This window comes from Quercus lobata, chromosome 4 (assembly GCF_001633185.2).
Source record: "Quercus lobata isolate SW786 chromosome 4, ValleyOak3.0 Primary Assembly, whole genome shotgun sequence".
NCBI lineage: Eukaryota > Viridiplantae > Streptophyta > Magnoliopsida > Fagales > Fagaceae > Quercus > Quercus lobata.
The window spans coordinates 27271812-27334650 of NC_044907.1; the positions used below are offsets into that span (position 1 = coordinate 27271812).

At 35.7% G+C, this 62839-nt stretch overlaps 4 protein-coding genes across 4 annotated transcripts; 3 read left to right on the forward strand and 1 right to left on the reverse strand.

Annotated features, from left to right (window-relative positions):
* Positions 1–1431: 1431 nt before the first annotated feature.
* LOC115984938 (TMV resistance protein N-like) lies at positions 1432–7132 on the forward strand. Its single transcript, XM_031107920.1, has 5 exons — positions 1432–1939; positions 2022–2097; positions 4596–5667; positions 5774–6049; positions 6149–7132. Exons 1-5 carry the CDS (start codon positions 1432–1434, stop codon positions 7130–7132), a joined length of 2916 nt encoding a protein of 971 aa, XP_030963780.1.
* Positions 7133–12970: 5838 nt separating this feature from the next.
* Positions 12971–14217, forward strand: LOC115984939. The gene is made up of 3 exons (XM_031107921.1): positions 12971–13572; positions 13671–13762; positions 14162–14217. The coding sequence occupies exons 1-3, from the start codon at positions 13082–13084 to the stop codon at positions 14215–14217; spliced, it is 639 nt and encodes a 212-aa protein (XP_030963781.1). The 5' UTR covers positions 12971–13081.
* A 4193-nt stretch (positions 14218–18410) lies between these two features.
* On the forward strand, positions 18411–19235 carry LOC115984941. Its single transcript, XM_031107922.1, has one exon. The coding sequence runs from the start codon at positions 18411–18413 to the stop codon at positions 19233–19235; it is 825 nt and encodes a 274-aa protein (XP_030963782.1).
* Positions 19236–48033: 28798 nt separating this feature from the next.
* Positions 48034–52932, reverse strand: LOC115984174 (cytochrome c oxidase-assembly factor COX23, mitochondrial-like). The gene is made up of 3 exons (XM_031107103.1): positions 52783–52932; positions 48717–48793; positions 48034–48461 (listed from the first exon to the last, which is right to left on the reverse strand). The coding sequence occupies exons 1-3, from the start codon at positions 52871–52873 to the stop codon at positions 48414–48416; spliced, it is 216 nt and encodes a 71-aa protein (XP_030962963.1). The 5' UTR covers positions 52874–52932; the 3' UTR covers positions 48034–48413.
* Between the last annotated feature and the right edge of the window lie 9907 nt (positions 52933–62839).

Genomic DNA, 62839 nt, shown 5'->3' on the forward strand with positions numbered 1-62839 from the left:
AATGTTGATGATGATGATGATGTAAAAAATGTCAATGAAGAAATAATCTCACAAGATGAACATGATAAAATTGATTTGGTTTGAGTTTATTAGGTGATATGATGAATATAAGTAAAAAATTATTATTTTAGGTCATATATCATGTATTATCACTTTTAATTTCAATAAATTTGAATATATATGCCAAGCTAAGCTCAAACTTTTAGACTTTTTGACAAGCTCGAGCTCGAACATCATTTATAGCCTTGGTTCTAGCTTGAGCCAAGTTTGTACATTTTAAATTTTACATTCATTGTTGAGCCAAATTAGAACACTCATTACTTGACAAATTTTACATTCGTTGTCGAGTCAAATTAGGACATTCATTACTTAACAAAACTTGACTAGTTTACATCTCTATTCTTAAGGGTTCGAAAAGCAAAAAAAGAATTTGCTAAATGAATGCTATAATATAGTCCTCCTACAAAGTTTGTTTTATTTTAAGAATAGTGTTATACATATAAACTATTTTATATAATTTTGCATAGTTGAAAAAACAAATAAAATCGTGATTTCAATCATATTGTGATTGGAAGTCTACGATTTTAGTTTTATTTTTAATTTTTAATTTTTATTTTTTGTGTGTGTAAAATTGTATAAAATAATTTGTATAATAATTAATAATTAAGCAATACTACAAACACTTTTACAACATTTTTACATATAGTTAATATTACAAATTTTCACTTAACATTGCCTTTTGGGTCCGTTTGGATTGAACTTCTTGTTGCTGAAACTGAAAACTGAAAAAATTATAGCAAAATAATTTTTAAATGTGTGAATAGTACCGTGAGACTCATTTTTAATATTTTTTAATGCATGAATAGTGTTACTACAGTGATGAACAGTGTGTGAACAGTGATTTTTGTTCCCTGCACAGTTAACCTATGTGATGTTACTATTCACGTGAAGGGAAAAAAAATAAAAAAATCCAAAAACGCGAACTGGAAAAACTAGACGCCCACTCCAAACGCTCACTTTATATCACAAATACCCATACACCACAACAAAATTGGTTGGTGTGGGGCGGCATAGGCTGAAGCTAAAGACCTGAAACAAAGTTGGGCGCGCTTCCTGAGGTCTACCGCTTTACAGGTTACAGCACGCGTGTGTATCGGTTTTTTCTTGTCCTTGCCTTTATGTTTTTTAATAAAAAGTTTCCTTTCTTTCCACTAATTACGGAGGGCCTGATTTTTTGTCTTCATAGAATCTTATGTATAGGAAGTTTGGCTAGTGGTGGGTGTCCAATGCCTTCTACTAGCATCCCATAGTGTCTCCGATTTCTGTCGTTGATATAGTTTGCTCGCTTCTTGCCAACTACTCCGTTTGAATACATGATATTGTCTGCCTTAAAATCTCAACTCTAACTTGCTTAGTAATAAGTGTGTACCAATGGCTTCTACCAGAACTCAAGTTGTCCCACCGTCTTTTTGCTCTCCTTGTTCTAAACCCCAACCAAAAAACGACATTTTCCTCAATTTTAGAGGCGAAGACACCCGTGATAATTTTATAGACCATCTATATTATGCTTTGAAAGAGAAAGGGTTTATCATCTTTAAGGATGATAAAGAACTTGTGCCTGGAAATCCCATTTCAACGAAACTCTTGGATGCGATCGAGAAATCAAGAATGGCAGTCATCATTTTGTCTAAAAATTATGCGTATTCAACATGGTGCCTAGAAGAACTAGTAAAGATTGTTGAAGGCATTAAGGGAGGGTTAAAAGTGTTGCCCATTTTCTACCATGTAGATCCTTGTCATGTGCGGCATCAAAAGGAGACTTTTGCTATGGCCTTTGATGAACACGAAAAACGTCTCCACGAAAACCCAGAGAAGGTGCAGATGTGGAGAACTGCTTTAAGAGAAGTGGCCAATCTCTCCGGGAAGACATTAATGAAAGGTTAACACTTGTTGATGTTCTTCTATTGCGTATTTTTTCTAATTGTTCTAATTGCAATATTACTTAATTACTTTAAATGTAGAAGTTGAAATGTTGATGTCACACCCCAAACCCAAAAGGGTTCAAAGCATGCGAAACCAAACCTTCAAGAGAAACTGGTGGGGATTTTTTTTTTTTTTTTTTTTTTAATTCTATTCCATATGATAAAATAAATAAACATATTAGAGTGTGTTTGGATAGAACTTATTTTGCTGAAACTGAAAACTGAAAACTGAAAATACTGTAGCAAAATAATTTTTAAATGTATAAATAGTACCGTGGGACCCATTTTTAATGAAAAAGTTGATAAAAAGTGTAATTTGTGGGTCCGTGAACAGTGCATATGTGCACTGTTCACTGCAGAAAGTCAATATTTGCGATTACTGTTCAATGAACAATAACCGCATTACTCCAAAACAAAACGCGTGAAAAAAAAAAAAAAAAAAAAAAAACGCAGCTACAGCAAACACAACGCCGGAACCAAACACACACTTAATCTCTCTACAATATAAGTTAGAACTCTATAACACATATACAAACAATACAAACTATAAATCATGTGCCTCCAAAATTTACATAAATATTCCAAACACCAAACGATTTAACATAAAACACCAATGTTCTCAAAAATATACAACCCCAACAAAATTCTTGGGCCAACAAACCTCAAGAGAGCCCAACCACTGATAGAATTAACTACTACTTCCTTCAAAACAACTAGATCAACACACCAACCAATAATAATGTTAGTCTTCCAATTCAGCATAAAACTCCAATCACCACCAATAAGACAAGCTCCATTCTCGAGGTGTAGCTAATTTATCTATAAAATGAGAAAAATTAAGGGTTTTCCTAGGAAAAACGGTTTTGGGTGGTACATTGAAGAATTGTTATCTCCCCGCAAAAAATTGTATCCAGAGTAACTCCTTATCTCAGGTGAGTAAACTTAGAATGATTTTTAACTTGTTTTAAAGGAGTGAATTTATTTGGAGTTGCATTCCTGTTTTTTCCCATCAAAGAGAAGAGAATTTTAGGTAAATATTTGTGTTATTGTGTATGATAGATCTATTTTCTTATTTTGACTTGGTAATATTGGTTGCAATATCTTTTTGGCCAGGAAATGTTGGCTATAAATATTTCTACACGTTAAATGCTCCGTAAGTTACTAATGTAAAGTCAAGAATCAAGATCCTAGAGAGATTTGTAACATTAGTAGCAAAATCTAGTTCTAACGTACCCAGGGCCTACAAACCCAAATAGCCCAACCCCATAAAGTAACTATGTCCCGAGTTAAGTTAATGACTACGGTTCAAAAATAAAATCATAAATCTTTTATAGGGTGAGTCTCAAGAGAGTCAATTTCACAAGAGATTAAATTCTATAAGGATGGGGTGTAAAACTCATGTTTTACACCATCCAATAAGTGATTGCTACATCAGCATTTTACTTAAAATTCAATACATTCTACCACATCTAATAATATCTCAATAAATTTCCAATTTGGTTGGATTTATATATGGGTATTAGAATTGATTAAATGTGATTGTATTTATTCTTAAATATGTGATAAGATGATATGTCATGTTAGGATTGGAGAGGTAAAACATAAATTTTACACCACGTCCTTATAGAATTTAATCTCTTTGACGAATACAGTAAAATATTGTTAAAAAATGTTAAAAAATTTTGTAATAATTATAAAACATGTTCTTCAGTTTCTCCAAAAAAAAAAAAAAAAAAAATGTTCTTCAAGGTAATATATTAGGTTAATGTACTTAGACTACTTGGGCTTATAAAATATATGGATTATTATAAATTATTTGTTTATAAATATATAAAATAAATACAAGCATATATATATATATATATATATATATATATCGCGATAACCTCAAAAACATTACTCTATTATTAACTGAAATATTTCATACCCATAGCCAAATAGAAACGACCTCTATTGTGAAATGAGATTAAATTCTATAAGGACGTGGTGTAAAACTTATGTTTTACCCTTCCAATCCTAACATGTCATATCATCTTATCACATATTTAAGAATAAATACAATCACATTTAATCAATTCTAATACCCATATATAAATCCAACCAAATTGGGAATTTATTGAGATATTATTAGGTGTGGTAGAATGTATTGAATTTTAAGTAAAATGCTGATGTGGCAATCACTTATTGCATGGTGTAAAACATGAGTTTTACACCCCATCCTTATAGAATTTAATCTCATTGGAAAAAACATTAATACTAGCCTAAACAACTAAAAAAATCATTGTTACAAACAGATACCTCATCTTCAAAAAGCCAAATCAGATTTCAATTAATTTAAGTAGTTTTCTAAAATATAATAAATGGAAATCCATATCCAGTAGTTAGTATAATCCCTGCCGCTTCAGGTTTACATCAAAAGCCATTTTTTCATTTTTTGAAACTAATAATTCACTTTTACATGCCCAAGGGTTTTTCCCAGCAAATCAAGCTCGAGTACTATCTAGTTTAGTTCAATTTTAGAGCTCTTTTTCTGAGATGAACAAGCAGAAAATCAACGCTTACATCCCCAATTGGTTTGTATTGACACAGTTTTTTGTTATGTCTTTATAATAGGCCTGAGGCAGAGTTTATCCGAACAATTGTTGACTGGATATTTAGTGAACTGAAAGATAAACGTTCAATTGTTTATGAAGACAGTTTTGTTAGAATAGCCTCTCGTGTTGAGGAAATGAATTCATGTCTAGACATGAATTTGAATGAAGTCCGCTTTATTGGGATATGTGGGAAGAGTGGAATGGGCAAGACAACTCTTGCACGTGTAGTTTTTGACATGATTTATAATCAATTTGAAGCTTGCAGCTTTCTTGAAAATGTCAAAGAGGTTTCTGAAGCACATGGCTTAGAGACTTTACAAGAGCAACTCCTTTGTGATATAAGTAAAGGAGCATTAAGGGTAAGGGATGTGACCAGGGGAATCCAAGTGATCAGGAATATACTACGTGATAAAAAGGTGCTTATTGTTGCTGATGATGTGAGTGAAAAAAGACATTTAGAAGCATTAGTAGGGAAGAGTTGGTTTGGTCCAAGAAGTAGAATCATAGTAACTACTGAAGACGAACGTTTGTTGAAAAGCTATGAAATTCAGACTGTATGTAAGGTTGACGGACTAAATAATGATGAAGCTCAACGACTTTTTAGTCACAAAGCTCATTGTGAAAATGATTTTGTGGATTTGGGCAACAATTTTGTCACTTATGCTCAGGGCAATCCTTTGCTTCTTAAAGTTTTGGGTTCCTATTTGTGTAAAAGAACAAAAGAGGAATGGGAAAGTGCTTGGAATCAAATAAAAGCAATTCCCAAAGAAAATATTCTAGAGAAACTTCAAATAGCATATAATGGATTGGAGGACTTGGAGAAAAAATTATTTTTGGATATTGCGTGTTTCTTCAAGGGGGAGGACCAAAATCGAGTAGCTGATATACTAGAATCAGTTTGCTACTCAGACAATAATAAAAGAAAGCTCATTGACAAATCTCTAATTACTATTGTAGAGGGGAAATTCTGCATGCATCATTTAATACAACAAATGGGTTGGAAAATTGTTTATGGGGAATCAATGGATCTTGGAAGATGCAGTAGGTTGTGGCATTATACTGATGTCCTTGATGTATTAAAGAACAATATTGTAAGTGCATTATTATATAGACATAAATTCAGAGAAGTTTATAATTCTACCATTCATGCAAGTTTTTGCTGTATCTAAACTAATTTTTATTGTTCTTGGTTACTAGGGAACAGAACGAATTGAAGGCATGATGCTCAATATGACTCCAAATGAAGAACATGAAGAATTGAATGTTGAACCATTCTCTAAGATGAATAAACTAAGATTGCTCAAAATTTGTAATCTACACCTTCCTCGTCTCATTAATCTTTCAAATGAGCTACGTTTGTTGGAATGGCATGAATATCCTTTGAAATCATTGCCAAATTGTTTCCAGCTGCCTGAACTTGTTGAGCTCATTATGCATCGCAGCTGTATTAAAGAACTTCCAAGGGAATTTAGTGTATGATTTTCACTTTTACAGTTTTATTATTATTACTATTTATTATTATTATGTACTGATTGCTTAATTTTCTATGTTTACATAATTGTTTTATCTCAGCACTTATACAAGCTAAAGCTCATCGACGTTAGTGACTCTCAAAACTTATGTGGGACTCCTAACTTCAGTGGAATGCCAAATATTGAAAGGTTGATTTTTCAAGGTTGTACAGGATTGCATGCGTTGCACCCATCTGTTGGAGGTCTAAAACGGCTTATTCTATTAAATCTAAAAGACTGTAAGTGTCTTGAGAACCTTCCACACGAGATCAACTTGAAATCTCTAAAAGTTTTAATTCTATCTGGCTGTTCAAAACTCAAGAAGTTTCCAAAGATTGGGAGAAACATGAAAAGCATGTTGGAGCTTTATTTGGACAGGACTGCTGTAGAAGAACTACCATCATCAATCAAGCATCTAACTGGCTTGACTTTATTGAATCTTCAAGACTGCAAAAACCTTTCAAGTTTCCCAAGTGTTATTTGTAGTTTGATATCTCTTGAAATTCTCATTCTATCAGGATGTAAGGGTCAACCACCAAAAGCAAGGTATTTGCTTGGTCCCATTTCGACTTTATCCTCAATCTGTGCCACCCTCACTCTTCCCTACACCTGTCTCATTGATCGACAACCTGAACCAGAGCCCATCAGCCTGTTGTTGCCTGAGTCATTCTCAGGATTAAGCTCTTTAGTATCTCTAGATCTAAGTGGCTGTAATCTGTTGGATGGAGCTCTCCCTGATGATCTTAGCTACTTATTCTCACTAACATCTCTGAACTTGAGGAACAATAATTTTACATGCTTACCTTATAGCATTTCTCAGCTTTTAAATCTTAAACTTCTTTTCTTGGATCATTGTAGCAAGCTTCAATCATTGCCATATCTTCTATTAAGTACACAATTTGTTTCGGCACAAGGATGTACTTCACTTGAAAATTATTCAAATCAAGTTGTCGTATGGACTTCGGATGCAGCAGATTCACTTTTATTAATTGCCATGGCTTGGCTGATGATGATGAAGGAAAAATTGCTGATGTTCCTTTGCTAAATACACACTTCCAATCATTGTGGCATAGATACATGGAGGTTTCTCTCTCTCTCATGTGTGTGCACGCATTGAACATCTTTTACTTGTCTTTCAATATTTTACAGGACCAAATTCATCAAGTTAAAGGCTTTTGCCTGGTAGTACCTCAAACTGAAATGTCAGAGTGGTTCAAGAATAAGGAGTGCGGGCCATCTGTGCGAATCCCATTACCTCCTAATCTGTTCAATAATAGAAGTTGGAAAGGGATCGCTCTTTGTGTCATTTTTGTAGTCCCTCCAAATTCAAAAAATGTTTCTCCTCGTCAGGATTCAAATTACTTTCATGAATTTATTTGTCAATTAGACATGGATGGAAGTTTTTTAAATTGTCCCCTAGTCCTTAAGGTTCCTAAGGAAACATTTGTTGGTTCATTTGGACTTTGGCTATATATATCACGTGCAAGGTTTACAGAACATTTTAATGAAGGGAGTTGCATTAGCTCTTTGATTAGACCCAAAATGCTGGATATTCAGGTTAAAATGTGTGGTGCACGTGTTCTATATGAGCAAGATATGGTAGAATTTGTACAAAACTCAAGGCAAGAAAATTTCAGGAGCTGTAATGATCTCAGTCGAGGTCATGAAAAATTGATAGAAGATCATATGAGCAATTCACAAGGCCCTGATCCCAGGCTAAAACGAAATCTCAAGTCATTGCTTTCACAATTGTATCAGGTCTCTTCTTATATCTCAAGAAACTCCATTTTAGCTAAAAAGTTATGTTATATTAATTCCTCAATTTGTCTCCTCTTTCGCCATGTGAGACTTTCATTCACACGTGTTTATCCAACAGCATGTCAACTCAGTGGTTGTAAAAAAAGATGTTAAAATTTGTCTCTAAACTTATTATTTTTGTATATGTTTTTCTCTCAAACCATTCTATTGAACATTTGATCTGTTAAGATTTAATGTTTTATTTTATAATATTTAATTGGAAGTATCTTTGGATATTTGGTAGTTTGACCGAGTCATTAGGATATTTGGTTATTTGATCACAGCCAGATTTCATGGCTGGGAAGTGTCTCACGTTGCTATCCTAGTTTGTAGGAGTTGTGGATAGTGCTTTCCTATTTTATAGTAGTTGTGGTTAATGCTAGATAAAGTGTTGTGATGTTAAGCCTATTTATAGGCTCTTTTGTTTATCAATAATATATTCAGCTTTTATCATTCAACAAGTCCCTTTTTGCCTTTTGTTTTTTCTTTGTAACAGAGTCCTGTGTTGGCACGTCCCTTTTGCTTTCTATTTTTCTTAACTCTGTATCAGTGGTATCAGAGCCAGTGAGAAAAGCACGAGAGAAAGAGTCCTCAAATAGTATTAATGGCTTCAGATTCAAACTTTGCGCAGGTGGCAATCCCACGTTTTGATGGTCACTATGACCATTGGAGTATGCTAATGGAGAATTTTCTTCGGTCCAAAGAGTATTGGCCAATTGTTGAATCTGGTATTCAAGCACCAGCACCAAATACAACCTTGTCAGATGCTCAGAAAACAGAGTTGGAAGGGAGAAAGCTCAAAGATTTAAAGGCAAAAAATTACCTTTTCCAGGCAATTGATCGTCCCATCTTGGAAACAATTCTTAGCAAAGAAACTTCCAAAGATATTTGGGATTCCATGAAGAAAAAATATGAAGGCTCTGCTAGAGTGAAGCGTGCACAGCTTCAAGCCTTGAGAAGAGATTTTGAGACTCTACAAATGAAGGATGGAGAATCTGTCACCAGCTACTGTGCCAGGACTATGGAGATTAGCAACAAAATGCGTTTTCATGGTGAGAAGATGGAAGATGTCACCATTGTTGAAAAGATATTGCGTTCTCTGACACCAAAGTTTGATTATGTCGTGTGTTCCATTGAAGAATCGAAAGACATAGATGCATTTTCCCTTGATGAACTACAGAGCTCCTTGCTGGTCCATGAACAGAAGATGAACCGAAGTTCAACTTCAGAGGAGCAAGCTTTAAAGGCTTCTATCTCTACTCATTTCTCAAACTCTAGAGGAAGGGGTAGAGGTAGAGGAAGGGGAGAACGAGGCAATAGAGATGGCAGCAGGCATTTCAAAGCCGATGATGGACAATTTCAGAGCAAAGGCAGAGGACGAGATCAACATTTTGACAAATCTAAGGTAGAGTGCTTTAGATGTCATAAATTTGGTCATTATCGTTCTGAATGTTATACTAGGCTGCCTAAAGACAAAGAAAAGGAACCGCAATCGAATTTTGCTGAAAAGAAGGAAGTGGAAACTTTGTTAATGGCTGTTCAAGCTAATCAAGAACCTGAATCTGATGTTTGGTATGTGGATACGGGCTGCAGTAACCACATGTGTGGAAGTAAGTCTTCTTTTTCTTACTTAAATGAATGCTTTCTTTCTTCAGTACGTTTTGGTGATTGTTCCACTGTGAAGGTGATGGGAAAGGGTGATATAGAGATAAGAACCAAGAATGGTTTTGTAGAAACAATTTCTAATGTCTTTTATGTTCCTGACTTGAAAAGCAATTTGTTAAGTGCTGGTCAATTGCAAGAAAAGGGTTATATAATCACTATTCAAAAGGGTGTTTGTGAGATTTATGATCCTACTAGAGGAGCCATTGCTGTTGTGCAAATGAGTTCAAACAGGTTGTTTCCATTGAAGATTACAAGTGTGTAATCTTGTTTGGTAGCTGAAGTAAAAGATTCTTCTTGGTTGTGGCATTTTCGTTATGGCCACTTGAGTTTTGGTGGATTGAAGACCCTCCAACAGAAAAATATGGTGGCAGGTCTTCCTCAGATTAGTATTCCTTCTCAAGTTTGTGAGGAATGTGTTGTTGGCAAACAACATCGTTCTCAATTCTCCCAAGGGAAGTCATGGCGAGCAAAAGTAGCTTTAGAGCTAATTCATTCTGATATATGTGGCCCGATTACACCATGTTCTAATGGAGGTAAAAGATACTTAATTACCTTCATTGATGATTATATTCGAAAAACTTGGGTTTATTTTTTACAGGCAAAATCAGAAGCTTTTTGTGCATTTAAAAGCTTCAAGGCTTGTGTGGAAAATGAAACAGGAAACACCATTAAGACCCTCCGAACAGATCGTGGCGGAGAATATTGCTCAACCGAATTTGAAGTTTTTTGTGATGATCATGGCATTCGAAGAGAGCTGACAGCTGCTTATACACCTCAACAAAATGGTGTATCAGAGAGGAAAAATAGAACCATCCTCAATATGGTGAGAAGCTTGTTGACAAAAGGGAGAATTCCAAAATCTTTTTGGCCTGAAGCAGTAAATTGGAGTATTCACATCTTGAACAGAAGTCCTACATTTGCTGTTCAAAATATGACACCAGAGGAAGCATGGAGCGGAAGGAAACCTGCTGTAGATCATTTCCGGATTTTTGGGTGTATTGCTTATGCCCATATTCCAGATGAGAAGAGGAAAAAGCTAGATAACAAGGGAGAAAAATGCATTTTTCTTGGTGTTAGTGATAAGTCAAAAGCTTATAAACTATACAATCCTAGCACCATGAAAATTGTCATCAGCCGTGATGTGGTGTTTGATGAAGAAAGCACCTGGTCATGGAATCAAAATGGTGTTAAAGAAAGTATTGTAGCAGATTTTGATGATGAAGAGAAAGGGCAGCAGCCTATGGAGAATGAGCAAGAAGAGGAAGTCACTCAAAATGTTCCAATGGCTGATCAAAGCCCACTTGCAGCTGAATCACAAAGGCCTCAACGTGTTCGAAAAAGACCAGCATGGATGCATGATTATAATGTAGCTGGAATTGATCAATCTGAAGACCCACTCACTCACTTTGCTCTATTTTCAGATTGTGATCCTACCAATTTTGAAGTGGCTGTCACAGAACCAAAATGGAGAAAGGCTATGGATGCTGAAATTACAGCCATTGAAAGAAATGATACTTGGGAGCTGACTGATCTTCCAAAAGGGCAGAAAACAATTGGTGTAAAGTGGGTTTACAAGACAAAGCTGAAGGAGAATGGTGAGGTTGACAAGCACAAGGCACGCTTGGTTGCTAAGGGCTACAAGCAAGAGTTTGGTGTTGATTATAAAGAAGTTTTTGCTCCGGTTGCAAGGCATGATACAATCAGATTGGTGATTGCTATCGCATCTCAAAACTCATGGCCTATCTTCCAAATGGACGTGAAATCAGCATTCCTCCAAGGAGATTTGAAAGAAGAGGTATTTATCGATCAACCTCCTGGTTATATAAAACTTGGCAATGAGCATAAAGTGTATAAGTTAAAGAAAGCTCTATATGGATTAAAACAAGCTCCACGGGCTTGGTATAATCGTATAGAAACTTATTTTTTGAAAGAAGGATTTCAAAAATGTCCTTATGAACATACACTTTTCATAAAAGTTGAGGATGGAGGAAAGATGCTCATTGTTTGCTTATATGTAGATGATCTAATCTATACTGGAAATAATACAGCCATGTTTGAAAGCTTTAAGAAATCTATGATGGTTGAATTTGAAATGTCTGATCTTGGTATGTTGCATTACTTCCTTGGCATAGAAGTAGTGCAATCAGCTAATGGGATCTTTATTTCTCAAAAGAAGTATGTGCAAGATGTTTTGGATAGGTTTCAGATGAAGGATTGCAATCCTGTAAGCACTCCAACTGAGTTTGGCTTGAAGCTAAACAAAGATCATGAAGGGAAGAAGGTGGACAGTACACTTTACAAGCAAATTGTTGGCAGTTTGATGTATTTAACTGCAACAAGGCCAGACATAATGTATTCTGTGAGTTTAATAAGTAGATATATGGAGAATCCAACAGAAATACACTTGTTAGCTGCCAAGAGAATCCTTCGTTACTTGCAAGGAACTAGAGATTTTGGGCTGTTCTACAAGAAGGGTGAAAAGTCAGACTTGTTTGGGTTTACTGACAGTGATTATGCAGGAGATCAAGATGATAGAAGGAGCACTTCGGGCTATGTTTTCATGTTAGGAACAGGAGCTGTTTCATGGTCATCAAAGAAGCAGCCAATTGTCACATTGTCAACCACTGAAGCTGAATTTGTTGCAGCAACAGCTTGTGCTTGTCAAGCTATTTGGCTGAAGAAGATACTTGAAGAATTGCAGTTCAAAGAAGATGGACCTACTCTTATTTACTGTGACAACAGCTCAGCAATAAAGCTCTCAAAGAATCCTGTTCTACATGGTCGAAGCAAGCATATAGATGTGAAGTATCATTTCTTGAGGGATCTCACGAATGATGGAGTTATTAATCTGGTTTACTGCAGAAGTGAAGACCAGGTTGCAGATATTCAAACCAAGCCTCTCAAGTTGGCTACATTTGTGAAGCTACGTGCATGGTCTACTTGGAGTGTGTTCACATGCTGCCACAAAGGAAGACTTTGTAGAGGGTTGATTTTTTCCTTTTAAACTGATTTCTGCAGATTTCAGTTTAAGGGAGGGTGTTAAGATTTAATGTTTTATTTTATAATATTTAATTGGAAGTATCTTTGGATATTTGGTAGTTTGACCGAGTCATTAGGATATTTGGTTATTTGATCACAGCCAGATTTCATGGCTGGGAAGTGTCTCACGTTGCTATCCTAGTTTGTAGGAGTTGTGGATAGTGCTTTCCTATTTTATAGTAGTTGTGGTTAATGCTAGATAAAGTGTTGTGATGTTAAGCCTATTTATAGGCTCTTTTGTTTATCAATAATATATTCAACTTTTATCATTCAACAAGTCCCTTTTTGCCTTTTGTTTTTTCTTTGTAACAGAGTCCTGTGTTGGCACGTCCCTTTTGCTTTCTATTTTTCTTAACTCTGTATCATGATCGCCATACATTTATGTATTTTACAGGTAGATTGGGCACAAAACCATTTGTATGATTATATCTTTCATCAGATTGCTCGTCCACAACACTGGTTCACTTGTCAAAAACATGGGCCCTACATAGAAATGCAGTTGCCTCCAGATGTGCACTATAATTCAACATGGTTGGGGTTCACTGTCTATGCTTTGTATGGTATTCAGATGCAACAAGCTGGTTTCAGTTACAAGCTGGATTCAACAATTTTGCTTCACTATTCTGGTCTTTCAGTTTCGTTTGCACCATACCCAGCCTTTCCCCTCTCTGGAGACATTTTTGATGAGTCATCACAACGACTAGTTGTATTTTACATACCACGCCGTGTTTATCAGTTGAATCGGTGTAATCACATTGGGGCTTTATTTAAAAGCGGTGACCCAGGTGTGCAAGTTGAAATGTGTGGAATCCGTCTTGTATATGAGCAACATGTTGAAGAGTTTGTGCAAACACTTGTGGAGTACATGTTAGCGAGACCGGATACCAATCATCAATCTTTTTACGAACGTCTTTCACATCAACGTAGAATATTGCAAGGCTGCAATCATGAAAAACATTATCTTTGTCCTTTCTTACCAGAAAGGTTAAAATTTACTGGACAAGTATTTTGTTACCGCGCTTCAATGCAATAGATATAAAATTTGTTTGTCAAACTAAAGATATGGTTTTTGATACCTGCAGGAGGCCTAACCCCATGCCAATGTTTCTACCAAATAATGAAACTATACAAGAGGAGTGTACTTCACGGTATCAAGTTTGTCAAGATCAGAAAGGTAAGAAATAAGGAAAGAGAGCTCAATGACAAGATGCAAGCTAAACGACAGAAAGCTTAATTCGCTAGCTGAACTGCAAGTAGTTTAGGAAATTAATTATCTCAGCTTGTAATCACACGGGCTATAACTACCTGTTACACGTGCCATTACTAATTCTGTATAAGTTGGTAAGTTAGTTTTGCTCTGTTTTTTTATAAAGCCTTAATAGTGTATAGATTCATTGAATCATTCAATCAATAGAGAAATTCTTCAATTCTTTTCTCTCTAGCACTCAATCACTCTCTGTGTGAACTCTCTGTTCTTCTTCTCTCTTGGTCAGTGCTTTCTTACATGGTATCAGAGCTCGAACCTTTATCAATGGCGTTGAATACTGAGATTAATTCATCTTCTTCCTTTCAGCGAGAACTTTCTCCAATGAAAGATCCACGAAGTCCATTTTTCTTGCACCATGGTGAAACTCCTAGCGCGATTTTGGCTTCTCAGCCTCTAACTGAGGATAATTACCCTGCTTGGGCTAGAGCTATGAGGATGGCTTTTGGATGCTAAAAGTAAGCTTGGATTTGTTGATGGTTCTATCAATGCTTTAATGGCAGCTTGGATTTGTTGATGGTTCTATCAATGCTTTAATGGCAGTCACACCACTCGAGAAATAAGTTTGGTCCAAATGCAATTCAATGATCTCTTCTTGGATCTTGAATTCAATTTCACCTCACATCACTACTAGCATCATTTATAGAGATACAACTTTTGAGGTGTAGAATGCACTCAAAAATCGTTTTTCTCAAGCCAATGGACCAAGAATTTCTCAACTTCAAAAGCAAATCTCAACTATGATGCAAGGAGATTCAACAGTGACAAGCTTCTTCATTGGTCTTCAAGCTTTTTGGGATTAGTTGTTGAATTTTAGGCCTTTACCATGTTGTTCATGTGGTAAATGTACTTGTGGTGTGAATGATAAGATCATAAATCTTCAGCATCAAGATTCACTCATGCAATTTCTTAATGGATTAAATGATTCTTATTCACAAGTCAAAACTCAGATCCTCATGATGGAGCCTGAAAGTTCACTTGATGTATAAAAAACTAGTGAATGTTTAGACCCCCAATTAAAAAAAAAAAAAACAAACACAAGCTTATACTTAAACAATAGATATGTGGAAAGATAAGTACAAGCAATACCCAAATAAACAAACTACTCTAAACCATAATTAATCACAACACAGCAGTAATTAAAAAGTAAGAGTAAGGGTTAGAGAGATGCAAACACAAACATAACACCGGCATGTGTTATCAAAGAGGAAATCGAAGAACTCGATAAAAAACCTCTTCGCCGCCCCCCAAGTGGCAAAATGATCCACTAAAAAATAAAGTTGAAATACAAATTACAGTAGACCCTCCAAACCTAATCTACACAATACACCTAAGCCCTCCAAGCTTCTTGCTCCAATAAGGTTAAACCTAACCGTGTCTTCTTTAGCTTTCCGGATCCTGCAGTAAGTCCATTGCATCAACCAAATGAGTTGGTCCTCTCTGAATTGCTTCCCAAGCACCAAAAACCTCCTCACTAATGTGGATATGGTGAGATAAGGATTTGGTTAATGAACCTCTCAAGGGTATGTCAATGGAGATGGTGAGAGTAGAGGAATTTTAGTATCAAAGGTATAAGTTTGTGGGTGAATAAATCTTGTTGTTCTCTAGGGTTTCTCTCTTAAAATTCTCTCTAGAAGCTCTCTACATTTCGTGGGTATAAGCGTATTTATAGTAGGATAGGTGAGGAATGTGAAAAGTCATTTTTCTACAAAACAGGGTGTTCTAGCGACTAACTTGCGACTGAGATGAGTTGCAAGTTTAAGTCACGAAATAACTAACTAGCCAAATTGTCCTATTTTTTCCTGTAGTGCTCCAACTGTCGTGACCCTTCAGCTTCCTGCATGCTTCACATGTATGGCATTTAGGTGAGTTATCAGTCATGAGCCACTCGCGAGAATGGTCTTGAATGCACACATACTTGAATTCTTCACACTTTCTTACACACAATCCTTACATGATTCCTACCTAAATACTAGGTATCTAATTACTGAAATACAAGCAAATTTGGCACAAAATTAACCCAACAAATGATTGAATAAATTCAACCTTACAGAGCCTATCCCTTCAATTGATAAGGCTTTTTCCTTGGTGATTCAAGAGGAAAGGCAAAGGTTTTTGGGATTCAATGTTACTCCTTCAGTTGAGTCCACTGCACTTGTTGTCAAGAATCAAGGATTCAACCAAAGCTCCTCACTTTCAAGCAACATTGGCAAGAATTTCAAAGGGAATACTGGAAAGGGAAGACCTATGTGCAATCATTGTGGAAAGATTGGTCACATCATGGAAAAATGCTACAAACTTGTTGGTTATCCACTAGGCTATAAGTAGAAAGGAGGAGTAGTTATGGCCAATCAAGTCATTGTTGAAGATGATCAAGGTCTGCACATCAGATCAATTCATTCCCTTTCACTTCAGAGCAGTGTTAACAACTGCTTTGTATGCTGAGCTCTCATGCTTCCACATCTGGTGGTTCTAATGATGTTATGCACTCAGCCAATTCTGCTTTTTTAGGTAATTCTTGTGATTTTTTGCAAGATTCTATGTGCTTAAGTATGCAACATTCAGTCTTTGCTGTCAATCTTGCCAAGAAGATGTTACCCTAAATCTATTGCTACTGCCAATAGTAACTTACTAACACGACCACGTGCAAGTTCCGAATCCACGGACTCTTCTCTCTTGGATTTGCACCACACAAGCTCCCATGCTTATGACTATGAGATCCCATTCATAGGTTTTGATCAGCAGTTGTTGATCTTGTTGTAGCAACTAGATTCCACCAGCACTTGATTGTAGATCTCATTCTGGTAGACACTTGTGGAGTTGGAAGGCTACAGAACCTCTCAAATCTCATAGGAATAACTCATGAGTCTTCCAAGAGTCTTGAAAACGTAGTTAGGGTTTTCCTTTTATACTTAGGAGTGTTGGACTGGATACTAACACAACAATGTAGATCTATAAATAATTACATACTAACACAACAATGTATCAACCCTAAGTAGAGCTATAAAAAATACAAATTTATCAATCTATGTAGAGTTGCAAAAAGAATAAAAGGTCGAAAAAAATGGAGAATAATCACCTTTTTGAGAGAGAGAATATCAAATTTATAGAAAATAAAATTGGGAGAATAAGAGTCAAAATAAAAAGAAAATGAAGGAATGGAGAAAGAATAACAATTATGTAGAGAATAATGAGGAGAAAAAGAGGTAAAAGGGGAGGGTAAAGGGAAAAAAAATGTTATGTGTAGTAGTAATGTGATAAATTAATAAGGAAATAAGTGTAGTAGTAATGTGATAAATTAATAAGGAAATAAAGCGTCAAAAAGTAGGAAAAAAAATGTTGAAAATAAGTGGATGATGATGTGGCACAATGAAATAAAAGCAAAATAAACTAGTTCATGTGGGTTATGCGTTCTTTATGCATACACCAAGATGTCATATGTTTAATTGGTGAAGTATAAAGGGAAATACTAAAAGTGGGATAGAAAATCATATGAATGAATGAAATCTTACCAACGCGCCAATTTTGTACCAAGAAATTTCAGTGGTTGCCCTCCCCGTAGAATGTCGCTTCTCATAGACTTTCTCATAGCTGTAACTCCCGCTTAATTTATCAGAAGAAAATGGCAATCTTACAAAGACTACCTCCTTCTTACAAGAGATACGGATGGCATATAAATAATCAAGATACGAGGTTAAGCACTGTACCATTGCACATGTAAACTGTTGCAAATTATGCTGGTATAAAAGATTTACTCCGTAATCCTGTGGTGACACATCCGGACTATCGCTAACAAAGAAGAATTCAACCGAAGTGCATCGACTCCATTGAGGTGAAAGGATCCCACGTGGCATGAATGATACCCAAATGAATGCACGTCGGCACAACGAAATTAACACATCTTCTTCTCTGATGAGATAGTGAAGTGGTGGAGTCATAGGACCCAAGTTGGTCTTCAACTGACAATAGATGAGATGATGAAATGATCCCTTATCCAAATTATCCCGAACAGCAGTCGGATGCTTTCACAAAAACAGCACAAAATGCAAATCCCATCCAATCAGGATTGTCATAAAAATCTGGAGGTAGCAAGATTCTCATTGAGAATCCATCATCGGATGGCCGAACCACTCTGGTATTTCTCTGAGGAAAACAGTGATTGTAAGCACTACGTTGCTTGTAGCGGTTCTGTATGCAAAAATATTTAGACATTTTAATCAGACTAAGATTTAAATCTTAAATGTCTCTTTTAGAAAAACCAAAAAACCAACTAGTTATAATAAATCTCCAATTGTTTTTTTTTTTCCCCTCTTTTGTAAGAGGGGTTTCACAAAAATACTAAATATGCTCTAAAATCAAAGTTAAAAGTTTCTCTTACTCTAAGAAAGCTTAGTCTTCTCTTAGGCAGTAGAATTGGAGTCCCTTTTTAACAAAGGTGTTTTTTGTCTTCCTTGAAATAACAAGGTTATTTCCAGGATTGTGGGGTCTTTTTCATGGGTTACCAGGAAACAGAAGTGTATCACTCTACTCTCTTTTCATTATCATCTCTCACTCTACCATGGAAGATCTTACAACAAGTTGGAATCACCTTTCTTTGTCTGAGAAAGAGGGTCCAGGATGTTGCCTAACAAGTGAACTCAAGTGTCAAGAATACATCATCGCAGCGAAGTTTCTCACAAAACGAACGATGAACATGGATGCCATTGCACAAACTTTCAACCCACTATGGCGAACAAGGAATGACTTTAAAATACAAAACCAAGGCGACCACATGGTTCTTTTCATCTTTGAAGATAAGGCAGACATGGAACGGGTCCTCATGAGCGAACCTTGGAGTTTCGACAAACACTTGATTATTATGCAACGGTATGTGAAGGATACTCCACTTACGGTTTCAAGTTTTAACAAAATTGCCTTTTGGGTCCAGGTGCATAACATCCCCATACGATACATGAACATGGCAGCAGCAGAAAAAATTTGTGAAGTCCTTGGCGAGGTGGTACGAGGTCTAGAAAGTTCCGTCAATGAGAGAGGAAATTTTATTCGAGTTAGGGTCATGATGGACGTATCAGTGCCTATCTCTCGTGGTCGTGTTGTTACACTTGAAAAAGGAGAGCAAGTTTGGGTGAATTTCAAATACGAAAGACTACCTAACATTTGCTATTGGTGTGGAAGCTTTGAGCATGACGACAAAGACTATGAAATCTGGATTGACAGTGATGGCTCCCTCCTGCCAGGGCAAAAACAATTCGGTCCACACCTAAGGGCTGCAGCCTTTGGGACAGCAAGGAAGAACGTGGTGTATGTCCCAGGCTTTTACAAATCAAAAAAGAAACAATGCAGAAATCCACAGTTTTCGATGAGTAGTAGCACTCAACGGTGACTCCAATGGAGCATGAGCTGACTCCTCAACCACCGGTGACAGTTACAAAGGAACAGTCGTTACAAGATTCAATGCAGCCAAGCAAGGGAGTTAATGCTCTGGAATTTAATTTGGCAGAATGTGGAGATAGAGAAAGCATTAAAGTTAGGGAAACGGATACAGGTATCTCACCTCTTAATGAGGGCAAGGCACACGCTATTAATTCAGAGACAAAACCGGTGGAGTCTAATAAGGAACTAAATTCCCTTAATGATCTGTGTCCCCCTCAATCTTTGACCCAATCATTAACGGCTCAGATTAAATTCCCCAAGTCAGATGTTACGGAAATTAATGTGGGTCTCAATGAAGAGGTGGCGGCTAGGGTTTCATCACATGCAACCCAAATGCGTGTCCTTCCTAAGTGGACCCGTTTGATCAGAACTACAAGCACTACAACAAAGGAACCAATCCTTAATCAAAGTACCACACGTAGCAATGGGAAAAGGAGTCTTGAGCAAGCTGAATTTTTCTCAGAACTACCTGGGAGACGTGTGCAGGTTTCAAAAATTGAAGAGGGTAAACCGGTGGGTTTGGCGGAGGTTGAAAATCAGCCCCGCCATGCACAATGAATTGCTTAGCTTGGAACTATCATGGGCTTGGGAACCTACATACAGGGAAGGAGCTCGTAGAAATTATACGGACAAAAGATTCCTCTGTCATGTTTATAGCCGAAACATGGACAGATGAAGCAAGGCTAGATCAAGTACAACAAGAAATTGAGTTTGAAAATAAATGGGTGGTGTCGAGCAATAATAGGGGAGGCGGATTGGTTTTGTTCTGGAAAGCATCAGTTAATCTCATAGTGGAGGGGTCATCAAAGTATTACATAGATTCTTATATTGATAAAAACACTGAGAATGCTTGGTGTTTTACAGGATTTTATGGTGAACCAGACATGGCAAAAAGATGGGAAGCATGGAATGATCTCCGCAGCCTCATTAATCATTTTGAGATCCCTTGGATATGTGCAGGGGATTTTAATGAGGTGACTAAACAATGTGAAAAGTTGGGTGGGGCTGTCCAGAACCATAATTAGATGCAACAATTTTGGGAAGTAATTGATAAGTGTGGATTCATGGATTTGGGTTTCATTGGCCCTCGTTTCACATGGGCTAGGCATTTTCAGGATGGAAGATCAATTTGGGAAAGATTGGATAAAGGCTTGGCAACAAATTTTTTTTCCTAAAATTCCTTGGTGCACTTATTCACCACCTAAGGTGTTTTTCATCGGACCACTCACCCCTTTTAATTAACCTTTCGGGGTTGGATCAGCCATCGGTAAAAAAAAGGTTTCGATTCGAGGAAATGTGGTTATCAGATAACCGATGTGGTGAGATGGTGGAAGCAACATGGAAATTTGGTGATGTTGGTCAATCAGGTGGCTCTCTAGGCACTTCAGTTCTCAAGAAGGTTGACAAATGTGGCAAAGAGTTAGAATGGTGGGACCAGAACTATTTTGGGAACGTGAGAAAAGAATTGGAAAAGAAAAAATCATTGCTTACCCAAGCTGAATTGGTGGCACAAGAAAGTGGGAATAATCAGAGGGTAAGGGAACTTAAAGCCGAAATTGATATTCTAAAGGAGAGGGAGGCATGTATGTGGAGGCAACGCTCAAAAGTTTTGTGGGCCAGTAAAGGAGATTGCAACTCCAAATTTTTCCACAGCCAAGCCACCAAAAGATATAGGAAAAATACAATAAGGGGAATAAAAGATGAGACCGATCAGCTGCATACGAATCCAGATGGGATTGCATCAGTTTTAAATAAATTCTACCAGGAATTATTTGAAACATCAAATCCGACCCATGTAGATGAGGTGTTATCCTATGTGCTGCCATGTATTACTGATGAGATGAACCGAGATTTAGTTGCTAATTTTCAAGAATGGGAAGTGGCTGCTGCACTCAATGAGATGGCCCATCTAAAAGCACCTGGACCAGACGGTATGCCGCCTTTGTTCTACCAACACTTCTGGAAGGTTATAGATAAGGATGTTACATAAGATGTCCTTTTGTGGTTAAATACAGGTATTCTTCCCGAACCTGTTAATCATACTTTCCTTACTCTCATCCCAAAAAAATCTAACCCTGAATATGTCCATGAATTTCGGCCAATAAGTCTATGTAATGTTATATATAAGATTTTTTCCAAAGTACTAGCAAATAGGCTGAGGAAAGTGCTACCAAATATTATTTTTGAACACCAATCAGCTTTTGTTAAGGATCGCTTGATTTCAGATAATATTTTGGTTGCTTTTGAAACTTTGCATTGTATGAAGCATCATAAATCAGGGAAATCAGGTTATATGGCACTCAAATTGGATATGAGCAAGGCATATGACAGGGTGGAGTGGCCCTTTTTGAAAGACCTGATGTGGAGGATGGGATTTGTAGAAAGGTGGATCAGCCTTATCATGTTGTGTGTTACAACGATCACTTATTCAATATTGGTGAATGGAGAATCGAAGGGTTTAATTAACCCAAGCAGAGGCATCAAACAAGGAGATCCATTATCCCCTTTCCTTTTCCTTTTATGCACAGAGGGGCTACATGGGCTTATAAGGAGAGAGGCAACAGAAGGAAGGATTAAAGGGTTCTCTTTGTGCAGGAGAGGACCAAAACTAACCCACTTATTTTTTGCAGATGATAGCCTCTTGTTATGTAGAGCGACATCAAATGAGTGCAACGTGATCCTTTATTTATTGGGTTCCTATGAAAGGATGTTGGGTCAGAAGATAAACAGAAGCAAGACAGCACTATTCTTTAGCAAATCCACTTCGGATGACACTAAAGAAATTATCAGAGGCCTACTGGGGGTGTAGGAAATTCAGCATTATGAGAAGTATTTAGGCCTTCCTTCGTTGGTAGGGAGCAGGAAAAAAGCTAGTTTCAACTATATTAAGGAAAAGGTGTGGACGAAATTGCAAGGGTGGGAAGGAAAATTACTATCACAAGCAGGGCGGGAGGTGTTGATAAAATCGGTAATTCAAGCCATCCCTTCCTTTGTTATGGGTTGCTTTAAAATACGATTGGTCTATGTAATGAAATTGAAGTGTTGATTAGAAAGTTTTGGTGAGGTGAAAGAGGAAATAGGCAGAAGATTCATTGGCTAAAATGGGACGAAATGACAAAATCAAAAATGGTGGGGGGAATAGGTTTCAGAAATTTGGCAATGTACAATAATTCACTTTTGGCAAAACAGGCATGGCGACTATTGACAGATAAAGATTCCTTGTTTTACAGAATTTTCAAAGCAAGGTTTTTCCCTCATTACACCATAATGGAGGCGGAGAATTCGAGATCAAGCTCTTATGCATGGAAGAGTATCCTCCATGGAAGAGATGTCATCCTTAGGGGGGCAAAGTGGCGCATTGGGAATGAGAAAACAATCCAGATTTATAAACACAAGTGGTTGCCTTAAAAGAACCATGGTTTGGTTTTGTCTCTGGTAGTGGACTCAATGGAGGAGGCCACAGTGGATGTTTTGATTGACACAGACACAAGACAGTGGAATATGGCCATGTTGGAAGGACTCTTCACCCCACAGGAAGCTGAAATCATCAAAAAAATTCCCCTTGCATGAACTGAAACGGAAGACAGCCTCTACTGGCCTTTATCTCATGATGGTAGGTACTCATGCAAGTCAGGTTATCGCTTTCTAAAGGAAGAAGTAGAACCAGCTATTGAAAGGAATCAGGTGGCCCTTGAGACCTAGCTATGGAAGAAGTTATGGATGTTGGACATTCCGAACAAAGTCAAGAACCATGTATGGAGAGCATGCCGTGACTCCTTGCCTACAAAACAAAACCTGATGCAGCGCACTATCATCACAAACCCCCTGTGTGATCAGTGCAAACTGCTCCCTGAGATAATGCTACATGTAGTATGGGCGTGTCCCAAACTAGATGAGGTCTGGACAGATTTGGTTCAATGGGGTTTTCACCGTAACAGGAGGTTTTTGGATTTTAAAGAACTGCTCTCATGGATGATACAAGAACAGAGGAATGCCGAGCTATTCGCAATGATAGTGTGGTCGGTTTGGACTTAGAGAAACCAAGCTCGACTCCACAAGCCACATTACATGCTATCTCAGATTGCTTCCTCGGCAAGAGCAAGATTGGACAAGTTCAGTGCAGCCCAATTCGTTGCAAGTCCATCTTCATGTAGCCCATCTCAGCGCAGCCCATGTGCTTCCTGGCAGCCCCCTCCCAGTGATTTGTACAAAATCAACTATGACGTAACCACTTTCGAGCACGAAGGAAAATCTGGGATAGGTGTTATTATCCGAGACTCACACGGTGCAGCCATTGCTTCTCTATCGCAACTGATCCCTTGTGCTTATCAGGCAGCAGACATGGAGGCTATTGCTACAAACAGAGCACTGGAGTTTGCAAGGGAAATTGGAATTAATGAGGCTATTTTGGAAGGAGACTCTAGCCTTGTCCATCAAGCTTTAAAAAGGGGTGAACATTCTTCATCTCCGTTTGGGTTGTTGGTGGAGGATATTAAACTTTCTTCAGCTAGTTTTAGTACATTACTTTACTCTCATACAAAGAGGGAAGGTAACAAGGTAGCTCATGGATTCTCTATCGCAACTGATCCCTTGTGCTTATCAGGCAGCAGACATGGAGGCTATTGCTGCAAACAGAGCACTGGAGTTTGCAAGGGAAATTGGAATTAATGAGGCTATTTTGGAAGGAGACTCTAGCCTTGTCCATCAAGCTTTAAAAAGGGGTGAACATTCTTCATCTCCGTTTGGGTTGTTGGTGGAGGATATTAAACTTTCTTCAGCTAGTTTTAGTACATTACTTTACTCTCATACAAAGAGGGAAGGTAACAAGGTAGCTCATGGATTAGCTAGACATGCGATTCATATTTTAGATTATGTAGTGTGGATGGAGTCTGTGCCTCCACTTTCTTATGCTGTATTTTAGGCTGATTTAGCCAATATTGTTCAATAAAAGTTCTAACAAGCCGGATTCTCAAAAAAAAAAAAAAAAAAAAAAAAAAAAAAAAAAAAAAAAAACCAACCAACTAGTTGTTAAACTACAAACCTAAAATTTAAGTACATTAAATCTCGCAATTAAAGTATTGTATTTAAAATTTTCCCATCCTATAAATACGTTGATTAGGAAAATTTTGCCTATAATAAATAGGAGTAAAGGGTGATATTGTTGTTAGTGACACCATCGTAGATTCAACCTGTATAAAGAAACATTTGAGTTGTCAAGAAATGAGACTCAAAAGTCATTAACGTTGCTTGTTATATCAAATACTATAGATGGAAACATTGCATTTGATTTTGCATTGTACCACTTCACATCATCATTCTTTTTAGCTCTTCTTCTTCATATTATTTTTTTTGAAGCCCCCTTCTTCTTCATATTATTAATTTTTCACCTTACAGTTACTCTTCCTCCAATTATATATTAAAAAAAATAAAAACTGTTCCTCTCTTCTTTTTTTCTTTTTTCTTTTTCCCATCTTCTTTTCAATAAATTATATAAAAAAAAAAAATGTAATCTCCCTCTCTCTCTCTCTCTCTCTCTCTCCTTTGCTTTCTTCTAAAGTTTGTTTGTTTGTTTGTTTTTTTTTTTTTTTTTTTTTTTTTTTTTTTTTTTTTTTTTTTTTAATTTATTTATTCTTTTGGATTAATGGGTTTTAGCACTTTTTGACATCTCCACTTTGAGTTGACGTGTTTTATTGTTTCGCTATTCTGTTTCTTAACTTTCAATCATAGATCACTCTCTCCCTTTTATAACTTTGGCTATGTGAAAATTGTTAATAGTCAAAAAATATATTTTTTGAATGAATTTATATCTTTTAAAAATAGTTAATCATAATAAGTTAAATAAATTTTGGAGAATAAATTATAAATTATATCTTTACAGAGTAAGAATATATTCTCAAGCATTGCGTAGATCTACAACTATTAATATATTAATTAAAGTGCAATCTTAATTAAAAATCCAAATTAGATTATTGCACTTCAATTTCGTGCCAAGCATATTTCTAATTGCCCTATAATTTGATGCCAAATGTCTTTAGATTTTAAATGCACTCCAATTTCATGTCAAGCTTTCATTTATACTTTAATTTTGTGTCAATTATAATTATATGAAAATTCCTGTATCTAAAATTTAAAAAAAATATATATATATACATATATATATATATATATATATATATGTAATTTAATTGCACTTGTTTATATGTAGGGATATCAGGATTATAAACTAATTATTCATGAGTTTAAGAATTCTAAAATGCGGAATCATCAAACATAAGTAAATAAAGGTCTCATGTTCTTTTGTGTATTTCATAATCCATAATCATTACTTCTTCAATAAATTCAAGGACATAAAATTTTACGGTCTTTATCACAACTATTGATGTTACATTTTGTGATTGCTGTTAATAAAAATAATGATGCATGTGAATCTACAAAATTTGTTTTATCAGTAATTACGGGAAAAAAAAAAAAATTGTTGACATTGTTTTATCCCTAACATTACTAGTGATTCCCTATGCTGCAACACTTTCGTTATAATTCTTACACACACGTGTGTGTCTATGCGCGGTGCGTGTGTACTTTTTTTTTTTTGATAGGTCGGTGCGTGTGTACTTGGTTGAGATTAAAGTGGAATATTTAAAATAGAACAATGGATTTTTATTCCTAATTTCCTATTATTTTGCGCTTGTGAGAGAGAGAGAGAGATAACCTTCAAAAATAGTTGAAACCAAGATTCAAGGATTCTTGTTAGGTTAAAAAAAAAAGGCTTCTTGATAGGTGAGTTCCACTTTTCCATGCCCAAATGGTATGCCTAATTTAATAGAGCCTCCTTGATTTAAATTTGAAGTGCCTGCACTTGACTTCTTCCTTTTATATTGCCCTTTCACAAATGGTATGCCTAAATTAATAGAGCCTCGACTTGAATTCTTTGAGGTGCCTGCGCTTGAAATGTTACTTCCACATTGCCGATTCACAAATGGTATGTCTAAATTAGTAGAGCCTCGACTTTGAATTTTTTGAAGTGCTTGCAGCAATTACTTGATTTGAAAATGTCTCCCGTGAAGTACTCTCCTCTTGTATTGTAATACCTCAATTTGATTGATTGTGTGATGTGTGTGGATGTGTGATGAGTCCCACATTGGGTATTTACTAGGTAGATCTGAGTTTTATTAACAACTACAAGGAGCCTCAATTGTGACTAGTCCTTTTAAGGTATAGCGTAGATATGGCTAGCGTTTTTCCTTGGATCGTTACATGTATGGTTTCAGTTTGGTAGAAGCATTGGCATTGGGTTAAACCTCCTGCAAGTATCAAAACACATATCTTTAATATTTGACTAGTAAATTGTCTCATCAAAATTGTCTCGAGCGAGGGGAAAGGCCGTGTAAGGTGCATGAGGAACTTCATCTGAAAGACCAGCAAAGTGAAGAAAAATTCTTGAATCTTGCTTGTAACCTAAACCATCTCGTTGCTTCTGAATAGTATAAAAAGCATCTACTGTGAACCCCAACCATGCTGAATTATCATGCAAATTTGGAGGCAACTCCATATTTATGAAGTGCCCAAAATTTTGATCACTGAACTAGGTCGGTGGAATTGCATCATGAGGAAAGATATAATCATACCAATGTTTTCTTGCATAATCTACCTGTAAAATACATAAATATATGGTGTTCAAATGTTCAATGAGAGGAAAAAAAATTCAAAACTATAAGTTTAGAGTTAGAGACACAACTTTCACAACAGTTGAGCTGGTATATTGTGATAGATGCTAATAAAAGTGATGTCTATATGATATTAGTTTCATGTGAAAGTAATATTGGTTCAATTAATAACTTATCAGGTCAACCGTTATGATGAATTGTGTGTCCATAGAGCATTACTCAATATGAAAATATGGAACTTGGTGAGCTATAGGAAGAGACCCGATACAATCTTGAAAGCAGTGACTTGATGTCTCTTTTCAGTCTGGAGTCTGACTCACTTTGGCCATTGTACGGCCTGGATTCAACCTCATCAACAAGGCTCTGGAAATTGCTAGGATCTTGTGTGTATTTGTCATGACATGGTCGATGGATTAAGGCTCCGAAAAGTTTTTTCAGTTGACTTTTGTACAAATTCTACCATATCGTCCTCATATAGAATACGTGCACCACACATTTTAATCTCAATATCCTGCCATCCTGGCTGTTGGTTTTAATCGAAGGGCTAATGCAGCTCCGTTCGTCTAAATGATCTCTAAACCTTGCATGCGATATAAATAGCCAAAGTCCAAATGAACCAACATGGAACTTTTTCTTAGGGACCTTATAGACTAAGGGACAATCTTTAAGACCGCCATCCATGTCCAATCGACAAATAAATTCGTGAAAGTGATTCGAATCCTGACCAGGAGGAGCGTCGTTTGAATTTGTTTGGACTGCAAAAATAACACACAGCAATTCCTTTCCAACTTTTGTCATTGAACACACTATCAGGCAGTTTGATCGGTACAGAATCTACAGACTCAGAGCTCCGATGGTTGAACCAAAATGGAATTTCTGTTTGAGGGACAACACTGTAAAAGCCTTCAATTTCATGAATTTGCTTCTGTAAAATATCAAAAGACAAATGTAAGAAAGATGTTCAATGCATGTGTGTGTGTGTGTGTGCAAGAAACAGAGAGAGAGAGAGAGAGAGAGACCTCCATAAATTTTTGCCATAATGGTTTGAAGTGTATGTCCAGCAAAGAAATCTTAGTAATTTTGCCACCTTCATCATCAGCCAAGCCAAGGCAATCAATAAAAGTGAATCCTGCATCACCCGAATTCCAAACAACAACTTGATTTTAATAATTTTCGAGTGAAGAACATCCTCGTGCTGAAACAAATTGTGTACTTATAGGAAGATATGGCAGTGATTTAAGCTCGCTACAATGATCCAACAGAAGAAGTTTGAGCTCAGAAAGTTCCGAAATGCTATCAGGCAAGCTTGTAAAATTATTTTTGCTCAAATTCAGAGACTTTATTGAGTACAGGCAGCTGAGATCATCAGGGAGTGCTCCGTCGGACAGATTACAGTCACTAAGATCTGGAGATACCAATGAGCTTAATCCTGAGAACGAGTTAGGCAACAACAGATTGATGGGCTCTGGTTCAGGACCGGTGTTTTGCAGAGCTTCTATTGGCTGTTGACTCTTACATCCTTTTAGAGTGAGAATTTTAAGAGATGTCAAACTGTAAATGACACTCGGAAAACTCCAAAGGTTTTTGCAGTATTGAAGACTCAATAAAGTCAGGCCAGTTAGATGTTTGATTGATGATGGTAGTTCTTCAATGGCAGTCCCATCCAAATATAGGTCCAACAAGCTTGTCATGTTGCTCTCAATCTCTGGAAACTTCTTGAGTTTTGAACGGCCAGATAGAATTAAAGACCTCCAACAGATGGGTGCAACTCATGCAATATTGTACAACCTTGAAAATTCAGCCTTTCAATATTTGGGATTTCAATGAAGTTAGGAGTCCGGATTAAGTTTTGAGAGTCACTCAAGTCGATGAACTTTAGCTTGCACAAGTTTTGTGATAAAACAAGAAGAAAATTTAGAAAATTAAGCAATCAAGAACTTAAACTTAAACCACCCCCACCACCCCACACCACCCCCCCCCCCCCCCCCCCCCCAAAAAAAATAATCAATAGAAAAAACAGCAAAAGTGAAAATCTTACCCTAAATCCCGTTGGAAGCTGCTGAATACAACTTCGATGCATAATAAGCTTAACAAGTTCGTGTGGCTGAAAACTCTTTGGCAATGATTCCAAAGGATAATCGTGCCATTCCAACAAACATAACTCATTAGAAAGATTATTGAGACAAAGAAGTCGTACCTTACAAATTCTAAGCAATCTAAGTTTATTCATGTTTGAGAATGATTCAGCATTCAATTCTTCTTCTTCATTTGGAGGCAAATTTAGCATCATGCCTACTATTTTTTTTTTTTTTTTTTTGTTCCCTAGCAAACAAGAATAATAATTAGCATTAGGCAAGATATAGCAAAAATATTCATGGATAGTAGAAATATATAGTTCTCTAAATTATGTCTATATAATAATCCACTTACAATATTGTTCTTTAATACACTGAGGACATCATCATAAAGCCACAACCTACTGCGTCTTTCAGGTTCCTCTGATTCCTTATGAACAATTTCCCAACCCATTTCTTATAACAAATTATGCATCCACAATTTTCCCCCTACAATAGTTATCAAAGATTTGTTGATGAGATTCCTTATATTATTGTGGGAGTAGCAAATTGATTCTAGTATATCAGCTACATGATTTCGGTCTTCCCCTTTGAAGAAACATGCAATGTCCAAAAATAGTTTTCTCTCATAAGTATTCAATCCATCAAAAGCTATTTGAAGTTTTTTGGTAATTTCTTCATCTGGAATTGCTTTTAGCTGATTCCAAGTACTTTCCCATTCCTTTTTCGATTTTGTACATAGATGGGAACCCAAAACTTTAAGAACCAAAGGAATGCCCTGAGCATAATTGACAAAATTCTTGCACAAATCCTGGAAATCATTTTCACAATGAGGTTTGGGGAAGGCATTCAGACTAAAAAGTTGTAGTGTCATCATTGTTTAGTCCTTTAACATTACATACAATTTTAGCTTCCTCTTCTGAGAACCCTACCTGAACTTTATAACTCACCAACAAATGTTTATCTTCAGTAGTTATAATGATTCTACTTCTTGGACCAAACCAATCAGGCTTCCCTACTAAAGTTTCTAATTGTTCTTTTTTACTCGCATCATCAACAACAATAAGAACCCTTTTTTTATGTAGTCCATTGCTAATCATTTGAATTTTCTTCCGTAAGTCTCCATTACATTTCAACTCCATATCATTAAGGAGTTGATCTTGTAACTTCTCTAAGCCACGTGTATCTTTAGAAGCCTCTCTCGCATCTTCTAGAAAACTGCTAGCATCAAATTTATTGTGGATCTTGTCAAAAACCACTTTTGCAAGAGTTGTCTTGCCCGTTCCACTCATCCCACATATTCCAATAGAGCGAACATCATTGGACTCATCCTTAGACTCATCATTGGACTTGATACCTAGATACGAATTCATTTCCTCAACACGAGAGCCTATCCCAACAAGACTGTCTTCAGGAAAAATTGAACGTGTACCATAGATAAATTCAGAAATCCACTCAACAATGTTTTGGATAAACTCTACCTCGGATGACCTATAAGAAAGAAATAATCTGTGAGTCAAAGCAAACCAATTGGAGATGTAATGCGCTGATGTTTTACTTGTTCAATCTTAATAAATAAATAAAAAAAAGAAAAGAAAAAAGAAAAGAGAGAGCTTTGAACTAAACTACATAGTCGAACTTGATTTACTTGTCAAAAGCATACGGCATGTAAAACTAAATTAAAAGTTATAAAAATAGGAAAGATGGTTTTTTTATTTTTTGACAGCCACAACAAAATCTTTGTTAAGTTTTAAAAGTTTAGAACAATTAACAAACCATAAGCACAAACTTGTTTAGATATATATTTTAGATTCTATAAGGTTTATTAGACAATGCTTAAAGTGTTACAAGTAAGAATACAAGAACAAGGAAGCTATAGGTTCAGGAATTCAAAATATGCCAAGCTTGACTGATCGAGAAGATGGTTCGATCGCTCAAGATGCAATTTTACAGAATTTTAATTTCAGCCCAATAGACCAAACTTGTTTGTTTGAAGCCCAAATCACAATCTGTTTGTTGCAATATTTAAAGAACATTATAAGCTAACCCTAGAAGTGTTTTTTAGAGAGAGTAGAGTGCAAATCTTAATTTGACTGTAAATTTGAATTTGATATGGTAGATTATTCTCTTGGGACCATTTCTCCTAGTTTTTTTATCTTGAAACTAGTTTATTTCATTAGTTTTCCTAGGTTATCATATTTTGTGTTATTTAAGTTTTCCGTTGTGCATGATATGTTTGATGTATGTTTAACCTAAATCTTCATTATTGACTTAAGTATCACTTGGCAATAAACTTAGGTTAAACAAACTATGTTTTCAGGGGTCTAAATACTTTACAATCTTAAATGTCATGCGATGAAGTATACAATCCATTCTCTTTAATGACCAAAAATTATCTTGATTTCAAGATCCTAAACGTAGACCATAAGAAATGTTTAAATCTGGGTTCCCAAAGTACACGAGGTGGCAGCACATATTGGGCCACAATTTATTCAAATGTGAATGAAGAAATTAAACAAGGTTGCATATAAATGCTTAAAATAAAATTTGGATTTGAATTAATATCAATAACTTTAAACTGTCTTGATTTTAAATTTATAGATTTTAAAATTTTTTATTTGGATATATTTTATGCACAAGAGAATTTGAAAATCTATTATTTGTATGCTCTAATAACTTATAAATTTAAGTTTGAAATCTTCTCACTTCTAAAATGACCAAAACCTCCCATAATCTCAAAAATGTCCCCTAAAAGTCTAAAATCTTCAAAATACTCTCAAAACCTCTAAAGAAAACCAACTTTTTTTTCATTGCGTGTGCCTTAAGGTTGAAGGGTGAAAAGTCCTTCTAAATAAAACTATGAAAAGTCATTCTAAATAAAACTAACTTTTTTCATTGTGTGTGGCTTATGGTTAAAGGTTGCAATATCTTTTTTTTTTCTTTGCTCTAACAAACCCTATATTGTCTTTCTTTTTTTATTCACAAACGTTACTCTACCCTTCCTCTCTTTTCTTTTCATTGGTTTTCTCCCTAGTTTGTGATCGCACGCACGCACGTGCATGTGTGCACGCGCGCGCACACACACACACACAGTTAGTGACAACCTTGAAACTTGAAGTAATGTCAATCTTTCTCTTAATCTTGCAAAAATATATATTTAGTGATGTTTACAAAACTACGTATATAGGTCATGCTTTTATGTGATGTAAATTGAACCTTTTAATGTCTACATTTAAAATAATTAAGTATTGCAGTCATTTCTAAGAAAACAAATATGTAAGGTTGAATTTATTCAACCATCTTATTGGTTTTATTCCGTGCCAAATTTGCTTGTAATTCAGCATTTAGTAACCCTGTATTTAGGTGGGTTTGATGTAAGGGTAGTGAGTGAGATAGAGTGAAGATTGCTCAAGAGTGTGCAAGAAAACAGAGACTCGCGGCTGGGCCTCGCGGGTGACTCGCGGCTGCAAGCCGCCAGACGCAGCACACGTGCCAAGCATGCTGGAAGGTGAACAGTCATGCAAGCTGGAGCACTACAGGACAAAACAAGACAACTGGCCATACGGTTATCTCGCGACTAGATCTCGCGACTTAGTCAAGCCGAGTGGTCAAGCCTCGAGCCACCCCTGTTTTGTTGAACCTAACGTTTCACATTCCTCTCCCACTCCAGTATAAATACCCCTTTTACCCACGATTGTGAGAGAGCTTCCAGAGAGAATTTTGAGAGAGAAACCCTAAAGAAAAACAAGATTGATTCACCCACAATCTATACATTAGAGTCTCTTTAAATTCCTCAACTCTCTTCCTCTCTATTGTCAAATCCTTGAGAGACATTATACCAAACCTGATTCTCACCATTATCATTACTGTGAGAGAGCTGTTTGGATTTCTGGGAAGCAGTTAGGAAGGAACCAATCTTCATTGGTTGATGCTACAATCTAGTAGCGGAATCCGGGAAGCTAGAAAAGAAAAAGGTTCGGCGCAACCTCGTTGGAGCAAGAAGCTTGGAGGGCTTAGGTACACTGGGTAGATTAGGCTTGGAGGGTCTATTGCTGTCCATGTATCCCAACTGTATTTTCTAGTGGATTGTTTACCGCTTGGAGGGCGGCGGAGAGGTTTTACGCCGAGGGCTTCGGTTTCTTCTTCGATAACACACCGCATGTTGTCCTTGTGTTTGCATCTTCCTTCCTCTCTATCTTTGCCTTTTTATTATCTGTTGTGGATTGTGTTTTGTTTCGGCTTAGATAGTTTTTACCAATTTCATATTATAGCATATGTTAAGTTTCCACACACTAGTTGTTTGACATATTGCTTGAATTGGTTAAGTTGTAATTTGGGGATCTAAACGTTCAAAGGTGTTTATACACGTTTTTGAACTTTCAATTGGTATCAGAGCGGGTACACTGCTATTGGTTTCATTACCAGTGTGTGATCCTTGACTCCCTTTTGAGATGGATCGGTCTCAATCCCTAAATGCACCTCCATATTTTGATGGTAGTAATTATACTTTTTGGAAGGTTCGCATGAGAGCTTTTCTGTGTTCTATTGATGAAACTGTTTGGGATGCTGTTGAGATTGATTGGACCAGATCTGAGGCAACCAAATCCACTTGGGATAAGGCAGCACTTGCTGCATCTAATGCTAACAGCAAAGCACTCAATGCTATTTTCTGTGGTGTGTCTCCAGATGAATTTCACAGGATTTCTCATATTATCGTTGCCAAAGAAGCTTGGGAGATTTTGGAAACCACCTATGAAGGCACGAAGAAAGTGAAAGACACCAAGTTGCAAATGCTAACCACTCGGTTTGAGGAGCTCAAAATGAGTGGGGATGAGTCTTTTGACTCTTTCTATGGGAAGCTAAATGAGGTGGTTGTCAGTAAGTTCAACTTGGGGGAGAAAATGGAGGATTCAAAAATTGTAAGGAAGATCTTTCGATCATTGCCGGAAAGTTTTCGTGCTAAAGTGATAGCGATTGAAGAGAGCAAAGACCTTGATGACATCAAAGTACATGAGCTGGTTGGTTCTCTGCAGACCTATGAGATGTCGCTGCCCAATCAACGGAAGAGTAAATCTCTTGCTCTTAAGACCATTAATGAGAAGGTGGAAGATCAAGACTCATCGGGAGAAGATGTAGTTGACAAAGATGTTGCATACCTTGTCAAAAATTTCAAAAAGTTCTTGAAATTCAAAAATAAAGGCAAATTTGATGATAAAAGAAAATTCCAAAGTTCTGGAAGGGAGAAAAGGGAATTCAAAAAGAAAGATGGAAAAGAATCCCAACCTACACAAGGTGTAACTTGCTTCGAATGTAACGGGCATGGACACTTTAAGAAGGAATGTCCGAATTATTTGAAATCGAAAGGCAAAGTGTATGCCACGACATTGAGTGACTCGGATTCATCTGACTCAGAATCAGAAGAAAGCTGTGATGGAGAGGGGAACTACTCGGCTTTTATGACTATTGCTCATATTGAGTCTTCAAATGAGTTGAATCTGCTTGTACGAGACCTTGGAGAACATAGTGATGATGAATCACTAGAAATTGTTGAAGAATCAGATGCTGAAGAGGATGAAAGCACAGTAAATCTTCAAGAGAATTATAACTCACTCTTGGAGAAGCCAGGTGAGTACACAAGGGTGGCTAAGGCAGCTGTGAGAAAAATGAAGAAGGCAGAGGAGGACTACAAAAGTCTCCTAATCCGATATAGGGAGGCCAAATGTGAGATAGAAACATTGAATGGTGAGCTGTCCGAAACTTACACAAAAGTGAGATTTCTTGAGAATGAGGTTATGCAAGCAAATGCTAAAATAGAGAGGGTCACCACCAAGAAGCTAGATGATGTTATCTCATCTCAAAAGAGCTTTTCAGACAAATCCGGATTGGGATATACCGGAGGAAGTAGTTCATCTGGTAATGTCACTAAAGAAGTGAAGTTTGTAAAAGTCAAAGATCCAGTTGTAGATGACCTTACTGATGAGAAGCTCAAGGTGGAGGAGAAGAAGAATGTGGTGAACCAACGGATGTTGAATCCACGTAATCAGTCTGTAGGCAGGTCTGAATCTCGTGCCAAGTCACGCCCACGACCACAAAGAGGTTCTAGAGCAACTTTTGTGTGTCATTATTGCGGACTTCAAGGGCATACTCGACCAAATTGCCAAAAGCTGAGAGCAAAGAATAGTGCAACTCCTCAAAGGTCAGGAGGACCTAGAAATGATAGAAGAAATTGGGCAGGTGATCAATCTAGAGATCAGAATGGTGATCCCGGAATGATGAACGTGATGAAGATGATTGGTGCATTCACCAACTGCTTGGAAAGCTTCTCACGAAGGTTTGAAAGCCCTAACTCCCGTACCCAATCCTATAAGAAAATCACCCCAAACGCAAGTGATGTGTGGGTGAAAAAAGGTACTCATGCATAAGCATTACAACATGTCCATGCATTAATACTTCCTATGCTTTGTGACAATGTTTGTTTGTTTGATTGCTGTTTTTGCTGTTGGTTGTTTGCTTGTCTTCTTGTGCATATTTTTAATTTTGTTTTATCAATCTTTTTGCTTTTAGTGTCAAAAATCCAAAAATCACATAAAAATTAGAAAATCAAAAAGCTTGATTGACTTTGTTGAGCTTTTGTCTCAAAGCTTGTTTTGTCTTGTACCTTTGTGCTAATGACTTTGTGCATTTTCGAGTATTACTTGTTTTCATGCACTCATATCTCTGTGGGAGAAATCTTGAAATCTATGTGATTGTTGTAAATAGATTTTCAAACTTGTCATGAATGATTAGTGAATGGTTTTGTTGATCTTGAGACATGCATAGACTTGTGTCTATATATCTTCCCACTCTTTATTTTTGTTTTGCTAAAAAGAGCTCACCAAATGTAAATCTCCAAATGAAAAGAGATATTGAGCTGCAAAAACCTGTCGCACATTCTAGCATTCGACTAGGAAAAAGGGTAAGTGACTTTATATTAAAGAAAATGTTTATTCAAAAAGTCAAAGACTTGTTCATTAAAGTGAAATGTCAAATATCACTCTCACAATGAGAGGTGATTGCCTCAAAAGATCAAAAAGATCAAATGTTATGATTAAAAGTGGAGTCAAATGTAAAGCTCCAAGTTATGTTATCGAATTTTGTGGGAGGTTATATATACATATTTCTATAATTGAGATGGGTCACATGATCTAGTGCTAATTGTGTATGTCTTGATTGAATTGATCATTGAAGCTTCACATTAGACTAAGGACTATCTCATTGTTGATATCCACACACAACACACAAGTTTATGTTCAATAAATACCATATTCATTTGTGTGATTGTACTTGATGAAATGTGTTTTCACATGCTCAATCTTTGTTAATTCAAGCACAAAAAGATTTTTGAGTGTTTTAGGTGTTTTTGGAAAGTATTTTGTTTGAAAAATCTGAAAAATTTCAAAAATCCTGTTTTGCCCTGTTTTGGCGGCTCAGTCGTGGGTATGTCAAGTCGCGAGCCTCAGTCGCATCTTCGCGGGTCATTTTTGGCGACTTGTTCGCGAGTGGAAGGTCCAGTCGCGAGGGTTACTCAGAGATTTTCGCGGCTAAGCTCGCGACTCACTCGCGGGTAGACCTTCCAGTCGCGAAAAACACTTAGAAAATTTTTTCAAATTTTTGTCCTTGAGTGTTTTGGTGGTTTGAACTGGCGACTGTGTGGCGACTTAATCAAGTTGCGAAAAACGCGTGTTTGGCAGAAATAGGAGCAGTTTTTAAATCTTTTTCAGTTTTCCCTCGAACATTTGTGACTGTTCATCTTCTCTCTAAACTATCTCCTTTCCAAACACTCCGTGAATCCATTTTCAAACCTCATTGGTGCTTCATTTTTTATCCAAATCATCAAGAAAAGGTATGGGTTTTGCTTTCTCAATCTCATTTTCCCTTTTCCTGGATATTTTTGTTACTGTTTGGATTGATATTGTGTTCGAAATATTTCTCTCTCTGTGTGTAATGGGTATGGCGTGTTATGTTTGCTATTGTTCTCATCTGTTTTCATGTTGAGCGGTCACAATGTGCTTTTTTCATTGTTCTGATATTTGCCTGTCGTTGAGTCTGAAAATCTTTTATTAAATGGGTTTGGAGTTTATTTGACTTGCTCATTTCACTTGCTTGAGTGTTGTTGGATTTCAGTATCGGGTTACTGAGTTTTTATGATAACAGAATGTGTGTCTCTCAACCATGTGCTCTAGTTTGGATGCTTTGTTACTTCATTTTGAAATTTTTTCCCATGTTCATATCTCTTGTGAAGTGTTTTATGATATCTGTTCTTAATGTTCGAATGCTGTATTTTTTTTGCATATCATGGTCATGGTAACCTGTCTCATTGACAGTTCTGTTAGTGTTTTATCTTTCTATGCCTTTGTGCACTTTCACCATATTGCTGCACCTGTCATTTTGTGCTCCTTTGTATTGTTGGAGGTCTGGTTGGGTCTGCACTATCTTCAATTTGTTTTTATGTATTGAAATTTTTTTTTGGCACTGAATCATGTTGACATTTATCTTGTGTGGTACTGTTGTTGGTTCTTTGCTGTGGGCATGTTCTCTTGCAGATGTCTCGTCGATCTTCCAGGGGTAAAAACATTGTTGCTGACGATCCAGCAACACCAGTTGCTAAAAGGACTCGTCTATCATCACAGGCATCTCAAGACCCCAATGAGGATAGGTTCAGAACTCCGCTTACCTCACACGTCTACTCAAACATTTTTGACAATTCAACTACTATAGTGGAACGGGTGGTGGAGTTTAACACATTAGGGACAACCTTTATCCCTCGAATCTTTGAGAAACGAGATTGGGCAAACTTGTTCGGGAACTTTGATGATCCAATGGATGAGCTGGTTAAAGAATGCTTCTCCAATGCAACTGATCTTGGAGTTCAACTCATTTTCTGGGTCAGAGGAACAGAGTTTAGCGTTTCCCCAGACTCCATCGCAGATCTTCTCGGCATCACCAGACCTCAGAATGTAAATCTAACTTCTTACGATGAACGAACTCCAGAAGTTGGAGAAATTCTACAAATCCTAGGATCCGATCATGAAGTATCCAGTGCAGGAACATCCATCAGCACCGCAAAATTTGCACCAGAGCTGACCACACTGAAGTTGATCATGTTCACCAATCTCTACCCACTGTCCAACACTACATTCATCAATCTTGGGAGAGCTCTATTCCTTTGTGACCTTATTACAGGAGCCCCCGTTGATATATGTGCTCACATCTACTACACCTTGAGGAAGACCGCGTGTCGAACTGCAACTCGAGGAATTATTCCATTTTGCAGTCTCATCATGAAGCTCATTCTTCGTGAAGGCATTATTCCTCCTGCAGATGGAAAAATGTTGACCCGTCAACGTCTTATTTCCTTGTTCACTCTTCAAGCTAGCAGAAGTCACTCCTCTAAATCACCAAGAAGTGCTCACATCTCTCCGGTTACTCCATCTGCCCCTGAATCAGAGACACCTGCACATACCACATCTACTTCATGTGCTGTTCCTGAAGCTTCACCGGCTAGTATTCTGCAAGCACAGACTGCTCCTCATACTGATAGAGTCGGCAGTGTGCTTGAGCATATTCAGAAACGCATTGATGAGCTTGTGGCACTTCTCTACTCCACAAACAACCATGTCCAAATGCGTCTCGAGACTATGGAGAATCAGCTAGATGCTATTCAACAAAAGTTGGACGGGAGCCTTTAGCTATTCGTGACAAAAAGGGGGAGAGCATTCAGTAAGGGGGAGAAAGTTTCAAAGGGAAGTGTGCATAGTGATAGGGGGAGTACACACATACTTTTGTTTTTCAGTCTTATCCTCTAAACTTATAGGTTTAGGTTTATATTTGTTGGACTATTTAATGTTTATATGGGTTTAATACACTGTGTTTTTGGTGTATAGTTGTTTCTAACCCTTAACCTATACTCTTGGTTTAAACTTTAATATATTTTGATGATGTTATTCAGGATGTTTTGTGTTTTGTACCCATGTGCTTTTGTAAGCTTTTAGGGTTAATGGTTTATGCATAGTTTGTAGGCTTTATGGTATGTACCTTACTTATTGCAGCCTTTATGCTATGTTGAAATCAGTACTTTAATGATAAATGTCTTGCATTTTGATTTATGTACTGTCACTCTTGTGCCCTTGTAGGATTGTTCCTAGATGCATATACCTTGTGTATTATGTATTGGTTGAGTGTTGAGCATACAAGTATCTTACCTTGTGCTTGTTAACTTGTATGTCCTTGTGTTCATTCCAAGTGTGAATGAGCATTGTGATCACTATCTTGTGGTGTTCACTTGGTTGATCAAGCCATGGTTCGTTTGTTAACTCCATCTTTGCTTGATCACTTATTACCTGTTTCAAATGCATTTTACGATTTTCTGCTTAACAATGATCAATGTATATTGTTGTGTTTCAGGAGTCTTATGTTCATATGATTCAAGTGTTTCACAACTTCTAGAGTTAGGTGTGAGTGAGTTTTGTTCAACTGTTCCCAACTCACATGTTAAGTCTAGAGTTTATTTTAGGGTTTTGTCACGGAATAGCCAAATGGGAAGATTGTAAGGTTGAATTTATTCAACCATCTTATTGGCTTTATTCCGTGCCAAATTTGCTTGTAATTCAGCATTTAGTAACCCTGTATTTAGGTGGGTTTGATGTAAGGGTAGTGAGTGAGATAGAGTGAAGATTGCTCAAGAATGTGCAAGAAAACAGAGACTCGCGGCTGCAAGCCGCCAGACACAGCACACGTGCCAAGCATGCTGGAAGGTGAACAGTCATGCAAGCTGGAGTACTACAGGACAAAACAGGACAACTGGCCATACGATTATCTCGCGATTGGATCTCGCGACTTAGTCAAGCCGCAAAGTCAAGCCGCGAGCCACCCCTGTTTTGTTGAACCTGACGTTTCACATTCCTCTCCCACTCCAATATAAATACCCCTTTTACCCACGATTGTGAGAGAGCTTCCAGAGAGAATTTTGAGAGAGAAACCCTAAAGAAAAACAAGATTGATTCACCCACAATCTATACATTAGAGTCTCTTTAAATTCCTCAACTCTCTTCCTCTCTATTGTCAAATCCTTGAGAGGCATTATACCAAACCTGATTCTCACCATTATCATTACTGTGAGAGAGCTGTTTGGATTTCTGGGAAGCAGTTAGGAAGGAACCAATCTTCATTAGTTGATGCTACGGTCTAGTAGCGGAATCCGGGAAGTTAGAAAAGAAAAAGGTTTGGCGCAACCTCGTTGGAGCAAGAAGCTTAGAGGGCTTAGGTGCACTGGGTAGATTAGGCTTGGAGGGTCTATTGCTGTCCATGTATCCCAACTGTATTTTCTAGTGGATTGTTTACCGCTTGGAGGGCGGCGGAGAGGTTTTACGCCGAGGGCTTTGGTTTCCTCTTCGATAACACATCGCGTGTTGTCCTTGTGTTTGCATCTTCCTTCCTCTCTATCTTTGCCTTTTTATTATCTGCTATGGATTGTGTTTTGTTTCGGCTTAGATAGTTTTTACCAATTTCATATTATAGCATATGTTAAGTTTCCGCACACTAGTTGTTTGACATATTGCTTGAATTGGTTAAGTTGTAATTTAGGGGTCTAAACGTTCAAAGGTGTTTATACACGTTTTTGAACTTTCAAAATATATATTGCAGTCGAACAGGCATAAAAGATTCTCATAAGTGTTAGTGTTACCTATTATCTAAAGATCTTCCAGAGAGATTGACCACGGATCTTGAAGCAGCTTTCCACTTCTGCAAAATATGCTCCCTCTCCGGGTTCTCCTTGAAATCTTTTTCATGTTTAGCAAAGGCCTTTGCAAAAGTCTTCTTCTGATGTCGCACATGACTTGGATCCACAAGATAGAAAATGGGCAACACTCTCAGCCCTTTCTCCGTGCATTCAACAATCTTTGCAAGTTCTTGCAAGCACCACGTTGAAGATGCGCATAATTTTTGGATAAAATGATGACCGCTATCTTTGAATTCTAGATTGCATCAAAGAGTTCTAGTGAAATGGGGTTCCTCCACTCAAGTTCAGTATCATCCTTAAAGGTGATAATCTCTTTCTCTATCAAAGCATGATATAGATGGTCAGTAAAATTATTGCGAGTTTCACCTTTAAAACTCAGAAAAACTTTGTATTTCTGTTGCATTGAACAAGAAGAGGAAGAAGATGAGGGGCCAGTTTGAATGCTGTTGGAAGCCATTGGTATGTACTACATACTAATTACTACCAAATATTTTTGAATTGGGATTCTAAGACAGACAATGTCATGTCTTCGAGAGGAGTTGGCAAGAAGCAAGCAAACTATAGATGGGGCACAGCTTGTATGTTAAGCTTTTTATAGCACTCACGTTAACCTCTTTTCAACATATAGCTAAACTCACCCCAACACCTCCTCAAGCAACAGACTGAATCGTTTGTCCAAAAATATTCAATAATGACCACCTCGCTAAACTTATTAAAGCACTGTTCATCACCGCAATAAAAAATTTTCTATTTTTTTTTTAATATTCATTTTAACTTTTAACATAGCTCTCTCTCTTCTCTTTCTCTCTGTCTCTGCCTGACTAAAGCATTGTTTATCATTGCATTAAAAAATCACATTTTTTTTATTCGTCTTAACTTTTAACGCTGCTCTCTCTCTCTCTCATTGATTAATTGTTTAAATTCAAGTTTTTATAGTTTAAAATAATGTATAAAAGATGAGTTATAGGATTGAATAGTAAAATAATATCCAATTGACCTTAGAATTGACATAAATGTTAAAAATATATAGAACATGCGATTCGAAGATGGGATTTTCAAAATATGAATTCTATAACAAGTTATTGGGCGATATAACATTAGAGTTACACTAAGTATAACTCAAACCCAACCCCCTCCCCTCCTCTCTCTCTCTCTCTATATATATATATATATATATAAACAATTTTGAAATGAAGAAAAATGTAATTGTGAAGGGTTTTTCAGCTATAAACGTAAGTCATTGAGTTAAACCATGTTAATGTTATCCTTATTTCTACTTTGTTTTTTTTTTACTTAAAAAAAAAAATCTTTTTTTAAAAAAAATAAAAAGAAAATGAAAAGATATATTGTTTAATATGAATATTTTCTACTCCCACATCTCAACTATTTTGTTGATTTTGTTTTTCATTGACTTTGCAAATCCAATTGTCCAACTACATGAGACAAGAGACTATCATTTACAGTTGATTTTTTTTTTCATCGACTTTATAGCTTGCACATCCAAATAGTCCAACTGCTTGATACAAGAGACTTGATTTTGACCAAGGTTTTGAAACCCAGACTGGACCGTACAGTCTGACCGAAAAAACCGCGAACCTTTCATTTTTGCAGTTTTTTTAACTTCAAGAACCGCTCTATAGGAAAAAAGCATGGATCCGTGTGAATCGTGGTCAGACAGTACAGTTCTTAGGACCATGATAGGTTTTTGAGGTTCGGGCAGTTTCTTTTTGTTTCAGCTTTTCCGATGAATTTTGGCCAATACACCGGTATGAAGTTATAATCAGATCTACAAGAAATGAAAGAACATGAAGAAGAACAAAGATCGGAAGGAGATCTGATAATTTCAGATCTTGAACAAAGGGATTTGTAAGGAAAAAAAGAACCAGAGAAGAAGAAGACAAGTTCCTCAAAAAAAAAAAAAAAAAAAAGAGAAGAAGAACACCGATCATGCCTTCGTCTTCTACTGTTGCTTCTTCTTTCTTTCTTCTGCTTTTTTTTTTTTTTTTTTTTTTTTTTTTTTTTTTTTTTTTTTTTTTGCTTCTTCTTCTTTCTTTCTTCTTTTTTTTTTTTTCTTCTTCTCTTTCTTTTTTCCTTTGATGGAGATCACTCTATAATTTCCTCTTTTTCACTGAATACTACTGCTATGTGTTCTCTTTCTTTCTTTTCTTACTTTGTTTCTCCTTTTGAATCATGTGGCTAACATTGGAATGATGAAAGGTTTTAATTTTTTAATAAAAGCAAAAAGATTTCAGCCATTAGATTTAGATTTTTTTTCAGCTGCCCAACATGACATGACATGCATTGGTAGATGCATTAAATATTTTAAATATTTTTAAGAAGAGTAATGCTCCAAGTATAAATTATTTTACAACATTTTTACAAAATGTTGATGTAGTCAGCCTCTTATTCGTTTTCATCCAGGCCGACCATTAATATTACATTTTATTTACCAATAATTACTCACCATATTAGCAGTTTGTAAAATTTTTTGTAAAATAATTTGTATCTCTAGCATTATTCTTTTAAGAGTAATGTAGTATCACAATATTTTACACAATTTTTTGCTATAATTTGACACATGGATAAGTGTGAGTAATGAAAAAAAAAAATTATAAGTCTACATCTCTACCACTCACATTTCGTCACATGGTAAATTGTGACAAAATTTGTATAAAATGTTATGGTACTATTATTGTTCCAATTTTAATTAATATTTACAGTTAAGTATATAATAATTTTTAAATAATTATTTCAATTTAAAATTATTAAATAATTTATTTTATTTTATTTGAGTGTCTTTATTATTATTATTATTATTATTATTATTATTATTATTACAAGTTTAATTGGTCAATATATAAATAAATAGATATTATATTTAAATTTGCTTAGGATTTGATATTTCTTATTTGTCTTGTAAAAGTTATGATATGAAAATATATGTTTGAAATATAGATATTTATATTTAATTGGATTATTTTAGTTAAATTTTCTATTTATACTAATTTAATATATTTATTTATATTAAAATAATTATTAAATTAATTATGTTGTCATCACGGTTCGACCCTGGCTCAACCTTAGTTCAACCTCAAAAATCTTAAACCTCTCCTTTTTACGGTTCAATGAATAATCTGGATCTGAAAACTTTAACTTTGACAAGTTAAAGCGTACAAGTACAACATGATGATATGGACTAGCAAATCAACGAGGATAAAACCTATTATGCATGCCATGTTATAAACACAGTTACACACACCCATTTTTTAAACTAATCTCAAGTTGAAGATGTGATTTCGAAACTAAAATCATGTCTTCAACTTACCATTTTAGTTCAAAAAAATGGTTATGTGTAATATAATGTGTATAATACAGTGTTTTTAATAAACACTATCCAAACAATTAATGAAGACATAAAAAATGATGTCGAATTCAACAATGTCATGACTATTCTATTGACTTTCTTGTCGGTTTCTATTTGGCCATTAGAATTGATGAAATGAAAAATTCAAAAGGGTGTTTTGTTTAATGGAAATAATATTTTCCTCCCAACTGTTTTGTTTATGTTTTTCCCTGGATATTAACGGGCAAAACAAGCCGGCAACTAATAACATAAAATTATTTGTCGAATTGGATGAGATAAGTTAAAAGTTAAAACAAAAATATCAACATTGGACAAAACTAGTGATAAAAAATAGAAAATAATTCATTGCTGGCATAAAACAAAATAAAAATAAAAAAATTCATAGAATTAAAATAGCCTTATCCATGTAAGAATTGTGCTGATTGAGATTCTCATGTTTCCACTTTGGATTGATGTGTCCCACTATTGTATTCACACTCTATGATATATTTTCTTCATTTCTATTTTTTTTTTTTTTCTACTTGATCAAAAGAGATAAGTCAATTATCATTAATGTCTTGATCTGGTGAATAGTGTTATGCCTCCGATTTTCCCTTATAAGAGATTGGGTTTAGGTTTAACCCACTAACTTCTACTTTGAACTTAATTTGAATATAATTAAAAAAGAAGAAGGAAAACTTATATTTTATAAATGTAACAAATTGAATAGTTAAAAAAAATATTATAAAAAAAAACTTAAGTACTGAGATTTTTTTATAAAATAAATGAAAAATTAAACTCTCAAATTTCAAAAAAAATAAAATAAAATTAAAACCTTGGGATTCTAATGTAGGAAATGGTTTAAATTATTATATTTTGAAACCTTAAAATTTAATTTGTTACTTTTTTTTTTTTTTTACCAAAGGCGATAAATTAATTTGTTACTTTTAAAACTAAAAGATCCTTAAAACATAGATTTTAAATGTGATTTTTCTAATTTAAAGGAAAAAAAAAAAAAAAAAAGCAATTCGGTATATGACTTTCTCGGGTTTGGTATTTGGGCTTTTACCGCTTTAGGAAAAAGTCCGTATAACATTCTGGATTTTGTTTGGGCTTTTACGTCTTTTGCAAAAAGTCCATATACATTGAAGTTTGGTATTGGGCGTTTCGAAAAAAATCAACATAATGATAAGTGACTTTTCTTATATAATCAATCCATTAATAAATGACATGTTCTTCCTTACGTATAGTTGTAGGAAAGGTCATAATTGAAGGGTCCTGCTAATAAGTATCTTTAAGATAATTATTAATAAATTATTTTTAAGAAAGTTTAACACAATTTTTATGGAAAAAATATAAAAAGCGGTCAAAACAATTAATTGTTTTTTTCTTTTCCAATTAAAGTTTCTAAACATGTCCTAAACTAATACTTTTAGAGCATCCTTTAACTTTTCCCATAATGGAATAATTTGCAAGTCAATTCCATACTCTTAATCCACACACCCTTCCTCGAAAGATCTTTGTTTACTTCTTTTGTTCAAAAATTTCAACCATGCTCATCAAGTTATCTAATATTAAAGGATCTTATTGATGGGTGCCCTTAGGGCTTTTGTTAATATACTATTTCAAAAAAGTTTTAATACTATTTTCATAGAAAATATATAAAACTGTCAAAAAAATTAGTTATTTTTTTTCTTTTCTCATAAGAAGTTTCTAAAAATATGTCATAAACCAATACTCTTAAAATATTCCTTTTAACTTTTCTCAATATGAAATGGTGGCAGGAACAATGTTCTTATTTTAATTTGGAAGCATACATCTGTTTTGCTTAATTGATATGGAGATAGTAAAGGAAATTAGCCTGTGCACTTCTTTCAGCCCCGGAAAGCCTCCGTATCTAGCAAAAGGACCGAGGGCCCCTGGTGGGCCAGGGCATTGGATCATCAAGTGGCCCAATATGGGTTCATCTAAGGAAGATTATTGCTCATAAGTTCTACATTTACAGTAAATATGTTTTTTCTTTTTCTTCCCCTCACATTATGTCCATGTCGTGCACCCAGGACGCAAACCAAACCCTTTATTTTTGCCCCTCCTTTTCAAGAAGTATCTAAACCCTCCAAGACATCCTTGCACTGTTGCAAGATGAGAATTTGGTCATATTGGACCTAAATGAAAATCACAAAATCGAATAGATTCTTTTTCTAATTGACATAGACAATAGTGAAACTAGTAAATAAGAATCACAATTTACCAGGAAAATGTATAGACATCAATTAAAGAAATAAGTTACATGATATATTGGTGCTTGCACACTTCCAATTGGACTTTAGGTTAAGAAATTTCATATTAAGATTTAGAGAACTTTTTATATACAAATACTGTTTGCCTTTTAATCAAAAGAATAATCCTTTTTTTTTTTCCAACTCTTTTTAAAGGGCATGCAAAATCTAATGGTCGAATTACAGTCATTGAAATTGACAAGGATTTGAAGAGCTTGTCTGCAGATATAATCTCAAGAGCTTGTTTTAGTAGCAATTATACTCAAGGGGAAGAAATATTCTTGAAGCTCAGAACTCTGTAAAAAATCATGTCAAAGAGACCTCTTGGAATTCCCAAGCTTAGGTACAATTTCATGAAAATCTTCACATAAATCATAATCGTTTATGTGCTATATGAGTTCCAAAGTTATACATAATGTGAAAATGTTTGTTGTTACGACCACTTCTCATTGTTTTTATTATCTAATATATTTTTTTAATATTATATTTTGGGTTAACTAATTATCAACAATATTACATAATTTGAATATCAAGGTTACCTTATATTCTCATTAGTATGCTTATTATTTGTGAGCTTTCGCTAACTTAGATCCTATCAATTTATATTTGAAGTTGCAAAAATTATATTTTTGCCAGATAACGAAAAGGCAAATATGGAAGATAAGAGAAAGAGATCAACCCCATGATTGTAAAGGTAGTAAAACACGTATGGAGAACTTATGAGAAGGGTCTTCTACAAATGATACTAGAAGGAGCCAAAATTCTGTTGATTACAGCAGTCCATGGTCAGATATCTTCTGTGAGTAGTTCACGACAGCATCGTGTAGCGCTTATGGACTGCTTCTTCAACCCCAACATGGAATTTCTCACCATGTGAGGAGTGTGTAAATGACTTTTAAATCAGTTTTTGATGTTCAACATAGTTTTGAGGGGTACAGAATAAGGACTTGAGGAGAGACACTGCCTCTGTTACATTGTTATGGTATCTTCAGAATGGGAATTTAGCATGCAAAAATTGCACAAACATTATAATGCAATACACTGGTATCATTCTAAGTCATTCACAAGTTACCGCATTATAATTGCACTGTGTCATTCCTCCCTAGATAAAAAACAGTGGAACATATTTCTTCCACTCATTACCATCCAGGCATTTATTTAAAGGAGCATCATCGCTAAAATGGCATCTATAAGAACAAAATAGTTTCAGTGTTACAATGCAGGAAGCCCTGTTTAATCTGCAAAGTAGGAAAATAGGTTTACCCAGTTTTTTGCATGAAATTGAAAAATAGTTACCTCAATAAATTTGTATGAAATTAGATGAATCGCTGTAGTATATAGAGCTTGTCAATTACATTTTAAATCACTGATACATTAACATATGCTTTGTTTTCAAGAGCTGCATCCCAGACGATTAAAAGTTTCTTTAGAGAACACAGTTTTATTATATATGTGTGGAAAAAACAGAAAAAAAATTCAAATGATTCTGTTTAGTAACATATTTTTTACACTGAAGGAAATTTTGATTCACTAAATCATTCAAATGACTTTGTTATTAATTGCATATTAATAGATTCAGATTCAATATATTCGGTGGCTCACTGTAAATTCCACACCTTCAAATGCAATCTCCTTCACATTTTCAAATAAAAAGCACAACAAAGATTATGCAAATAATGCATTACAGTTATGAGAGTTTAGTTCTGATGGTCTATAATAATAGACAACCTTCAAACTGTGACCAGGATCCACATTTTGAAATGAAAACCAGGATTTTACTTTAAGCCTCATGGAAAGAATATGACAAGGATTGCAAATACAGAAATTTATTCAACTTTTCTAGATATGATATCGAGCCAGCTCTATAACTTGGTGTTAGAATTTGTTAAAGATTGAATGCTGCAACAGAAGAGGGATTGACACTTGTTGGGAGCTCAAACATAGCTTCTGCTGATTATAATTTTGAGTAGCAAATCCAAAAAGGACTTTCACGAGAAGAATGATCTATTCCTATTGCGTTCTAATCGAGCTTCCCTCTATTCAGAAAAAGAAGAAGAATCAATAACCATATAGTTCACAGCAATATTACAAGCAATTGGAATAATTTAATATTAGAGAGAGAGAGAGAGGGAGAGAGAGAGAGAGGGGGGGGGGGGTAACAGTGTCATCAAGCCAACAGCACCGCTGTCCTCATTCAAGATTTTATTCATCCAGGTACAATTTTTTCATCAATTTCAATCATATATAAGAATTCAATCTACAGAGCATTTAAACATTGAAGGATCCATTACCTCCTTTTTTTTGCATTCCTTGTAAATATCAAAATGTTCTTGACATCTACTCTTGTCTGAGCCATATTCTTCTAAACCTGCAAAACTAGCAAAGCAATCAATATATAACCCATGTGAGGCTTATAGACAACAAAAAGATTCAGTCAACATAAAGTTTGATTACAACTAGGTATGCTACTACATTTTATTAAGATCACATAATCACTTTCTCAGTCAAGATCATGCAATGTAGTGTGCACTAGCACAATCAATTATTCACACAGGAAATCATGCATGGATTGTACCTGTGAAAGTTAAATCAGTAGCTTGCTTTTATGTGATTAATAAAGGGTTAATACATGAAAGACTAGCCAGTGGCACATGTGCATTCAATACATTCTACCTGGTTTGAACTAAACTAAGTTTCATTATAGCTCCTATCATTAACTCTTCTATTTTGATAGGTAATAAAAGCTTTATTGATAGGAAAAGTGCAATGTGTTTACGATTGTAAATTCACAGCAATGAAAAGAATACAATCAAATCAAATGGAAAATCTAACAAAAATAATGAAATCAGACAAGGGAATACAATGTGTGAGACCCCAAATACGAGACCACTCAAATAAAGTCCTAGTACCAACAATGAAACCCATCTCTCAATCAAGCTTTGTTGGGGAAATGGTTGTGGAGATTTGGAAGAGAGACAACCCATCTCTGGAGGCGGGTTATTGAGACTAAATATGGGAATGATTGGGGAGGTTGGTGTACAAAAGAATTCTCTAATCCTATGGTGTTAGTCTTTGGAGAACCATAAGACAAGGCTGGCCAGCCTTTTCAAAATCCATTCAATTCGAGGTTGGTGTTGGTGACAGAATTAAATTTTGGCATCATGTGTGATGCGGGAGCTATACTGTCCAGGAGGCTTTTCCGGAACTCTATAATATTAGTTGTAATAAGGAGTCTTCTATTGCAAATGTTATGCACTTTCCTAACCAAATGCTTCACTAGGATTTCTTTTCTAGAGCTCCCCAAGATTGGGAAATAGAACATTTTTACACTTTTCTAGATCTTATCAATTCAATGCCCTTTAATGGTGAAGGTCAGGACAAACTATGTTGGAAACCAACAGGGAGTAAGAATTTTAAAGTGAGTGAGTATTATCTCTCCCTTTCCTCTACTCTTGACATTTCTTTCCCTTGGAAACCTGTGTGGCGTTCAAAGGTCTCTCCTAGGGCTGCTTTCTTCTCGTGGACTACCTCATTAGGTAAGAATTTGACTCCTGAAAATTTATGGCATAAGGGTGTCGCAATTGTAGATTGGTGCTAAATGTGTAAAAAGATTTGGTAATCGGTGAATCATCTTCTTCTTCATTGTCCTATTGCTTATGAATTATGGTCTATGGTGTGGGTTCTAATTGGTCTTCAATGGGTTATGCCGCATGGTATCTTTGATTTATTTTCGAATTGGCAAGGTTCCTTCGGTGGGCATCGGAGCATTGATTTATGAAGGGCTGTCCCACATTGTGTCCTATGGTGTATTTGGCGAGAACGGAACTCAAGATGTTTCGAAGGGAACGGTCTATTTCAGAATTTAAATCTCTTCTTCTTCACACCTTGCTAGAGTGAAGTTCTTACTTTAATCTTTTCCCTTGTTCTAATTTTTTAGAAATGCTTGATCTTTGGAATTTATGTGTTTGATGTATTGTTTTCCATGTACACCCCCAGTGTACCTGGACTTTTGATTAATACAATTCCATTATTTATAAAAATAAAAATAACGTCCTAGCTAGCGAAGTCTTCAACAAATCAACAGGTCTCTCAATGTCCTCAAATGTTCGAGCATTGTGTTCGTATCATTCACTCCTCGTCTTTTGCAAGATAAAGCATCATGTGTTCTCTTTCTACCCTCATCATCTCCCTTTATCACTAACCATCATTTAAAATTTCTGAGAGAGTGATTTGAGAGACTGCAAGACATAATATGTTGAATGACACTATAAAGAATGTCCCTATAATGATAGAGACATAGGAAAGTTGTAATCGAACATGATATAGAAAGAATAGGAGACATTCTCATGACAGCCCTAAAAGCATCCCTACTAGGCCCATACAGACTTGAAGCACAAATTAAGCTTTTTCTTAAAGATAGTCATGGACCTCAATGACCAACAATAAGCTACAAGCCCATGTTGCAATTAACAAAATACATATTGGGCATCATGATGCAAACCCTAGTTATATATTTCAATCCATTATCTTTTACACAACTTAGTTCATAAAAAACCTTATTAAACTATGATTAAATCACCCAACCACAACCCCCCCCCCCCCCCCCCCCCCCGCGCGGGGCGAACGCATGCACTCAGGTGGTCCAAGAAACAACATTAGCAATTATTTAACTTATCCATGAGTACTTTAATTCCGGGTAATATAGAAGGCTGAACTTATATACTAAAATTTGCATCAAAGAAAAAAAATCATATCACATATAATGCCCGTCACCTCCATTTTCTCTCTTTGTTCTAGATGAATAAAAAAGACATATATGGTAGAATCTATATTGGTAAGAACAAGCATTCTTGTTGAGATTAAAACTCATAGGGGAGAAAATAGACATATGATAGGAATCAAATACGCAGAGAATTATTAACAGTCAAAAGTATTCGGTTAAATGTATATTCTTCTAATGGAAAATCAGGATCAACCAGGACAAAAATAAAGCATTGATTGAAATCTTCTTTGGTGTCAAGATAAGAGCTATGGATAATGGTGCAGGGAAGCATGTAGGCTATTCTAATTTGGGTTTAGTTTGCAATATGAGTTGCTAAGAACATTTAGTAGGTGGTTAAACACCTCTACAAGAATGCTAAGTTCCAAGAAAAGAACACAAAGGCTTCAATTTTTGTTAACTCTGAAAAACTAAGTACAAAATGGAATCCACTTAGGAGCTTGCCAAGTGACAAACTAATATTGGCTAATGCTGTTCCAAATAACAAACTAGCTAATGAGAATCTATTAAAACAGATTAGAGTGGCTGCCACCCCAGTAACAAGCTGACCGAAGCCCGTTGTTTGGAAACATGGATAGTGTAATTAACTAACCACTGAACAGTTAAGACTTCCAAGCTGCATAAATGGTTTTGTATTTCCACTAGTCTTGTCTGTAAGCTTCAAAAGGACTTTTTCAATCACTTTACAGCCACTTGATTGACTTCTTAACATCTTGAAATTGCATATAAGATGCTCTTGCATCAAATAGTCACTAACGACAAGTACATGATAGAAAAATGGGACCTATTATGAGACATATAATGCATTACAGATTTTGATCAAAATACATTTACCCGATCACATCCAAGCAATAGACAATCAAGTAAAATCCAATCCACAAAAAAATTTGGTACAGATGGCATCATTTTTAGCCGAGGCTGTAAAGTCAGAGGAATCTTTATTGTAGGCCATAGAGATTGAAGTCACTCATAATCAGGATACCATGCCAGTTCAATTTGTGCTGGTACATACAATGCACATAGTCTCAATTTCCTTCTTCTTAATCTTTTCTTCTCGAAGAATAACAAAAAAAAAAAAACGTTAAATCTTTCTCAAGAGTGTCGTGTTACACGATAACCTTGAGTACCAATGGCCTTAAAAAAGTTTCTATTTTCTCATCTTCTCTAAGAATTTGTCATAATATAACTTATGCTCTCTCTATGGGAACTTATTATTCTACTACAAAGAAAAACTACATATATGTATATACATTTCAACAAGCATTCCTAATGTTTTTAAGAGCCCCCCAATTAAAGAAAAACTACAGAATTAACAAATTCAGCATGAATTTCACAAAGCAAATACCCAAAAAAAAAAAAGGCTTGAAAAAACAAAAACAAGGAAATTAGATGATTCAGAGAGAACCCATCAAAGGAAAAATGATATATGAAAGAAAGGATCAATGGGTTTTCAATAAAAATTGAAGCAACAACAAAGATAAGGGTCAAACGAAAGTAAAAGACCAAAACAATTAGGTATGACGAAATAATAACTGGATAAGTCAAATAATGAAAAGGAAAACATGAAAGGAGCTTACATTTGAGAGAAGCAGAATATTGAGAATAACATAGAGAATCAGAGATTTTCGCAGCGCTCGGATATGGCGGTGTTGAAGCTTTCGATGCCATTGCTCTGTGTCTATCTCTCTGCCTGCGTTTGACTCCGAATTTTGTTTCAACTCTATGGGTTGGACCCGGATCCATTTGTTATATTTTTTATTTCATTAAATAGATGTACATCAATACGTGTGGTGTTGTGTTGTGTCAGGTAAGTTATTAAATTCTTGAGTATTTGTTGAGTGTTAAAAGTTAAAACACAAAAACAAGTTGGTTTAATGGTTAAAATCTTCAAATTTATTTTCTTAGGATTAAATAAAGTCTTCTAAAAAAACAAAATTCAATTGATATTTTGTCTTGATATTAAATAGTAATTATGGGTTCCAGTTAACTCAATTAATTAATTTTCTTTATAGTTATTGTTAAGTGTGTGCATATATTGCACATTTTGATATGAAATGGTTGTTGAAATTTAGGCAAAAGTTTTAGATTCAAGAATTGTGTATCACTTCGGACTTTAGTGGGTCTCTATTGAGCAAATTCAATGTATTAAGGATTTTAAATCCCTTCGAAAGGGTGAATGTGTCATTGAAGTGAATATTATGTTCTTCTAGTGCTTTTCTAAGAGTATAGATAATTTTTATTTTAACTTTATTACTTTTAGATGAATTGCACATGATTAATTAATAATCTTTCTCCAATTTTATTTCTTATACAATTATATATGGTCAAAGTGTATTTTTTAAATGGCATTGTGAGATGAAGTTCGTACTTTTGAACTTAATTTTTTTTTTTTTCGTTCATTTTCATGTTGATGTCTCTTCATGCAAAATAAATATTTAATTTTATTAATTTAACCTGTGCATTGCACATATTAGCGACTAATTTCTACCTTGTGACTTTTTTTTTTTTTTTTGGGGGGAAATAAAGCAACTTTGTGACTTAGATGCAAAATTTAGATGCAAAATACTCCCATCTAAATAATACATAAATAAATTTTATATATGGATCAAAAATTCCTAAAACATTAGTATAAAGGCCTCCCCTTTCTGTTACTTTATCTTTGTTGGTCATCAATGAACACAATTGTTGGAATGTGAGTTCCATCTAGTGCTCAAAGAATAAACAAAATTGAGAAAACTTATGTAAATACCAAGGAGAACTATAATTAAAATAAAATATTTAGTTTTGGAAGTACCCCAAACCATTTGCACGTATTTGTTAGTAGAATCGTTGAGAAGACATAAATGATATTTCAAGTAGTCTTCAGCAAAACTCTATTTAATTGCTAGCTTTTTGTTCCATTGGAACCATGATATATATATATATATATATCGGGAAGGGGACACGCTGCTGAAGAGAGTGAGATGGAAGCACAGTAATAATGTAAATGGAAATAATGTATCTTGAAAGTAAATAGCTTGAATGTAAAAACAATAATAAGGCGGTAGAACCAGTCAAGCAGTATATATCAAAATAATTTAAAGTAAATAAGAACAATAGTTCAAAATAAATTAAAGCAATTTAAAACCATCCGGTATGGCGGTAATCCGTCCAAGGTGGTGGTAGCAACAAGTAAAGTAATGAACATAGAACTGAAAATACTTCTTATTGAAAGTAGGATAAACACTTACAGTAATAGTAGTGAATACAAGATCTCAACAGTTACAAGGTTTGTAGGATTACAAGGCTTGTAATGAACAATGGTGAACAAGGTAGTAAACAAGGTAGTAGTAGTAGAAGCAAGTGGGTTCTCTCTCTAAGAAGGCTAGTTCTAAGGGAAGAGAAATCAGAACTAAAACTTTGCTTCTAACTTTGCTTTCTTAAAAGCCCTAAAACATAAGGGACAACCCCCCTTAAATAGGCAAAATTCGGAGTGAACAGTGTTATGAATAGTAACGGATGAACAGTAACAGTGAATAGTGATAGGTGAATAGTGACAGGTGAATAGTGACTGAATAGTAAAAATGGAATTTCTCCTCTTTTTTGACCCAATCTTGTGAGGAATCCTACAAGATTATGGGAATCAGAAATAGCCCTATAAGTGTAGGAACAAGGCCTCATTATTGGTGTCCTTTAAAGACAAAAGAAGCCAATAAGAAAGAAGCCAACAATAGGAACAAATAGGCATGCATTTTGTTGTCTTCACGTGAGCATTAATCTTTGGGAGCCTTTGGAAGCATCATAATAGTGGAAGACCAGCTTCTAGCAGTAGTAAATATTGGAGCATTGGCCATTGTGCAGGCTAGGCAAATAAGAGAATCAAAAATCTTCCGCAAAATCCGGAGTATTATGAATTAGTACCGGATTTTCCGCAACATATCTGTGAAGGAGAATAAAATATCTTAGTTGTTGAGCAAGCCAGACAAATAAAGTAACACCAGTCTTGAAATAGTAGTGACCTCATCAATCAGTAGAGGGAGCATCGGAGGGATAACCATCAAAAGGATCAAAAGGACCTCGTGGAGAATCACATATATGCTCATGGTAAATAGCATACTTATTACAAAATCCGCAATATAAAATTGGCTCAAACTTTGGAGTTTTTCCCGGGATGAGAAGACTGTTTAGATTGGGATGATCTTTTGTTTGTAGGTGAACAAAGGCATCAGCATAGGGTTTGGGACCAAAAACAGCAATTCTACCTGTGCTTCCTATGAAATGATAATTTTTCCATAGATCATGAGCAATTTCACGAATTTGATTATTAAAATAATTTCTCCAGCATTTTGCAAGACCAAAAGGATCTTTAAAGGACAATTGAGAATTTCCCTTGAACCATGGCCCTTGGTGAGTATAACCATTAATGAGAATGAGATGCTTTGAGGGGTTAACATTCATCCAGTTATTTCTCTCCCATTTTGGTAGAGTGCTCCAGCATCTAATAGTAACAAAAGGTCTAGTGGAAGAGTTTTCAAAACCTTTAATAGCATTCTGAATGATCTGTGGAAGTTGGCTGGCCTGTTTATGACTTGTCAACTTTACAAACCTAACAAAGCCATATTCAAACATTTGGGAAAGCCAGCTAGAATTAGGATCATCATCATCACTATCATCTGAATCTTCATCAGTGAAATATGAACCATCATCAAAATTAATAAGGAGACCAAGAAATGGATGTTTCTTTTCATATACTCTGAGACTGCTTCCAAAGTGATCTTCCCATTCAAGCTGAACAAAGACATTATCACCTTCGTCTATTTCAGTAGGGTCAGGAATAGTAGCAGTAACAAGTTTTCTGAAATACTTGGACCATAGGTCAAAAGACCTAGACATAGCCTTGCTATCCAGAATACGAGATTGTAAATCTGAAGGCAAGTTGGCAACAGCACTTCTTAACATGGATTGGGTCTTAAGACTCAATCTAGCATAATCAGTGCCCATTATAGTCTTTTTATCCATCGAATGGATTTCCTCTTTGCCAAAGAGTTGACTACTCCCCCCTTTTTGTCACAAGTGACAAAAGGTGAATCATTGAGAGACAATCATCTCATCCTCATACTCCGAGCCAGAAACATCATCACCATCATCATTTCCACTAGCTGAAGACTCCTCATACATGGGAGAAGGAGCAAAACCACCAAAACGTAACTGTCAATGAGCAATACGACCAACTCTGGTGTTAATCCGACACACCTCATTAGAGAGAATGTTGAGACAACTACCAAAGTTAGCATGCATCTGCTAAAGCTAATCCAAGATGGCAACAAGAGATGCCTCCACTCCAGAAGAAGAAGATGGAGCAGATGAGGAAGGGTGTCGAGGGGCAAAGGCAACATTCTCAATAGCTCTGGACTCAGCCTCCTCCTGCTGAATGGGAATAGACTTATGACAAGGCTGCTTGGCCGCGAGCAGTGTAGTGCTCCTCCGCATAGATTCCCAACTAATAGCATCCATGATAGAGAAGAGAGGGGCAAAAGGAATAGGAATGTGCATGTGTGTGAGAATGCATGTGATAGGTGAAGGGAAGATTAGCTTATCATGTGTAGCAATGTCTTGATAGATATTTATCATAAATACTATCATGTTTGAAGGAAAGTCTATAAGGAGACCCCCAAGAGAGAGAAAAGAAAATAAGCATGAGGCTCAATGATAGTGTTATAGTGAGACCATAGAGTGAGAACAAAGGTTATCACCATATTAAGGATTCTTGAATCCTTAACAAAGTCTTGGTGATGAAGTTAAGAAGTTCACCCCACACCATGGCTTTTTCACAAAATAATGAGGCCAACTCATCTCTAGAGATGGAATGGAGTCGAGGATGACTAGGATAGTCCGGATGAGCTACCCTAGGGACGTGTAGTACTTCAAAAATGAGTTCCGAGGTAACTACGATACATGTTCCTCGAAATACCATAGTAAACAGAGGAATAGAGGTATTGATAGCATGTATGTTGGAGTAGAACTCTTGTATAAACATGCTAGGACACCTCAAGGGTTTCTCACAGAGAGATTCCCAACCCCGAGAGCTAAACGCACTGAGAAGAGGTGTGTCTAGAATGACTTGGCATTTCATGTGAATCGCCTAGTCACTAAAGTTCTCATCAAAATCCTTTTGGGATTTCAAGTCATAGAACCGGTCTCTAATTGGAAGAGAAAGAAGAAAAGAAGAAGATGAAGAACCACAACAAGATATTGGGTTCTTTGAAGGAGCAAATTTCTTGGGTGCCATGTCAAAAATACTTAGGGAGAGAACAAACAAAGACAAAGAAGAAGAGATGCTCAAGAAGATAAAGAAAAAACAAGCAATGCATGGGAATGCATAAGCATTAATGTGCAAAAAGAAATTGCGTCATGGGCAAAAACCCAATCCAAACTACAGCACTCACAATATATAATCAATCACACAATCCTAGAATGCATGAACATGTGAATAGAATGCTAGATAATGCAATGCATGATCATGTGATATCATCTCAACAAAACCCAACCCAAAAGATATATCAAAATCACAAAAACCCCCAAGGTTTTCCCAAAATCTAAAACCTAGGTTACTAAACGCATAAAATGCATGAAAATGAGGATAAGAAGAGATTGAGACCACTTACCGAAGGATTTAAGCTTGGAAAAGGCTGAAATCTTGAGGAGAAGAAATTTTTTTGGTGAAAATAGAGGGATTGGATTGAGAAAGAAGAGAGAGAGATCGAGGTTTTTGAGTTAGAATAGAATCGGGTTAACTCTCGAGTATATATAGAATCAAGAATCTCGATAGATTGAGGATATATCAAGAGGTGTAGAGAACAAATTTTCAATAGGTTGAAAGGTATCGAGCAGGTATCAATGGCAAAACTACTTCGATAGATCAAGAAGGTGACGAGCTTCTATCGAGCAAACAAAAAGATTAGAAATTTGGCTCGATGGATCGGGCTATGTATCAAGAGGTATTGAGAAAACCCAGAAAAACTTCTATTGAAGAAGCTCGTGTCGAGGGATATTGAGCTACTATTGGGCTTCTATCAAGCTAGTACCAAGCAAATAGAAACATGGTTTTTCAAGGAGAAGAAAATGCATGAGATGAATTCAAACAAGATAGACACAAAACCAATCATCAAAGAAGCATGTTAAACACTCAAACACATCAAAAATCTAGATGTAAATCATTCCTAGATCCAAAAGCACACTAAACAGACCTAACCAATTTTATTTTCAAAAGAAAGTTAAGATAGTTTAGTAAACATATACTATCACATGTATTCCTTGTGATGGTTAAATTACATTGTACTTATATAATAGTATCAAGAGTAGCAAAGAGTATGTGGGTTGTGTGTGAAACTTTTGCAAGAAAGAATAATATAAGAGAATCAAAAACATCTACACACAATCATAACTATTTAATGGGAACCATCACATTTGAGGTACATTATGTAACTCCCACATCTCCTAGAAACATGCTTGCAACCATATGTAAAAGCATTTTTATTCTTTTAGCTTTTCATATTTTTTGCATATTTTTCTTTTTAAGTATAAAAAAGAATATCATGCATGGGCATATAAGAGAGAAAAGAAATACTCATTTATGTTAGCCAAAACATTTGTTCTTGCTATGCAAGTGTTACACCTTAACAAACACGACTTTTATGAATTGCACATAGATATTTTATAATTAATGAGTTTTAGTGGTAAACTGGTTATTTATGTCTTTCTCTTAAGATTTTTTTAGTCCTTTCCATCAAAAAGAGTGATAAAGATATGAATGATAAAAGATTAACAAAATCATACAAATCACATAACGAGCCACAAAATTCATATTGCATAGTTATGCATGAAGATGCTCATCTAAGATACAAGAGATACAAAGTTAAGAAATTTTGTTTCAATGACCATCCAACGGTATACAATTACTAGTATACACAAACACACATAGTTTTCATATTTTTCATATTTTTCAGATTTTTCTCTCTTTTAATTTTTTTTATTGAAAGCAAAACAAAATAAACATATTAAAAAGCAATAAAAACTAGATACACTGATGCAAATGCATAAGGGAGGGAGAAGAGGATTGTGCCAAAGAGATTACACCAATGTTTTGGTGTAAGAATTCAAACCGACGACCATCCAATGATTTTGTGAAAAGGTCAGCCTTTTGATCATTAGTGTTAATGAATTAAAGAGTGAGAATACCATCTTTAACCAATTCACGAATGAAGTGATGTTAGATCTCAATATATTTAGTTCGAGAGTGTTGAAAAGGATTTTTAGAGATATTAATGGCACTCACAATATATGGTGAGATGTTTTTGACAAATATCATAATCAACAAGGAGTTTCTGCATTCAAAAGAGTTGAGTGCAACAACTACCAACAGCAATGTACTCAGTTTTAGCAGTGGAGAGAGATATGGTATTTTGCTTCTTACTCATCCATGAAACAAGATTGTTTCCCAAATAGAAACACCCATCAGAAGTACTCTTACGATCATTAGCATTACCAGCCCAGTCAACATCAGAATACCCAACCAATCCATCATTTATGTCCTTATCATACTAAACACCAAAGTTACTAGTGGATTTAATGTATTTGATGATACTTTTGACTGTAGTAACATAAGACTCTTTTGGGTTGGATTGATATCGAGCACATACTCCAACACTGTAACTAATGTCAGGTCTACTAGCAGTAAGGTAAAGAAAACTACCTATCATGCTTCTAAAGAGAGTAGGATCAACATTTTTTGCCTAACAAGTTTATAGTAAGTTTACCATTCACGCTCATGGGACTTCTAATCGAGCTAGAAAACTTTCAACCAAATTTCTTTACAAGATTATTTGCATATTTAGATTGAGAGATGAAGATACCTAACTCATTTTGCTGAATTTGAAGACTGAGGAAGTAATTCAGCTCTCCAATCATGCTCATCTTAAATTTAGTCTACATCATGCCAAAGAAAGAATGTGCCTGATTGTCTTTTCGTAGACTTGAAGATGATGTCGTCGAAATATACTTGAGCTACAACAAACTCTCCATCTACTTTCTTGATGAAAAGGGTTTGATCTGCTTGTCCCCTTGAAAATCCATTGTCCACCAAATACTCTGTGAGATGATCATACCATGCCATTGGTGCTTGCTTTAAGCCATACAGTGCCTTCTTCAAATAAAGCACGTGATTGGGATAATATGGATCAACAAATCCCTTGAGTTGTGATACATAGACTTCCTCCTTGAGAAACCCATTCAGGAAAGCACTATTGACATTCATTTGGTACAACTTGAATTTTAGATGACAGGCCAGAGCAAGTAATATCCGTATGGATTCAATTCGAGCTACTGGTGCAATCGTCTCATCAAAATCAACCCCTTCAACTTGAATGTATCCTTGAGCAATAAGTCTAGCTTTATTTCAAATAACATTACCTTCCTCATTAGTCTTGTTACGAAAGATCCATTTTGTGCTGATGATGTTCACAACTTCCAATCTTGGAACAAAAGTCCAGACATCATTTTTCTAAAACTAATGCAGCTCATTATACATAGCTTCCACCTAGCTTCCAACTTGAAGTGCTTCCTCTACTTTTGTGGGTTTAACCTGATACAAATAATAAGAATAAGACACAAAACTAGCCATATACTTATCAACAGTTCACTTCCTTAAGTTTAATTCATTCATATTTCCAACAATTGCTTCTAAAGGGTGATTCAATCTAATTCTAGATGAAGGTTCCCTTTCTATGTGACCAATAGGTGGAGGAGGAGTGGTAGGTTCTGGAGTATCCTCAACAGGGTTGCTATCAGATGATTAAGCAATATTTGGTGTAGAAATAGGAGAAGGATCTTCTTCAACACTGTCGCTTATATGAGCTGAAAAGAGAGTAGACTTTGGCAGTTGATCAACCTCCTTTTGTGTGGTAGAAGTTGACGTTTCATCAATTACAACATTCATAGTCTCCATGACTTTACTTTTCTTTTTGTTGAAAGCTTTGTAAGTCTTACTAAAGGATAAGTACCCAAGAAAAATCCCTTCATTACTTCAAGTGTCAAACTTTCACACATTTTCTCTATCTTTCAAGATAAAGCAAGTGCTACCAAATATTATGAAATATTTTACATTTGGCTTTCTTCCTTTCCATAGCTCATATGGAGTTTTCTTTTTTCCTGGTCTGAAGTACACTTTGTTTACAATGTGACATGTAGCATTCACAGCTTGACCCCATAGATTTTTAGCAACATCTTTGTTATGCATCATAGCTCTAGCCATCTCTTGAATGACTCGATTCTTCCTCTTAACTACTCCATTTTGTTGATGAGTAATCGGAGCAGAGAATTCTTGAGCTATGACCACTTCAGTGAGAATTGCTCCAACTGAGAATTCTCAAACTCTCTTCCATGATCACTTCAAAGGTGATTAATACTTACTCTTTTCTCATTTTGCAATCTTTTACAAAGGATTTCTATTTGTTGAGGTGCTTCAAACTTGGACATTAGCAAAATTGCCCATGTAAATCTAGTAAAGTCGTCTACCATAACCATGATATGTTTCTTGCCTCCCAGAGATTCTACTATAGTAGGACCCATGAAATCAATATGGAGCAGCTTAAGAGGTCTTGCTGTGGCTGTGGTTAAGGTTGCATGATGATGAGATCTTGTTTGTTTTCTTAGTTGACATGGTCCGCATACAACATTAATGTCAACTTTAACTAGCTTGGGAATGCCAAACACTGCCTCCTTCTTAGATACAATAGACAATTGCTTGTAACTTACATGTCCCATCCATTGATGCCATAAATCTTCATTGGGCATCTGAATGCTATTACAAACTATTTCAGCATCTGGAACCAGACTATAGCAATTATCTAATGTGCAAATCCCACCAGAAAGTTTTTCACCTAGTTCATTGAGTACTAGACATTTTCCTTTGGAAAACAGCACCATAAAGTTTTGATCACAAATTTGACTTATGTTTAACATATTTACCCTCAACCTTTCTACATATAAAATATTAGCAATGTTAGGTAATACTGGTTAGGAAATAATTCCTTTTCCTTTTTATCTGGGATTTGCTTCCATCCTAAAATATAACGTTACTACCCATTTTTGGTTCAAATGTTTTGAAGAGAGAATGGTCTCCAGTCTTATGTCTTGAACAACCACTATCAAGATACCATAAGCATGTATCCATTACTTTAAGAGCAGTATGTATCATGAAACACACTTCATGCTTATTGGTCAAGTCATATGGCAAGGTTCTTTCTTTGCAACCTCTACTGGATAGCTTTAGCCGAGCCTTCATCTTTCTTTTACCAGCAACTTGGTGTATGTATCTTCTGAGATAGTCTAGTCTTCTTTTGCATTTTTCGGAAATCAATTGTTCTTTCACCTAAGCGGATTCCATCAAATCATCCATATACAAATCTTTTTCAACCAACACAAATATCAATTTCAAACAAATGTCAGACTTACATCTCTTGAGAAACTGAAGAACATCAATGTTAGAATTACAAGAGAATTTATTTGAAAAATATTTGTTCATGGACTTTGTATCCATGAAAATAGGGGTCAATGGATTACATAACATAGATTAAAACCTAATAAGAGTGCGCCTGC

What these genes read in the sequence shown, in the direction of transcription:
- LOC115984938 (XM_031107920.1), top strand. Translation starts at nt 1,432, where the DNA reads ATGGCTTCTACCAGAACTCAAGTTGTCCCACCGTCTTTTTGCTCTCCT. An exon ending in CGGGAAGACATTAATGAAAG is followed by an intron (nt 1,940 to 2,021) that starts GTTAACACTTGT and finishes CTTTAAATGTAG; the next exon opens with AAGTTGAAATGTTGATGTCA. An exon ending in AACTTCCAAGGGAATTTAGT is followed by an intron (nt 6,050 to 6,148) that starts GTATGATTTTCA and finishes GTTTTATCTCAG; the next exon opens with CACTTATACAAGCTAAAGCT.
- LOC115984174 (XM_031107103.1), bottom strand. Translation starts at nt 52,873, where the DNA reads ATGGCATCGAAAGCTTCAACACCGCCATATCCGAGCGCTGCGAAAATC. An exon ending in ATATTCTGCTTCTCTCAAAT is followed by an intron (nt 48,794 to 52,782) that starts GTAAGCTCCTTT and finishes CTAGTTTTGCAG; the next exon opens with GTTTAGAAGAATATGGCTCA. An exon ending in AGGAATGCAAAAAAAAGGAG is followed by an intron (nt 48,462 to 48,716) that starts GTAATGGATCCT and finishes TTTTCTGAATAG; the next exon opens with AGGGAAGCTCGATTAGAACG.
- LOC115984941 (XM_031107922.1), top strand. Translation starts at nt 18,411, where the DNA reads ATGGAAGATCTTACAACAAGTTGGAATCACCTTTCTTTGTCTGAGAAA.
- LOC115984939 (XM_031107921.1), top strand. Translation starts at nt 13,082, where the DNA reads ATGCAGTTGCCTCCAGATGTGCACTATAATTCAACATGGTTGGGGTTC. An exon ending in TGTCCTTTCTTACCAGAAAG is followed by an intron (nt 13,573 to 13,670) that starts GTTAAAATTTAC and finishes TGATACCTGCAG; the next exon opens with GAGGCCTAACCCCATGCCAA. An exon ending in AGTTTGTCAAGATCAGAAAG is followed by an intron (nt 13,763 to 14,161) that starts GTAAGAAATAAG and finishes TCTTCCTTTCAG; the next exon opens with CGAGAACTTTCTCCAATGAA.